A 72089-nucleotide genomic window follows, 5' to 3' on the forward strand; every position below is an offset into this window, starting at 1 on the left:
AGCTCATAGATAAAGGCAAAAAACTGGCTTATATTAGAAATAAAAGTGTATTTTATTATCACAAAGGCTTGCTATGTTTTAAGTTAGAGATAAACCTCAAACTGTACAATATGTTGGAGAAAGAACAGTTCTTTCTCCAACATATTGTACAGTTTTTGGCTTATCTCCATAACATATCCTCTATTAATTGGCTGTAAGACAGATCCTTACTGTTTGAAAGAATCACCTCGATTGGTTGTACCAAATGTTGTTTATCGACGATAACATTGACTGTAGGTAATTATATCTTACTGTTACGATAACCATGATTGGTCAATCCGGTTGGACGTATACTACAGTATACAGTTGTTGACTGGGGTTGAGATGATTTGTTGGACCCGAAGACAAACTGTTACAAGAGGCCGAAGGCCAAGGGCAACAGTTTGTGTGAGGGTCCAACAAATCTGTTGCCCGAAAACCCAGTCGATAACTGTTTTGTTATACCCATTGACTCAAAACAATACACTGACGCCATGAATTGTATGCGTGACGTCACTCCGGTCCAACAGCACATTTTAACAGTCGATTTTAACAATTCTTAGGACCGCTCGACGGAACAGTTCATTTATTCACATTTTTGTCAATAGAGATTATACAGAAACGATTACATAGGGTTATAACAAATAGAAACTATTGTATAGGGGTCATTACAATAATAATTGGTTGCCGCAATATATTTTTTGATTAGTGGTGACTTTAGGTCAAGTGTGCAAGTGAGTAATTAAGCTGCACGAATGATAAAAAAACATTACAAAAAGATAACAAAATTCCCTTTTTTTGTCAAGAACTTTTATTTTTAATTCACGAAATCTTTCATGTGTTTGAAATTTTTGTGCCATTTAGAAATAAAATTCAAACATTCACAAACTTCTCGATTTTTGTTTCAGTTTAGTAACTAATTCTCAATGCTAAATACAATAGGAGTGTTGCGAAAACAAGTTCAGAGCACTATTCAATGCTTTCTAGTTTTTGAGCCTTTTCGTTTCCTTGTGGTTTGTTGCGTATCCAAAACCGTCGCTTCCATTGTTGGTACTCTCACCAAGAGATGTATCGGCTCTTCAGAAGGTTTGCCATTTCTTTCAAACACTTTATTTGTCCCAGTTTCTAACTTTCCTGTCTCCAAAACTTCCGGAAATTCCGCTACGTCATCGCATCGACTGTTGTTTCTGACGCTTTCGTCTAAAGGAGAATGGTATCCTTGATATTTCTGCTGTTTGCTGTTTTTGGCCCAGCCGTTTACTTCTGGTAGTTGCAATGGCGGAAGTTTCCCGCCGTTTAACATGCTTGCACGCCCTTTTTGCATGTCCTCCTTTTGATTCTGTACTTTCCGTTTTCGTTTAAGTACAATATGACCGGGTATGGGCGGAAGCTTCTTGTAATCTGCTCGGCAAACGTCGGACAGACGCATTTTCCTATCGGATGACAGCTGCTGTGGCATTAATGGCGGCAAAGAAACCCTTGGCGGATGTTTTGATTTCTCTTGGTGTTCCTGTTGGGACGAGCGCGAGTTGTCTGAGAGGGGTTGTAATGGAGGAAAACGGACATTCTGGTTCTCATATCGCGTATACGGACCAGCACTAGAATTCACGTTATTCGATTTTTCTGAAGTAAGGTATTCCACTTTGCTGTCATATTTTGTATTGTTCTTTTCCTTAGCGCCATTTCTGTCTCTATAAGGCTCGAGTCTATTTTGTCCATTTTTTGAAAATGTGTACTTGACATTGTCTATCGAGAATATGATCTGACTATTTGACCCGAATCTCTCACACAATGAACATTTTGACAAAGCGGATGTATTTGCTCCCTTCTTTACCGTAATTAGTGCGTTTTTGGGCTGGTGATTTTCGTCTGACCTTGATGAGGAAACGGATGACCTTTGAGAAGAGCTTGCTATGGGGGACGTTTTCTCCATGATGGTAGGGAGGACCTCTACGATACCACATCTGCCATGACAGTACGGCATGGAGTGTATCTTATCAAGGTCCTCGTCATCGTCATCCTGCAGTGCGCGTCTCTGCTTCGCACTGTCACCTCCCATGCTGCTTTTCGAAACATGCGGAGACGTCATCCCTTGAGAGACTTCCGGTGATTCTTGTAACACACGCCTTCCATCACCTTGGTGCGCTAATTCCTCTTGGATTCCTTGCCAAGCAAGATCATCACGTGGTGAATTCATGACGGAATGGTTCGGGGTGTTGTAGTGTTTTGTTTCTGCTCCCCATGGTTTCAAATATCGTATCATGTTGGCTGCAGCGTTTGTATTCGTTGATTCCTTTCTAAGAAGCATCGAAGCCTCTTGAAAGATATCGCCAACACTGACCCCAGTCCCGCTCGGAACCGCTCGGTCACCACACAACAGAAACTCAGAGAAACATTTCCGAACGGGCTGGTTGTTAATTTCAGGCACCATGAGAGGTCGGAATTCATCTCTCTTTGTCCAAGATAAATTATTTAACGTATTCAGTGCTGTTTTGCTGTTATCTTGGTTTTGCTCACAGTTTGTGTACGATCGCGTGGATATACTGTCCCTTCCAGAATCATTGACGTTATATGTGTCTAGTTCTTTCTTATTTCGCCATTCGCGTACCGCTTGTTGAATTCGCTCCAAGCCCTGTTTGGCATCCAAGATGGCTACGTGGTGCTCTATTTCCGGTAAGTTTACCACCGACCTGTTTCGGGTGAGGACTTGATCTATAGACAGACCAAAAAATTGTGAGATATTACTATGTATTCATGCGTAAATTGGTAAAAATCAATGTAAACAAGGCAAATGCCTATTGCTCTCAACTATCTATCTTAAATAGATATGGAAGCTATAATACATGCATACCTCGAAAAGCAAAATTAAATATTTTTCATGCAATCAAGTTTTTATACGATTCTGCTTAGGCGTTGTAAATTTCAGTTTATCTCATCTTAGAAATAGATTTGTGTAGTTCGAATATAAACCGCGAGACAAGAAAGTCAAGAATGGAAATTCTATTTTAACCTAATGACAATCAAATAATTATAACGTTTTCACGAGAAATAAGTTTTCTCATTTATGCACCAAAGTGGATTCAACATTTTTTGTCGCATTTTCTCCTTCCTGTTAGTTTTGGTGCCGTGAACAGGAAGGTCTTTTATAAGGTAGCCCGTCTAAGCTTACAGAACAAGGACAGTAATACTTTTACATGAATATCTCAATGTCTCTGTAGTAGAATTTTGCTGCATTCGTTTTGAATATGAGAGTCAACGAAGTAAACATATGAATTTGTAAGATTTATTTTTTAACGACAACCGAGGATATTCCCTATATACGTAGTTACATAACTAGTAAACCCCAGATTATACTTTTCAAAATTAGATTAAGACTTTTATAATGAATAAGGTTTTGAGCACTGACCGTTAACGTATATCGAATAACCACAGAAAAATATATCTTGAAATTTTAGTTTTAGATTTCGGATATCTTATGATTCAGAAACAAACTAACGATTAAATATCAACTATAAAAAAATGCATATAGATTAGCCTATAATTGTTATCATTCAATCATATTGAAACTATACATTTAATGGGCACAATGTAAAATATAAATATGTAATAGGAGCGGAGAAATGCACGGCCAAGTGCGGGGTTCAGACTCGGGGTCCTTTTTCTTATTGACCAACCCAGAATTGTTACAAATATATCTACATTGATTTTGAAAGAAAGAAGATAGACAAACAAATAATACAATATAAACATATGTTTCTTAGAATCGCTATATAGACATTCAGTTGTTATTGACAGAATTGCGAAATCCATTTCAGTTTACGGTGTACACAAAATATATGCATTGCTATTCCGGAATTCGAAGTGACCGGTCTACAGAGGTATCATAACGTAAGGTTATATTAAAGTGTACTTACACTTCATCGCTGTCCTTGGTCACTGATCAAACACCAGTTCCAATAAAGCTCACCTGTCAACAATAGACACACCAAAAGACCTCACGTTTGAGTAAAACTAAGAGATGAAGTACATGAATGTTCCTGGCTCTTTTACACCTAACCTCGCACGTATCAAATAACATCGTTATTGCAATAATAGAATACATGAAAATTCCATGATTACCTCGACCAAGGCCGCCAAACATAGCTCCACCAAGGAAATCTTCCCGGTACTGCCATCCTTGTCAGCCTCCCGTCCGTTTCTAAGCGACGATGACGACAATGCCATGACGTCATGATGTTTATGACGCCTTGTCCGTCGCGTCTTTATCAACACCGCCAAAGTTATTCGTAGGCGAGGAAAGTAAAAATGAAAACTGTTAAAATTATTCATACAATTTTGACGAAGGCCATGAACTTGAATTCTATTTTGAATTACCAATTAACAAAATGGTACTTTCAAGGACACATATGGATCAAGCACCCTCTTTATTCATATTTAGTAGGAGTTTTGCAATCGTCGAAAAAATAATGAATCTCAAGCCAGGAGATGGCAACGCCCAACATCAAAGCCACATAATCGACCACAATAAACCAATATCCGATTATCTTTTAATGTATTACAAACGACTAGATTACCTACCCATCCTTTGTCATAGACAGAGCCTTCAGTTTTGTTATGAGATAATCCTGGGGTGGACATTACCACAGTGATTATAACCCCAGGAAAGTCGAGGATGTGTCGCACTTATAAGAAGTGCAGCGTATACAATGTGATCGCCTTATATTTTAAAAACATTAAGTTCAAAGGCCCAGTGATCATAAAAGTCAGAAGGTCCAGTAGTCCTAAGGTCATATAGTCCACACTAGTTTGAAGGCCCGATGAATTTATGTGCTTAGAGTACTCGAAATGCAATCTTTGAAAAAAGAAGCATACGTATAAGTTTATTACATATACATAAGGCAAAATAACTCTAAAATAATAGCCGGAGCCGGAGTCTAAGATCGATATCCCGTCTTTTTTTTTCGTATAAAAGTGGAAAAAAATTAGGGTAGGGGTAAAAAATTATTTATTTTTTTTTTTTTTAAATATATAAAAATCATATTCTACATGGTACTATATACGAGCGTATAGTACCATGTAGAATATGATTTTTATCGTTTTTTGATCTAAACCACTAAAACGTCTAAAAATGGTCTTTCTGACATTCTGGTGGCTCCATGATTAAATAAATGTACGTTTCGCCAGTCAACCGGCTGATAGGAGTGGAATTATACACAGACCTAGGACATACTATTAAGGATTTAAGCAATCACTTTAAATATTTTACCATTATTGCAAATATCACTATATATCTTTACAGGCTTTTTTTGGCTTCCCAATGATGTTGGACTGATGAGAAACTGGCGAGGAATTATATTCCCAGATGGACAATAAAAACACTGAAGCCGATTTTAATGGAGGGTAAAAGAAGACGTGGGAGTATGTAATTTGGATCAGGAAACGGCGTAATTAAATGCGAAGTATTAACGTTATTTTTTTTATTAAAATGATATCAAACTAATGTTGACACGAAACATCAAATCGTATTCAGGAACGGCGGCGAAATTTTCACCAATCAATCATTAATAACAATCGAAAGTAGTATGATACGAAAATGCACTTGGCCAATAAGACAGATACCATCACTTTAATATGCAACATCTCGTAGAACCGACAATCTTCGAAAATAATACCCAAACGAACAATGCCTTAGTAGCGTGAAATTCTGAAGAAAGGACGTAGATTATATGCTGAAGTCCAGTGCAAACACGATGTACGAAACGTTCGCAAATAAATCATACACGATCCAGAAATAGCATGGAGCAAACTTGGCCAACCAAACTAACCTTAGATAATTTTAAATCTAAATTCTTTATACAAACACATAAACACTCTCGAGGTTTCATCGAATAGGTCTATGAATAAAGACAAATACACACCCATGGGGAATTTTATAGGACGGTCATACAAGGCAGAGGTGGTGGAATATGAATACATTCTAATTAGCAAGTTATATGTGGAGAAGTTCTGTTAGACACGAATTTTCAACCAACGGCTGTATATAGCGTATGGTCCGCTAAATCTGCCTAGGAAGTTCTCCCCTTTCTTATACAGTGTCTTGACACATTTTTCAACAAACGGCTGTATATAGCATAGACCGCTAAATCTGCCTATATTATTAGGCTTTTTTGTGTCCAATATATAGTATAGTTTCAAGACAAAAAAGAGGGGAAAACTGACAATAATTATTATATTAGCAGGTTTGGCAGACTATATATAACATGTAGTATTATGATTATTATATATAACATGTATATATATTTGTTACATAATTTGTTTACACCAATCTATATATGAAGAAATATATTATTTTCAACTATTACACCGACCGTTCAATAAAACCTTGTTATATTGCATGGTTCGAAGTTATATTGCACGCTTCCATGGAAACGTTATATTGCACGGTTCGAGATGTTATATTGCACGGCTTTAAGAACACCTCGCTGTTGCTGTTGTTGTCTAGTTTTGTAGAAAACTTCCGAGGATTTGCGAGTAACAATGAGTTACGTTATTATGACGTCACAAAGGTTCACGCTCAATTTCGCGCTGGATTTATAGAACTCGAATCAAGCACGTCATGTAGACGTTTACTGTACCGAGTAAAGGACGGACACGATGAATGTATTAGATCAAAAGGCTGCAAGCAGGTCTAATAATGTGAAAACAGACAATAAGACATCCAAAACGGGGTTACAACGTGACGTACGTGGGCTATAAGTCAATCTTCAATAAAATACTTTAAGGTTTTTTTCCGTACGGTACGGTACCGGCGTTGATGATTTTGTTAAGTGATTGTCGTATTCGTTTTATAAAAATAATATTCAACTGAAAAACTGGTGATTATGTAATAAAACAAATATTCCATGGTTACTGTGCTCTAGTTCATAATATTTACCCCTCGGTGATGGTAGGCTAATCAACAAATGTTATATTGCACGAGGCCAAAGGCCGAGTGCAATATAACATTTGTTGATTACCATCACCTCGGGTTAAATATTATGAACTAGAGCACAGTAACCCATGAAATGTTTGTATAATATACAATTGGATGAAAATTCGTGCCATGTCCTTGTGGCTATATATACGTACTGAGAATTAGGTTTGCTAGTAATGCATTATTTTTTCAAACAACGGGTCTGTATATAACATAGTCCGCTAAATCTGCCTATATTTTTTTTTTTCATTTCGTTGTCGCTAAATATGCATTGCATTGTATAGTCTATTTTAGACGGACTGTATATGGCATACATTATCATGATACACACATATTTATTACATAATTTGTTTATACCAATCTATATATGAGGAAATATAATATTTTCAACTATTATCTCGACCGTTCAATATAACCTTGTTATATTGCACAGTTCGATGTTATATTGCACGCTTCCATGGAAACGTTATATTGCACGGTTCGAGATGTTATATTGCACGGCTTTAGGAACACCTCGCTGTTGTCGTCTAGTTTTGTAGAAAACCTCCGAGGAATCGCGCGTAACAGTGAGTTACGTTATTATGACGTCACAAAGGTTCACGTTCAATTTCGCGCTAGCTTTATAGTTCTCGAAACAAGCACGTCATGTCGACGTTTATCGAGTAGAGGACGGACACAGCGAATATATTAGATCAAAAGGCTGTATGCAGGTCTAATATTGTTAAAGAAGACAATAAGACATCCAAACCGGAGTTACAACGTGACGTACGAGGTCTATACGTCAATCTTCAATAGGATTTGAAGCTTTTCCGTACGGTACGGTGCTGATGATTTTGTTAAGTGATTGTCGTATTCGTTTTATAACAATATTCAACTAAAAAACTGGTGATTATGTAATAAAACAAATATCTCATGGGTTACTGTGCTCTAGTCTTCGGCCTAATTATAATATCTATAATTGATGTAAGTTTAAACTATTACTTTTGCCACCATTGGAGAGAATTTATATAGGCTTTTATAGGCTTTGCCTGTTATTTAATCCATTTGACTTGTAACATCTTTGTCAATAAAATTTGTTGAAATGAAATGAAATAGTCTTCGGCCTCGTGCAATATAACATTTGTTGATTACCACCACCTCTGGTTAAATATTAAGAACTAGAGCACAGTAGGCCATTAAATATTTGTATAATATACCACGTCCTTGTGGCTATATGGACTGAAAATTGGATTTGCTAGCAATGTATTGTTTCTTCAGTATTACCCAAGATCCTATTTTTGTTCTATTCGCTACTATATTAAGAAGGCCGTGCCTTTGTAGGTGTAGGCTGTGGTCACAGGAAGATTTCCGTCAAACCTACAGTACTAGAGTAGGCGATTGATAATTCCAGTTATGCCCTGGAAAAAAGACATTGCTATCTTTTTACTAGGTACGAAAAAAGGTCTTACTTTGTCACATCGAGTGCCTTCATTGTCGTTTGAAATGATTAATAACACCAGGCAGTGTGTAACTTGTAACATATTTTCTCTCATACCTATACGTGTAATACTGTCTGGTTTAGGGCAATGTCGCCTGATATGAGGCGGTGTGCATGGAATAAAGCTTCAAGACGTCACAGCGTCAACAAAATTATTTTCTATGTACAATTTTAGCAATTTCTTTCAGAAACTAGAGTGAATTTACTTTAAATGATACAAACACTGGGATTTGCGTTGAAAATGTCACCAATTTTCATGTATGGAGAATTGACTTGCAGTCGCGTTTTCCCCCGAATTTATTTCAAAATGGCGGAAAATCATAGTAGTAATATTACAATAAAATTTTGAGGCAAGCCTCCGGTTTTACAACATTTTGTGACCCTTAGGTAGAATATCCCTATCCTTCATATTCACATATGAATAAGAGGGCATGATGGCGACTCGCAGTACCGTACGAAAATCCTATTATATCTAATTAAGGTCATTTAAAGTTGCTCCACCGCCGACAAATGGTATTTTTTCACTATCAAAAACAGGAGTAGACGATTTAGTATTTTTCTTCAGTTACAAAAGTTACTTACTTTACACCATTACCACCATTGAAAAGTTTGAGCTTCTAATTTTACTTCAAGTTAAAAACATGAAAAATAATTAATTGCATCCCGAAAAAAATCCGTGTCACTATATCCTATATGGAATGAAGTACTGATTGCGCATGCACCAAAGGCGAAATAAATGATTTTATATTATTTTTTTTTAATTAGACATATATATACACGATTAAACACCAATTATTGTTCAAATGATGAATATAATTTATGCTCTGTCGGCGGTGGAGCATGTTTAAGGTAAGGACAGCCTCACATATATACAATGTGTTGTGTGTGTGAAAGCCTGACTATTTCAGAAGGCTGTGGTATATCCATGCTGCCTGACATCCCATCCGGTCATTGAACTACATGTACACCAACTGGCTATCCATTCCCTCTATGAGGAAGCCAGAGGTGAACGCTGAACTTATGACCCAAAGTAAGTGTCAAACACAGTTTCAGTTGGTCAGCTTCAGTGAAGCAGCATGTCACTCACACATACATGTCAATTTAATCTGTTACTTTTTGTCATTAAAATATAAATAATTACACAATTTGTTGATGTTCTTTTATGTTTTAATACATTTTCAAATATAACAAATGCGTTATTACATGATTACACATAAAGTAAAGATACTCTTAGCAAAAAAACAAGATACATTTGACTTTGTTGTAAAACAATTTTTAGTGAAACAAAGCAATAAGTATATCCTTTACAACAACATACTGGGACAATGGATATTGTCAGGGAGGCTGTGAAAAGGAAAAGTTATTCCTCAAAGACAAAGATGGCCGTCCTGTTCAACTTGCAACAAATTTTCATGTTCAGGGGAGATAATCTCTACTATCAAAACTAGCCAGTGCAAGGATGGCTTTGTTGTATTTTGAAAATTTAACCACCATGCACTAAAACAGACATTTAGCACTATATAGTGAGCACAGGGAGACCATTTTCTTAAAATAATCTTTACGAGATTGCAAATTTACTTTCAAATCATAATTCTTACACTGCTGTTACAATGTCTATACTGTGTGTGGTTGTAACATTGAGTCAGAAACACAGTCACTGCACTCTACACAGCAATACAGCTTTTAAGAGGGATTCTAAATATCATTTTACCACAAATGTATGTGTATTTATTCACGACCAACAGTTAAACAAATTTTGCAGATACATGCATTAAGACAAACCACAGTAAAGCTACAACAAAACAATACTTAAATAAGTCAGCTGTTTCAAATGCACCAATTCTATATAATATCTAACATATTACATTAAACTATTACCTCAGCATCGGTGCTGAAGTGGGGGATTGGGTGGGACTCCCTGAACTTTTGGTATGGAAGCTAAAACAGCTTTCATTGAGGATGGGGAGTTCATAAAAAGTTTATTTCCTAAGAACTCTTTCCTTGCCGACAACAATCCTTGAGATACAAATTTTCTGTGGCAATAGTGATGAACATCAAGGCTCCATACATACTCATGTGCTTCAATATACACCAGCTACACAGGAATGTGTTTTGTTAACATCCACTACAGTGTATATTGCCATTCATCCTGACTTGTTGAAGCTAATAAGTTACCTAAATCTCATCATGTAAGGTCAAAGGTCAGATGATTGTGGGAGCCTAGGCATCAGAGAGAGCTTTCACACCTGGTAGTACTTTACCTGAAAATTAAACAAAACAATTTTAGATCATTCATTGTATCGTAAACTAAACTAACAAGTCTCCTCTGTGACAACTTATACCTTAAAATTGCTGGAAATGTGAAGACATTTCAGACAGAACAAAGAAATACAGCTAAATGAATATTTTGACACTATCAACAATTCAAGCTAGTGTACTCCCCGAAGACTCTCAGGACCTTAACATTCCTTCAAACAACTGGTTCTGTCATCCTGTAATGACATGACCTTGACTTATCTTCCAATAACTCCAGACTGGCTCTGACCCCTGTACTGACATGACCTTGACTTATCTTCCAATAACTCCAGCCTGGCTTCACCCCCTGTACTGACATGACCTTGACTTATCTTCCAATAACTCCAGACTGGCTCCGCTCCCTGTACTGACATGACCTTGACTTACCTTCCAATAACTCCAGACTGGCTCCGCCCCCTGTACTGACATGACCTTGACTTACCTTCCAATAACTCCAGACTGGCTTCGCCCCCTGTACTGACATGACCTTGACTTACCTTCCAATAACTCCAGACTGGCTCCGCCCCCTGTACTGACATGACCTTGACTTACCTTCCAATAACTCCAGACTGGCTCCGCCCCCTGAACTGACATGACTTACCTTCCAATAACTCCAGACTGGTCCCGTCCCCTGTAGTGACATGACATTTTACCTTCTAATAACATCAGACTGGCTTCACCCCCTGTACTGACATGACTTACCTTCCAATAACTCCAGACTCGCTCCGCCCCTTGAACTGACATGACCTTGACTTATCTTCCAATAACTCATGACCTTGACTTACCTTCCAATAACTCCAGACTGGTCCCGCACCCTGTACTGACATGACGTTTTACCTTCCAATAACTCCAGACTGGCTTCACCCCCTGTACTGAAATGGATTACCTTTCAATAACTCCAGACTAGCTCCGCCCCCTGTACTGACATGACCTTGACTTACCTTCCAATAACTCCAGACTAGCTCCGCCCCCTGTACTGACATGACCTTGACTTACCTTCCAATAACTCCAGACTGGCTCCGCCCCCTGTACTGACATGACCTTGACTTACCTTCCAATAACTCCAGACTGGCCCCGCCCCCTGTACTGACATGCCCTTTACTTACCTTCCAATAACTCCAGACTAGCTCCGCCTCCTGAACTGACATGACTTACCTTCCAATAACTCCAGACTAGCTCCGCCCCTTGTACTGACATGACCTTGACTTACCTTCATATAACTCCAAACTAGCGTCGCTCCCTGTACTGACATGACGTTTTACCTTCCAATAACTCCAGACTGGCTCAGCCCCCTGTACTGACATGACCTTGACTTTCTTTCCAATAATTCCAGACTAGCTCCGCCCCCTGTACTGACATGCCCTTGACTTTCTTTCCAATAATTCCAGACTGGCTTCGCCCTCTGTACTGACATGACGTTTTATCTTCCAATAATCCAGACTGGCTCCACCCCCTGTACTGACATGCCCTTGACTTTCTTTCTAATAACTCCAGACTAGCTCCGCCCCCTGAACTGACATGCCCTTTACTTACCTAGCAATAACTCCAGACTAGCTCTGCCCCCTGAACTGACATGACCTTGACTTTCTTTCTAATAACTCCAGACTAGCTCTGCCCCCTGAACTGACATGACCTTGACTTACCTTTCAATAACTCCAGACTAACTCCGCCCCCTGAACTGACATGACCTTGACTTACCTTTCAATAACTCCAGACTAACTCCGCCCCCTGAACTGACATGACCTTGACTTACCTTTCAATAACTCCAGACTAACTCCGCCCCCTGAACTGACATGACCTTGACTTACCTTTCAATAACTCCAGACTAACTCCGCCCCCTGAACTGATATGACCTTGACTTACCTTCCAATAACTCCAGACTGGCTCCGCCCCCTGTACTGACATGGCTGACTTTATTCTCCGTGTTATATTTAGCTGCACATGTGGCTGTATCACCTCCACCTGTAATAGATGTTCAGATATGTATAAAGTTTTAATCTCATTGTAGATAAGATGCAATAACTAAATTCAATTCTTTAATATTTTTATAAAATGGACTAATAAAAGAGATTTTGTATTTCTACAAAACTTGCTATGGAAGTATAACATGAATGAAATGAACATATAAAATCAACAACAAACAAGTGATCCCAGAGGGATCTTTGCGCCCACCAAAGAATGATCTACATATATGTACGTCTTACAATGGAAAGAGATATCTTTACTTTGCTTTTCAAACTTTTACTACATATTACTACATATGAAATTTGAAAACTATCCTTTCAGTACTTTCTGATATATAACAGTAACAAACTTAAATTAGATTTGATCGCGATCAAAACACGGGATTTCCACCTATGTAATGATATAAGTAATGTTAGCGAACAGACGATTGCTTGAACGAACGGACGATCTCACTCAATATTAATCAGAAAGCGTTTCTTACGAAAGTAGTCTGGTCCAACTGAAAAACAGATTTAGGGGAATCCCCCTTTGGGCAGAAGATTTCATAGAGAGGTGAATATATCGGAGCCTGCTGATTGGATATATTCAGGGTACATTAGTTAATGGTTAATGTGTGGGTCGGGCAATAGATGTAGATGTAAAATTTGTAAAGAATTTTGATAACTTCATTTAACCTGAATAGAAGCAAACGTTAACACGGTCCTCTATGGGAATTTATTTGGTTCTGTGATCTCAAAACGGCCTGGTATTTTCCCAAAATAGCACCGGTTGTGTTTGAACATCCTGTGTCACAGGTGACAGCTCTGCCACACACATAAAAGGTTTTTAAACCTGTCAGTTATTGGGTTTGTGCATTACTTTTGTTGTTTGTTTGTTCAAATGTACGTCCTATTAACAGCTAGGGTCATGTAAGGACGGCCTCCCATGTATGCGGTGTAGCTACACATGTACGTGTACTTACGCAAACATGTGTACATTGTTCATATATACGTGTACATGTAGAACTTAAAACATCCCGAAAAGTATTCAAAACTTAATGAAAAAAGACCTTCGAAACGGCCCGTGTGTATACAAGATTGAGCCCAGGACAGAATTTTAACGCGGCCGCTGATTGGCTGGCTGATTATGAATTTCAAAATTAAAAATGTTTTCTGTTTTCAGTTTGAATCACATGACCTTGAAATTAGTCATATTTTGTGTCTGTGATCATGCTCTTTAACATCCAATTCAAAACACTTCTCTTTGAAATTCATCAATTACGGTAAAATTTACGTTAAAAAGTGAACGAAATGCCATATTCAGAGAGCTATATTTCCGCCATTTTCAAATTCGTTACTTTGAAATTAAAACTCTGTACAGAGAATGTGCCAACGTCTATATTTACAAACAATCAACACCTTACAATAAATGATAAAGGCGCTACGAGCTCAGAAATTACGTAAAAAAATAAGGAAATGAAACAAATTACCATATTTGGAGAGCTATATATCCGCCATTTTTCTATATCACCCCTTGAAATTCATAGTTTTGTAAACAAAAGTTCTTAGAACACAGATACGAAAAATGAAGACTGTACATAAAGATTTAAAGGCGCTGAAACGTCTCGTGCAGGGACAAATATAAACTAAAATTTCGATTTTTGATGTCCTATATCTCCGCCATTTTGAATCATATGACCTTGAAATTGGTCATTTTATGTTCCTGAGAGCATGATCTGTCATATGCTTCATTCAAGACTTTTCTGTGACGAATTTCGTTTTTGACCTTTGCTGAACCCCATAGCTACTCTTGACCTTGACATAATCTCTGATAACATGGCATGAGAAAAGCATGCGAAATGTCAGGATCTGTCTGCATAACTAAACGTGGAAGATGTACAGCGTACAGTTATGAAGTTATGAGTGTTTAAAGTTCGTTAAAAAAAGTAGTTTTTTACGTCTGTGACCTTGACCTTGAACGTTATCGTAAAGCACTCATGTACGTACATAACGTGTCCAAATTTCAGTGCTCTACGCCTCTTATTTATAAAGAAGAAGTAGTTTAAAGATTTAAAGCTTTTTGAACCCTGTGACCTTGAATGAATGTCAAGGTCAATAAAACAGCATAAGTTCTGTAGACATTCGTCCATGCTATGTCTATACAAAACTTCAAGCATGTATGTTTAGTATTAAAGGCGCTGAAACCTTGTACATTTTTGGCGGGAAAACGCCAAAATAGCCTTTTTTCAAAGGCCTATATCTCCGCCATTTTGGATCTCATGACCTTAAAACTTGTCATTATATATTTCTGAGGGCATGCCCTTTCATATCCAATTTTCAAAACTTTTCTGTGGTGAATTTCGTTTTGACCTTTGTTTGACCCCGTAGCGAACTCTTGACCTTGACATAATCTCTGATAACATGGCATGGGAATAGCACGTGCAATGTCAAGATCTGTCTGGATAACAAAGCGTGAACGATGTACAGCGTACGGTAATGAAGTTATGAGCGTTTAAACTTCGTTCCGAAAAATTTGTTTTTTACGTCTGTGACCTTGACCTTGAACCTTATCGTACAAACTCGAACGTACGTTTCAAGCACTCATGTACATACATAACGCATCCAAAGTTGAGCATTGTACCTTATTCCATTCCTGAGATATCCTGCTAACAAGATTTGTGGAAATAAGAAAAAAAAAAAGAAAATCAATAAGAAGAAAAAAAACAGAACAATAACAATAGGGATTTCCATCCGTAAATGGAAATCCCTAATTAACAAAATTCAAGATGGCTACCTGGCAGCCATCTTGTTGACCGATTGGTCCCAATATGCAATATGAATAACTAGGGCCAAAGGGGAACCTATATATCTACATATGAAAATTGAGAAAGATCCCTTATACATAATTAGGTTTCTTCTGAGAAATAGCGGTAACAAGAAATGTTAACGGACAGAAGGACGGTCCACAGACCACGGAAGAAAAGCGATTTGAATAGCTCACTATCTGAAAATGGTGGGCTAAAAAGTAGAGATACATTTATATTAAATCTGCCTGTGTATAAAACTTTTTCAAACCTTATCTATGAATTCTGATTGATACACAAATAATTTTGTCGATCCAAGTGGTTGTAATTAATTTCTTCATGAGTGGTATATAACGGTGCTGCCATTGCCATAAAAAAACCCAAAACAACCCAACCTTAGCCATGTTTTCCTTGACTAATGTCAAATCCAAGACAAAAAACTTCCTATATAGATATATGTATGTAACCTACCAATGATAGTGGTGGCTCCACCTTCTGTAGTTAAGCCAAGACAAAAAACTTCCTATATAGATATATGTATGTAACCTACCAATGATAGTGGTGGCTCCATCTTCTGTAGTTAAGCCAAGAAAACAAACTTCCTATATAGATATATATATATGTAACCTACCAATGATAGTGGTGGCTCCACCTTCTGTAGTTAAGCCAAGACAAAAAACTTCCTATATAGATATATATATATGTAACCTACCAATGATAGTGGTGGCTCCACCTTCTGTAGTTAAGCCAAGACAACAAACTTACTATATAGATATATGTATATAACCTACCAATGATAGTCTTGGCTCCACCTTCTATAGTTAAGCCAAGACAACAAACTTCCTATACAGATATATGTATGTAACCTACCAATGATAGTGGTGGCTCCACCTTCTGTAGTTAAGCCAAGACAACAAACTTCCTATATAGATATATGTATGTAACCTACCAATGATAGTGGTGGCTCCACCTTCTGTAGTTAAGCCAAGACAACAAACTTCCTATACAGATATATGTATGTAACCTACCAATGATAGTGGTGGCTCCACCTTCTGTAGTTAAGCCAAGACAACAAACTTCCTATACAGATATATGTATGTAACCTACCAATGATAGTCTTAGCTCCACCTTCTATAGTCAAGCCAAGACAACAAACTTCCTATATAGTTATATGTATGTAACCTACCAATGATAGTGGTGGCTCCACCTTCTGTAATTAAGCCAAGACAAAAATCTTCCTATATAGATATATGTATGTAACCTACCAATGATAGTCTTGGCTCCACCTTCTGTAGTTAAGCCAAGACAAAAAACTTCCTATATAGATATATGTATGTAACCTACCAATGATAGTGGTGGCTCCACCTTCTGTAGTTAAGCCAAGACAACAAACTTCCTATATAGATATATGTATGTAACCTACCAATGATAGTGGTGGCTCCACCTTCTGTAGTTAAGCCAAGACAACAAACTTCCTATACAGATATATGTATGTAACCTACCAATGATAGTCTTGGCTCCACCTTCTGTAGTTAAGCCAAGACAACAAACTTCCTATATAGATATATGTATGTAACCTACCAATGATAGTGGTGGCTCCACCTTCTGTAGTTAAGCCAAGACAACAAACTTACTATAGATATATGTATGTAACCTACCAATGATAGTGGTGGCTCCACCTTCTGTAGTTAAGCCAAGACAAAAAACTTCCTATATAGATATATGTATGTAACCTACCAATGATAGTGGTGGCTCCACCTTCTGTAGTTAAGCCAAGACAAAAAACTTCCTATATAGATATATGTATGTAACCTACCAATGATAGTGGTGGCTCCACCTTCTGTAGTTAAGCCAAGACAACAAACTTCTATATACAGATATATGTATGTAACCTACCAATGATAGTGGTGGCTCCACCTTCTGTAGTTAAGCCAAGACAAAAAACTTCCTATATAGATATATGTATGTAACCTACCAATGATAGTGGTGGCTCCACCTTCTGTAGTTAAGCCAAGACAAAAAACTTCCTATATAGATATATGTATGTAACCTACCAATGATAGTCTTGGCTCCACCTTCTGTAGTTAAGCCAAGACAACAAACTTACTATAAATATATGTATGTAACCTACCAATGATAGTGGTGGCTCCACCTTCTGTAATTAAGCCAAGACAACAAACTTTCTATACAGATATATGTATGTAACCTACCAATGATAGTGGTGGCTCCACCTTCTGTAGTTAAGCCAAGACAACAAACTTCCTATATAGATATATGTATGTAACCTACCAATGATAGTGGTGGCTCCACCTTCTGTAGTTAAGCCAAGACAAAAAACTTCCTATATAGATATATGTATGTAACCTACCAATGATAGTCATGGCTCCACCTTCTGTAGTTAAGCCAAGACAACAAACTTACTATAGATATATGTATGTAACCTACCAATGATAGTGGTGGCTCCACCTTCTGTAGTTAAGCCAAGACAACAAACTTCCTATATAGATATATGTATGTAACCTACCAATGATAGTGGTGGCTCCACCTTCTGTAGTTAAGCCAAGACAACAAACTTCCTATACAGATATATGTATGTAACCTACCAATGATAGTGGTGGCTCCACCTTCTGTAGTTAAGCCAAGACAACAAACTTCCTATACAGATATATGTATGTAACCTACCAATGATAGTGGTGGCTCCACCTTCTGTAGTTAAGCCAAGACAACAAACTTACTATAGATATATGTATGTAACCTACCAATGATAGTCATGGCTCCACCTTCTGTAGTTAAGTCAAGACAACAAACTTCCTATATAGATATATGTATGTAACCTACCAATGATAGTCATGGCTCCACCTTCTGTAGTTAAGCCAAGACAACAAACTTACTATAGATATATGTATGTAACCTACCAATGATAGTGGTGGCTCCACCTTCTGTAGTTAAGCCAAGACAACAAACTTCCTATACAGATATATGTATGTAACCTACCAATGATAGTGGTGGCTCCACCTTCTGTAGTTAAGCCAAGACAACAAACTTCCTATATAGATATATGTATGTAACCTACCAATGATAGTCATGGCTCCACCTTCTGTAGTTAAGTCAAGACAACAAACTTCCTATATAGATATATGTATGTAACCTACCAATTATAGTCATGGCTCCATCTTCTAAAGTTAAGCCAAGACAACAAACTTACTATAGATATATGTATGTAACCTAACAATGATAGTGGTGGCTCCACCTTCTGTAGTTAAGCCAAGACAACAAACTTCCTATATAGATATATGTATGTAACCTACCAATGATAGTGGTGGCTCCACCTTCTGTAGTTAAGCCAAGACAACAAACTTCCTATACAGATATATGTATGTAACCTACCAATGATAGTGGTGGCTCCACCTTCTGTAGTTAAGCCAAGACAACAAACTTACTATATAGATATATGTATGTAACCTACCAATGATAGTGGTGGCTCCACCTTCTGTAGTTAAGCCAAGACAACAAACTTACTATAGATATATGTATGTAACCTACCAATGATAGTGGTGGCTCCACCTTCTGTAGTTAAGCCAAGACAACAAACTTACTATAGATATATGTATGTAACCTACCAATGATAGTCTTGGCTCCACCTTCTGTAGTTAAGCCAAGACAACAAACTTCCTATACAGATATATGTATGTAACCTACCAATGATAGTGGTGGCTCCACCTTCTGTAGTTAAGCCAAGACAACAAACTTACTATAGATATATGTATGTAACCTACCAATGATAGTGGTGGCTCCACCTTCTGTAGTTAAGCCAAGACAACAAACTTCCTTTATAGATATATGTATGTAACCTACCAATGATAGTGGTGGCTCCACCTTCTGTAATTAAGCCAAGACAAAAATCTTCCTATATAGATATATGTATGTAACCTACCAATGATAGTCTTGGCTCCACCTTCTGTAGTTAAGCCAAGACAAAAAACTTCCTATATAGATATATGTATGTAACCTACCAATGATAGTGGTGGCTCCACCTTCTGTAGTTAAGCCAAGACAACAAACTTCCTATAGATATATGTATGTAACCTACCAATGATAGTCTTGGCTCCACCTTCTATAGTTAAGCCAAGACAAAAAACTTCCTATACAGATATATGTATATAACCTACCAATGATAGTGGTGGCTCCACCTTCTGTAGTTAAGCCAAGACAACAAACTTACTATAGATATATGTATGTAACCTACCAATGATAGTCATGGCTCCACCTTCTGTAGTTAAGTCAAGACAACAAACTTCCTATATAGATATATGTATATAACCTACCAATGATAGTGGTGGCTCCACCTTCTGTAGTTAAGCCAAGACAACAAACTTCCTATACAGATATATGTATGTAACCTACCAATGATAGTGGTGGCTCCACCTTCTGTAGTTAAGCCAAGACAACAAACTTCCTATATAGATATATGTATGTAACCTACCAATGATAGTGGTGGCTCCACCTTCTGTAGTTAAGCCAAGACAACAAACTTCCTATATAGATATATGTATGTAACCTACCAATGATAGTGGTGGCTCCACCTTCTGTAGTTAAGCCAAGACAACAAACTTACTATAGATATATGTATGTAACCTACCAATGATAGTCTTGGCTCCACCTTCTGTAGTTAAGTCAAGACAACAAACTTCCTATACAGATATATGTATGTAACCTACCAATGATAGTGGTGGCTCCACCTTCTGTAGTTAAGCCAAGACAACAAACTTCCTATATAGATATATGTATGTAACCTACCAATGATAGTGGTGGCTCCACCTTCTGTAGTTAAGCCAAGACAACAAACTTACTATAGATATATGTATGTAACCTACCAATGATAGTCTTGGCTCCACCTTCTGTAGTTAAGCCAAGACAACAAACTTCCTATATAGATATATGTATGTAACCTACCAATGATAGTGGTGGCTCCACCTTCTGTAGTTAAGCCAAGACAACAAACTTCCTATACAGATATATGTATGTAACCTACCAATGATAGTGGTGGCTCCACCTTCTGTAGTTAAGCCAAGACAACAAACTTCCTATATAGATATATGTATGTAACCTACCAATGATAGTGGTGGCTCCACCTTCTGTAGTTAAGCCAAGACAACAAACTTCTTATACAGATATATGTATATAACCTACCAATGATAGTGGTGGCTCCACCTTCTGTAGTTAAGCCAAGACAACAAACTTACTATAGATATATGTATGTAACCTACCAATGATAGTGGTGGCTCCACCTTCTGTAGTTAAGCCAAGACAACAAACTTCCTATATAGATATATGTATATAACCTACCAATGATAGTGGTGGCTCCACCTTCTGTAGTTAAGCCAAGACAACAAACTTACTATAGATATATGTATGTAACCTACCAATGATAGTGGTGGCTCCACCTTCTGTAGTTAAGCCAAGACAAAAAACTTCCTATATAGATATATGTATGTAACCTACCAATGATAGTGGTGGCTCCACCTTCTATAGTTAAGCCAAGACAACAAACTTCTTATACAGATATATGTATGTAACCTACCAATGATAGTGGTGGCTCCACCTTCTGTAGTTAAGCCAAGACAACAAACTTCCTATATAGATATATGTATGTAACCTACCAATGATAGTGGTGGCTCCACCTTCTGTAGTTAAGCCAAGACAACAAACTTCCTATATAGATATATGTATGTAACCTACCAATGATAGTGGTGGCTCCACCTTCTGTAGTTAAGCCAAGACAACAAACTTCCTATATAGATATATGTATGTAACCTACCAATGATAGTGGTGGCTCCACCTTCTGTAGTTAAGCCAAGACAACAAACTTACTATAGATATATGTATGTAACCTACCAATGATAGTGGTGGCTCCACCTTCTGTAGTTAAGCCAAGACAACAAACTTACTATATAGATATATGTATGTAACCTACCAATGATAGTGGTGGCTCCACCTTCTGTAGTTAAGCCAAGACAACAAACTTACTATAGATATATGTATGTAACCTACCAATGATAGTGGTGGCTCCACCTTCTGTAGTTAAGCCAAGACAACAAACTTCCTATATAGATATATGTATGTAACCTACCAATGATAGTGGTGGCTCCACCTTCTGTAGTTAAGCCAAGACAACAAACTTCCTATATAGATATATGTATGTAACCTACCAATGATAGTGGTGGCTCCACCTTCTGTAGTTAAGCCAAGACAACAAACTTCCTATATAGATATATGTATGTAACCTACCAATGATAGTGGTGGCTCCACCTTCTGTAGTTAAGCCAAGACAACAAACTTACTATAGATATATGTATGTAACCTACCAATGATAGTGGTGGCTCCACCTTCTGTAGTTAAGCCAAGACAACAAACTTCCTATATAGATATATGTATGTAACCTACCAATGATAGTGGTGGCTCCACCTTCTGTAGTTAAGCCAAGACAACAAACTTCCTATATAGATATATGTATGTAACCTACCAATGATAGTGGTGGCTCCACCTTCTGTAGTTAAGTCAAGATAACAAACTTCCTATATAGATATATGTATGTAACCTACCAATGATAGTGGTGGCTCCAACTTCTGTAGTTAAGCCAAGACAAAAAACTTCCTATATAGATATATGTATGTAACCTACCAATGATAGTGGTGGCTCCACCTTCTGTAGTTAAGCCAAGACAACAAACTTCCTATATAGATATATGTATGTAACCTACCAATGATAGTGGTGGCTCCACCTTCTGTAGTTAAGCCAAGACAACAAACTTCCTATATAGATATATGTATGTAACCTACCAATGATAGTGGTGGCTCCACCTTCTGTAGTTAAGCCAAGACAACAAACTTCCTATATAGATATATGTATGTAACCTACCAATGATAGTGGTGGCTCCACCTTCTGTAGTTAAGCCAAGACAACAAACTTCCTATACAGATATATGTATGTAACCTACCAATGATAGTGGTGGCTCCACCTTCTGTAGTTAAGCCAAGACAACAAACTTCCTATATAGATATATGTATGTAACCTACCAATGATAGTGGTGGCTCCACCTTCTGTAGTTAAGCCAAGACAACAAACTTACTATATAGATATATATATATGTAACCTACCAATGATAGTGGTGGCTCCACCTTCTGTAGTTAAGCCAAGACAACAAACTTCCTATACAGATATATGTATGTAACCTACCAATGATAGTGGTGGCTCCACCTTCTGTAGTTAAGCCAAGACAACAAACTTCCTATATAGATATATGTATGTAACCTACCAATGATAGTGGTGGCTCCACCTTCTGTAGTTAAGCCAAGACAAAAAACTTCCTATATAGATATATGTATGTAACCTACCAATGATAGTGGTGGCTCCACCTTCTGTAGTTAAGCCAAGACAACAAACTTCCTATACAGATATATGTATGTAACCTACCAATGATAGTGGTGGCTCCACCTTCTGTAGTTAAGCCAAGACAACAAACTTCCTATACAGATATATGTATGTAACCTACCAATGATAGTGGTGGCTCCACCTTCTGTAGTTAAGCCAAGACAACAAACTTCCTATATAGATATATGTATGTAACCTACCAATGATAGTGGTGGCTCCACCTTCTGTAGTTAAGCCAAGACAAAAAACTTCCTATATAGATATATATATATGTAACCTACCAATGATAGTGGTGGCTCCACCTTCTGTAGTTAAGCCAAGACAACAAACTTCCTATATAGATATATGTATGTAACCTACCAATGATAGTGGTGGCTCCACCTTCTGTAGTTAAGCCAAGACAAAAAACTTCCTATATAGATATATGTATGTAACCTACCAATGATAGTGGTGGCTCCACCTTCTGTAGTTAAGCCAAGACAACAAACTTCCTATATAGATATATGTATGTAACCTACCAATGATAGTGGTGGCTCCACCTTCTGTAGTTAAGCCAAGACAACAAACTTACTATAGATATATGTATGTAACCTACCAATGATAGTGGTGGCTCCACCTTCTGTAGTTAAGCCAAGACAACAAACTTCCTATATAGATATATGTATGTAACCTACCAATGATAGTGGTGGCTCCACCTTCTGTAGTTAAGCCAAGACAACAAACTTCCTATAAGATATATGTATGTAACCTACCAATGATAGTGGTGGCTCCACCTTCTGTAGTTAAGCCAAGACAACAAACTTCCTATATAGATATATGTATGTAACCTACCAATGATAGTGGTGGCTCCACCTTCTGTAGTTAAGCCAAGACAACAAACTTCCTATATAGATATATGTATGTAACCTACCAATGATAGTGGTGGCTCCACCTTCTGTAGTTAAGCCAAGACAACAAACTTCCTATATAGATATATGTATGTAACCTACCAATGATAGTGGTGGCTCCACCTTCTGTAGTTAAGCCAAGACAACAAACTTCCTATATAGATATATGTATGTAACCTACCAATGATAGTGGTGGCTCCACCTTCTGTAGTTAAGCCAAGACAACAAACTTCCTATATAGATATATGTATGTAACCTACCAATGATAGTGGTGGCTCCACCTTCTGTAGTTAAGCCAAGACAACAAACTTCCTATATAGATATATGTATGTAACCTACCAATGATAGTGGTGGCTCCACCTTCTGTAATTAAGCCAAGACAAAAATCTTCCTATATAGATATATGTATGTAACCTACCAATGATAGTCTTGGCTCCAACTTCTGTAGTTAAGCCAAGACAAAAAACTTCCTATATAGATATATGTATGTAACCTACCAATGATAGTGGTGGCTCCACCTTCTGTAGTTAAGCCAAGACAACAAACTTCCTATATAGATATATGTATGTAACCTACCAATGATAGTGGTGGCTCCACCTTCTGTAGTTAAGCCAAGACAACAAACTTCCTATATAGATATATGTATGTAACCTACCAATGATAGTGGTGGCTCCACCTTCTGTAGTTAAGCCAAGACAACAAACTTCCTATATAGATATATGTATGTAACCTACCAATGATAGTGGTGGCTCCACCTTCTGTAGTTAAGCCAAGACAACAAACTTCCTATATAGATATATGTATGTAACCTACCAATGATAGTGGTGGCTCCACCTTCTGTAGTTAAGCCAAGACAACAAACTTCCTATATAGATATATGTATGTAACCTACCAATGATAGTGGTGGCTCCACCTTCTGTAGTTAAGCCAAGACAACAAACTTCCTATATAGATATATGTATGTAACCTACCAATGATAGTGGTGGCTCCACCTTCTGTAGTTAAGCCAAGACAACAAACTTCCTATATAGATATATGTATGTAACCTACCAATGATAGTGGTGGCTCCACCTTCTGTAGTTAAGCCAAGACAACAAACTTCCTATACAGATATATGTATGTAACCTACCAATGATAGTGGTGGCTCCACCTTCTGTAGTTAAGCCAAGACAACAAACTTCCTATATAGATATATGTATGTAACCTACCAATGATAGTGGTGGCTCCACCTTCTGTAGTTAAGCCAAGACAACAAACTTCCTATATAGATATATGTATGTAACCTACCAATGATAGTGGTGGCTCCACCTTCTGTAGTTAAGCCAAGACAACAAACTTCCTATATAGATATATGTATGTAACCTACCAATGATAGTGGTGGCTCCACCTTCTGTAGTTAAGCCAAGACAACAAACTTCCTATAGATATATGTATGTAACCTACCAATGATAGTGGTGGCTCCACCTTCTGTAGTTAAGCCAAGACAACAAACTTCCTATATAGATATATGTATGTAACCTACCAATGATAGTGGTGGCTCCACCTTCTGTAGTTAAGCCAAGACAACAAACTTCCTATATAGAATATATGTATGTAACCTACCAATGATAGTGGTGGCTCCACCTTCTGTAGTTAAGCCAAGACAACAAACTTCCTATATAGATATATGTATGTAACCTACCAATGATAGTGGTGGCTCCACCTTCTGTAGTTAAGCCAAGACAAACTCTAAGAAACTTACCATATAGTGGTGATTCTGTAGTATAAGCCAGACAACAAACCTATGTATGTAACTACCAATGATAGTGGTGGCTCCACCTTCTGTAGTTAAGCCAAGACAACAAACTTCCTATATAGATATATGTATGTAACCTACCAATGATAGTGGTGGCTCCACCTTCTGTAGTTAAGCCAAGACAACAAACTTCCTATATAGATATATGTATGTAACCTACCAATGATAGTGGTGGCTCCACCTTCTGTAGTTAAGCCAAGACAACAAACTTCCTATATAGATATATGTATGTAACCTACCAATGATAGTGGTGGCTCCACCTTCTGTAGTTAAGCCAAGACAACAAACTTCCTATATAGATATATGTATGTAACCTACCAATGATAGTGGTGGCTCCACCTTCTGTAGTTAAGCCAAGACAACAAACTTCCTATATAGATATATGTATGTAACCTACCAATGATAGTGGTGGCTCCACCTTCTGTAGTTAAGCCAAGACAAACAAACTTCCTATATAGATATATGTATGTAACCTACCAATGATAGTGGTGGCTCCACCTTCTGTAGTTAAGCCAAGACACAACAAACTTCCTATAAGATATATGTATGTAACCTACCAATGATAGTGGTGGCTCCACCTTCTGTAGTTAAGCCAAGACAACAAACTTCCTATATAGATATATGTATGTAACCTACCAATGATAGTGGTGGCTCCACCTTCTGTAGTTAAGCCAAGACAACAAACTTCCTATATAGATATATGTATGTAACCTACCAATGATAGTGGTGGCTCCACCTTCTGTAGTTAAGCCAAGACAACAAACTTCCTATATAGATATATGTATGTAACCTACCAATGATAGTGGTGGCTCCACCTTCTGTAGTTAAGCCAAGACAACAAACTTCCTATATAGATATATGTATGTAACCTACCAATGATAGTGGTGGCTCCACCTTCTGTAGTTAAGCCAAGACAACAAACTTCCTATATAGATATATGTATGTAACCTACCAATGATAGTGGTGGCTCCACCTTCTGTAGTTAAGCCAAGACAACAAACTTCCTATATAGATATATGTATGTAACCTACCAATGATAGTGGTGGCTCCACCTTCTGTAGTTAAGCCAAGACAACAAACTTCCTATATAGATATATGTATGTAACCTACCAATGATAGTGGTGGCTCCACCTTCTGTAGTTAAGCCAAGACAACAAACTTCCTATATAGATATATGTATGTAAACCTACCAATGATAGTGGTGGCTCCACCTTCTGTAGTTAAGCCAAGACAACAAACTTCCTATATAGATATATGTATGTAACCTACCAATGATAGTGGTGGCTCCACCTTCTGTAGTTAAGCCAAGACAAACAAACTTCCTATATAGATATATGTATGTAACCTACCAATGATAGTGGTGGCTCCACCTTCTGTAGTTAAGCCAAGACAACAAACTTCCTATATAGATATATGTATGTAACCTACCAATGATAGTGGTGGCTCCACCTTCTGTAGTTAAGCCAAGACAACAAACTTCCTATATAGATATATGTATGTAACCTACCAATGATAGTGGTGGCTCCACCTTCTGATATAACCCTGGTAGGTTAGAGAAAGTATTCCTGTTGTGTAGGGTTATGGTGTTGTTTTGTGATATAACCCTGGTAGGTTAGAGAAAGTATTCCTGTAGGGTAATGGTGTAACCTACCAATGATAGTGGTGGCTCCACCTTCTGTAGTAGCCAAGAGTAGGGTTATGGTGTTGTTTTGTGATATAACCCTGGTAGGTTAGAGAAAGTATTCCTGTTGTGTAGGGTTATGGTGTTGTTTTGTGATATAACCCAGGTAGGTTAGAGATAGCTTTCCTGTTGTGTAGGGTTATGGTGTTATTTTGTGATATAACCCTGGTAGGTTAGAGAAAGTATTCCTGTTGTGTAGGTTATGGTGTTATTTTGTGATATAACCCTGGTAGGTTAGAGAAAGTATTCCTGTTGTGTAGGTTATGGTGTTATTTTGTGATATAACCCTGGTAGGTTAGAGATAGCTTTCCTGTTGTGTAGGGTTATGGTGTTATTTTGTGATATAACCCTGGTAGGTTAGAGAAAGTATTCCTGTTGTGTAGGGTTATGGTGTTATTTTGTGATATAACCCTGGTAGGTTAGAGAAAGTATTCCTGTTGTGTAGGTTATGGTGTTATTTTGTGATATAACCCTGGTAGGTTAGAGATAGTATTCCTGTTGTGTAGGTTATGGTGTTATTTTGTGATATAACCCTGGTAGGTTAGAGAAAGTATTCCTGTTGTGTAGGTTATGGTGTTATTTTGTGATATAACCCTGGTAGGTTAGAGAAAGTATTCCTGTTGTGTAGGTTATGGTGTTATTTTGTGATATAACCCTGGTAGGTTAGAGATAGCTTTCCTGTTGTGTAGGGTTATGGTGTTATTTTGTGATATAACCCTGGTAGGTTAGAGAAAGTATTCCTGTTGTGTAGGTTATGGTGTTATTTTGTGATATAACCCTGGTAGGTTAGAGATAGCTTTCCTGTTGTGTAGGGTTATGGTGTTATTTTGTGATATAACCCTAGTAGGTTAGAGAAAGTATTCCTGTTGTGTAGGGTTATGGTGTTATTTTGTGATATAACCCTAGTAGGTTAGAGAAAGTATTCCTGTTGTGTAGGGTTATGGTGTTATTTTGTGATATAACCCTAGTAGGTTAGAGAAAGTATTCCTGTTGTGTAGGGTTATGGTGTTTTTTGTGATATAACCCTAGTAGGTTAGAGAAAGTATTCCTGTTGTGTAGGGTTATGGTGTTGTTTTGTGATATAACCCTGTAGGTTAGAGAAAGTATTCCTGTTGTGTAGGGTTATGGTGTTGTTTTGTGATATAACCCTGGTAGGTTAGAGAAAGTATTCCTGTTGTGTAGGGTTATGGTGTTGTTTTGTGATATAACCCTGGTAGGTTAGAGAAAGTATTCCTGTTGTGTAGGGTTATGGTGTTGTTTTGTGATATAACCCTGGTAGGTTAGAGAAAGTATTCCTGTTGTGTAGGGTTATGGTGTTGTTTTGTGATATAACCCTGGTAGGTTAGAGAAAGTATTCCTGTTGTGTAGGGTTATGGTGTTATTTTATGATATAACCCTGGTAGGTTAGAGAAAGTATTCCTGTTGTATAGGGTTATGGTGTTGTTTTGTGATATAACCCTGGTAGGTTAGAGATAGCTTTCCTGTTGTGTAGGGTTATGGTGTTATTTTGTGATATAACCCTGATAGGTTAGAGAAAGTATTCCTGTTGTGTAGGTTATGGTGTTATTTTGTGATATAACCCAGGTAGGTTAGAGAAAGTATTCCTATTGTGTAGGGTTATGGTGTTATTTTATGATATAACCCAGGTAGGTTAGAGAAAGTATTCCTGTTGTGTAGGTTATGGTGTTATTTTGTGATATAACCCAGGTAGGTTAGAGAAAGTATTCTTGTTGTGTAGGGTTATGGTGTTATTTTGTGATATAACCCTAGTTGGTTAGAGAAAGTATTCCTGTTGCGTAGGGTTATGGTGTTGTTTTGTGATATAACCCTGGTAGGTTAGAGAAAGTATTCCTGTTGCGTAGGGTTATGGTGTTGTTTTGTGATATAACCCTAGTTGGTTAGAGAAAGTATTCCTGTTGTGTAGGGTTATTGTGTTATTTTGTGATATAAACCTGGTAGGTTAGAGAAAGTATTCCTGTTGTGTAGGGTTATGGTGTTGTTTTGTGATATAACCCTGGTAGGTTAGAGAAAGTATTCCTGTTGTGAAGGGCTATGGTGTTATTTTGTGATATATTGATTAAACTTACCCATTCCAGACAATAGTTTTAGCTCTGCTGATAACTGTTTCAAATGCTTTAGAGGACTCCGGTCCAATATCCAAGCCCTGTAATAGTTAAAGGTATGTGTAATGGTAGTGTTCAGATGTAAATCAATAATTTGAAGCAGTTTAATCATAAATCATGAAAAACACAAAATGGAAGCATGTTAAACATATTGTGATTTAATTGACCAGAGGAAAATAAAATGTCGGCGACTTATTACCATGTGGCCATCAGGAATTCCAGATTCCACAGTAGCTGCTCCAACTGCTGCGTCTTCAGCAAACTTGTCCCCTGTAACAAAGTCGACAGGTAGATGGATCTGTACACCCTTGTCCTTAGCTTTGTCCATTAGTTTCTGGATGATCTTAGATCCCTCCTCGTCATACAGGGAACCGCCAATCTATCAAATCAACAATGAAACTAAATATATCAAATCAACAATGAAACTAAATATATCAAATCAACAATGAAACTAAATATATCAAATCAACAATGAAACTAAATATATCAAATCAACAATGAAACTAAATATATCAAATCAACAATGAAACTAAATATATCAAATCAACAATGAAACTAAATATATCAAATCAACAATGAAACTTAATATATCAAATCAACAATGAAACTAAATATATCAAATCAACAATGAAACTAAATATATCAAATCAACAATGAAACTAAATATATCAAATCAACAATGAAACTAAATATATCAAAACAACAATGAAACTAAATAAAACCAATATTTAATTTTTTTACAATTTCGATTCCTCATCAAACAGGGAACCACCAATCTATCAAATCAACAATAAAACTAAATAAAACCAATATTAAATCTTTTTTGATCTTAAATTCCTCATCATACAGGGAACCGCCAATCTATCAAATCAACAATGAAACTTAATATATCAAATCAACAATGAAACTAAATATATCAAATCAACAATAAAACTAAATAAAACCAATATTTAATCTTTTGAGATCTTAAATTCCTCGCCAATCTATCAAATCAACCATTTTAATACATGTAAAAGTCCATGAGAAAATTGCATCACAACTACCTTTTCTTACATAATGCATTTATAAATAAGTTCAAATAAATTTACTTGTTTGTTGGGCAATGTAAGGTTTCAATGCCTATAACCTTACAATCAAAACATGTTAATCAAGTCTAAAATGTTCTGATTCACAACCTCTGAGCTCATATGGTATTTTAAAGTCATTCAAATCAATTTTTAAAAGAAATATTGTTTTATGACAGTAGGACTAAATGATGTACATAGTACTGGGACAATTGACAAACAGACAATAATCACAACTGATAGAATCTTGGTAATTTAAAAACATTAAAAACATCATGATTATGAAGCTGTGATTGCAAAATTTATTAATTGGGTTAAAATCAATTTTTCATTGTAGTATATCACTTTGTCATCTAAAATCATTTTACATATATCTTGTAATATGGATGTCCCTTTCCCTTTATCAAGGATTTTACAATCTATCAGTTGTATTCAGACTTTCGACTCTCACCTGCATGTTTTTGAGGACCTTAAGGAAGGTGAAGGCCATACCACCTCCGATAATCATTTCGTTGACCTTGTCCAACATGTTCTCTATCAGTTGGATCTTATCCGCCACCTTGGCTCTGTAACCAGACAACAATCATGTACAAACGTTTTCATTTCTATTTGACCTAAAAACACCATATCAAGACAAACGTTCACCTCCAAAACAAATATTTATTTATAAAATATGACTTCATATCTTTTTTACTGCATCATTAATTATCGCACCTCGGACAGAAATGTCCCCAAATGATTGGCGGAGAGCCGTCACGTGGTGACCCCCTAACACTTTATAGGGGGTCAGTAAATTTTATTATGGTGCAATATGGCGGCTGTCGCCCTCGCTTCAAAATTTAAACACATTCTCTTCAACTAAATATACCACTTCATTACCGTAAAACTATATATTACTTGTTAATTTTTGTGTAAAAATAATTTTAATCGTTTTAATACTTCAAATTAAATGAAATGCATTTTTTTAAATACGAGTTGCTTCCCCTACTCCAGTTTGAAAGTTGATGACGAGGCGAAAGTCAAACGTAGCAATTCAAGCATTTTCTAGACTGTGATTATAAACAAATGGAGGTGTTCGGACCCACAGATCAATCCTCACTCTACAACCAATTTTTCGGCATAACTTTTCAGTGATTATCTCAGCAAGAATGCACAGATGATCAAGGAGATTGTGCTTAAAATGTTAGATGGATGTTTGTGTCATTCTTGTTTGTGATGCTTTCAATATACAGACGGTCTGGTGTAGTATTAAGGTAGGCCTAATGTGTACATAGGAATGTCGAACTATTGATTTATGAATTATTCAGTATTATTCTGCAGGTTCCTTATACAGTGTATTTGAAAATTCTTGAAATTAATAAATGAATAAATAAATGTATAGCCTACTGAAGTAGGCCAATTATTTTAAAAGTGTCGATTGTTTGTTATCATTCGCCAGTATGATTTAAGTTTGATTTCATATTCTTGACCAAACAAATACTATGAAATAGGAAAAAAAGAATTAATGAAACAATTAAATGGTCCTCGATGCGATAAATTCGTTATATAGTCAGTTACTGACCCCCTATAAAGGCATAGAGGGTCAGTAAGAAGTATAGGAGGCTCGGGCTACGCCCTCGCCCCCTATAAATCTAACTGACCCTCTATGCCTTTATAGGGGGTCAGTAACTGACTATATAACTAATAATATGATTCAATTTATTTAGCCTGTACAGTAGGTACAAGTAAGTTACTACTAGATACAATATACACACCAACAAAAGTGCAAAGAACAAACAACGAAAACAAATTGCACAGAACAGGAATACAACTGTATGTGTCTAATGCCCTCTATAAGAGGGACCACAGAATCAAACCAAAAATAGATTTCTGGAAATCCCCTTTTGGGCAGAAGATTTCATAGAGAGGTAAATGTTTCAGAGCCTGCTGGTTAGGTATTCAGGGTGCATCAGTTTCAAATGTTTAATGTGTAGGTTAGGCAATACATGTAGATGTTAAATGTGTAAAGAAATTTTGAAATTTGTTTTAAGTCTGTTTCTAACAGGCGAGATAATCACGATTGCAATTTTATGAAAATTTTTATCAATTTTTAGTGCGGAAATCAAACCAAGATGGAAATCCCCACTTCAGTCTAGCAAGTAGGTACTTCTTTAACAATCTTTATTCACAGTTGTAGTGATAAATAGCCGGATTTAAAAACTTCATTTAATCTGGACATTGGCTAATGTTGTCGTATATGGGAAATCATTTGGTTCTGCGGTCTCTTTAATACTTCAGTGCTTACCCGCCAAGAATGGCCAGGAAAGGTTCTACAGGGTTAACTAATGCCTTGGAGAAGTAAGTCAGTTCTTTCTTCAGCAGGTATCCTGAAGCCTTCTGTGAAAGCTGACAGCCCACCATTGAACTGAAAAAATTAAACAATATAAACAGAATCACCATATGTACTACAATACAGTACTAATGTACTTGAGAATGGAACGATATGTGTCATACATATACAACCAACTTTCTTTCATGTCTACTAAATTTTACGATCACTATTTCAAAACAAGTCCATAAAAATTAATGTTCTTAAAAAATATATATGTGTATAATGCATATAGACAAGATTATTGATCCATAAGACTGTCAGGTTTTGCTTTGTATTATTTTTGTTGATAGTGGAAGTCGATGCACTGTACAGTACTAATTTTTTGATACAGTATTATTTTTGTGATACGATACAATACTACTTTTACGGCATACTAGTGTTGTGATACAGTTAGTTTTACCTGTAGTCTGATAGTTTAAAAAAAACTTCAAATCAGCCAAGTATTAACAGATAATATTAGTATACCTGTGTGCTCTATGAGCAGTGCCGAAAGCATCGTTTACATAAACATCTCCAAGTTTTGACAAAGATGCCCGGAATTTATCTACCTCTGCCGTTTCTGCTTTTACCTACAACAAAATGCAATTATAGTTAGTGACTTTACAGATAAGAATTGTCGGATTAAAAACTTCTTTCATATTTTAAAAAAGAAAAATTTTGACATTAGAAAGCATGAAAAATCAAAATTGAAAATGATTAAATTCATATTTACTCAAGTTATCATGTTCACAACATTTACAGCGCCGTTACAACAAGTGTTCCTATTTACATTCATTCACTCGATAGACACGTTGGCTGGTAGCTGATCTAGTAGGCTGGTAACTGATGCAGTAGATTAGATTTTAGGTGGCATGTAACGAAGGCACTGATTGGGTGAAGCATCGGCAGCCCGACTGATTGCCCCCTGACCGACAAGATCGCCGACAACATTGAGAAGTAGGCGGAGCCAGCGGGTCTTTGATGTTCATACCCGACTCTGTTGTACAATGTGTTTGATCATGTTGTGTACTATTTAATTTTTTACAATGTATATATTCAATCACTGTATTAAAAATTCGTTATTGTTTTGTTTCACTTATCAAGCGAATGTTTTGAGGATGTTTTGTTCATAAATTATTGGCCATTTCTCTGGACTTTGGGGAGTATTCATACTGTAGCGTAACGTTATGTATCTAATCTAGCAACGTTCCAATGGATCAAACTTTTCATCGTGTTTGTTAATGTGTTGGGTTTAGATCTATAGTAACCTTGTAGCTTGTCAGTTTTGCTGTAATAATATTACCAACCACTTATTGAAAATCCTAAATATATGACAGTTTAGGACTCGTCTTATAAATCCCACGTGTGTTTTGACTTTTTGCACACGGCCTGCAGCCAGGACATGTTATGGCGGTTCCCTACGTAATGAGCATCGCTAGATCTATAAGGAGTTTCATATGCAATTTTACAAGAAATATGAAGATTTGTTAAAATATCTAAAATAAAGAAATACTAGTCAAGTGAATGTTGATGCAATTTGAAGAATATTTGTTTTGTTTTTAAGTAGATACACACGCATTGTTGATGATACATTGTAGATAGATCGGTTAAGCTAACTAGCCATTCAGTTTCATTAAGCTGGATGAGAAGCCCGAGAGTAGCATCCAGTACCAATTTACCTGTGGATTTGGCGACAGTACTCGAGTCTATAAATAACACGGCTACAGTACACTCATTCAATACACCGATACAAGTCAGCGGTAGAGCGGTAGGGGTTTATATACACGCGTCGTTCTCAGTTGGGGTAGCACGGCTGTAAATATCTTATCAGAATATATTCCAATCAAACACGGTTTTGATACATACCTGGATGTTAGTAGGGGATGTTGTTCTAGTTGTAGACGTCGAGTTTGGATGCATTGCCTAAATACTTATAATTTAATTTGATTCATATTTGCGCGACCCTCACAGGTAATGTTCTCGGAGGTTGGTGCATGCGCGGCGGTAGTTTGATTTTAGCCGAGAAATTTGTCAACACTAGATTCAAATGCATCTCTCTGATTAAATACTGGTGACAAAGTTTTAAAAAATCTACGCCTACAGCTGGAATAGCATCCCTACTGACATCCAGGTATGTGTCAAAGACGTGTTTTATCGGAATATATTTTGACAAGACATGATGGTTGGTCGTACATTGTACCCGATTTGGTTTCCTGCACCTTGCGGTAAAGTTATAATTTGTCAGAAGCAGGTGATTTCTTTTTCGACTGACTTTTCCGCTACAACAGTAGCTCTTTCCATACGTACTTCACTGATTAGCGCTGATTCAGAGTCTATACATGAGGTAATTAAAATGTATTTGTGTAATCTTTTTACATTATGAAGCTTACGATGCCGATCATTTTATGTATATGGTACAGCCCACGTTTCTGATCTTAGTAATCGACGACAGATATTTCCGACTGTTTAGCTCCGCCCCTACATTGAAGCGACAGCCAATGAGAGCTGTGCTTACACAGTTTATTGAATGTCGTTGGCAAACTGACTAGATACCATGCAACCTGACTAGCTACCAATCAACGGAACCACCTACTAGACTGGCCGTCACACGTACGCTTGTTGTAACGGCGCTGTAATAATTATAATTGTAAAGGGCAATAATTCCATAAGTTACAATTGATTCAAGCTGATTTTTTTAACTCATGCGAGATCTTTCCAATGCTAGTCTATATACAAAGTTTCATTAAGCTCGGTTTATATTTACTCAAGTTATCGCTAGTGTTGTATTGATGATCGGCAATAATCGATTAACTGGCTAGATGACCCTCAACCGATCCGATGATCGATTGAAAATGTCATAATCGATCATCGGGAAAAAAATTAAACTGATTGGGAATCAAATATTTTTCTATTAAAAACCTAAAATACACTGAAAACTCCCTAACATTCCTCCATGTCAATAATTTTCACCAAATACAGTCAAAAACAGGCATGAAATTTTTGTTTTCAACATTCTATCCACTGCTCATAACAGAGAGGGCAAAACAAGCTTTTAATATATAGATTATAGGCAATTTGAATAGAAAATTGAACCGATCATTTTGTGCGATTATCGGATCGGATGAGTCTTCCGATTCCAACCGATGATCGATTATCATTTTTAGCCGATTATACAACACTAGTTATCGCATGGTCAGGTGACCTAAAAATGTGTCATTCAACCAAACTCCTTATAAATCTCTGATAAATGCACACCTTGGCCCCTTCAGAGTTTACACCCTTGCCTTCTTCTTCTATATGGAATCGTAGATTCTCTAAGAGAATGACTGATCCGGGGGCAGGGTCAGCACAGGCCTTTTCTACCTCTTCACCGATACAGTCTGATAGGAACAGAACCTCCCTGTCAATTTAAGGGAGACAACTCATTAACTCACAAATTTATTAGTGAGCCTTTTTTTGTCAGGCATTGACCCCCTGATATGTATTGGTATACTATTCCTATCATTGTCAAATATTCAGGTGTGACAGAGTTATCTCCCTTGAAGGAAGGTATCGATTCTGACATCATTATTTGAGTGCCAAATTAAAATTGCTTTCTTTAAGGTACATAACTCTTGCATACATGGCGTCACAATCAATACATACCTTAAAGGGGAGATAACTCTCTGATATATAAAGATTAAGAATAACATGGAGAAAGGCGCTGATAATTAAAATAAGTTGTGCTTATGATGAATCCCATATTTTCAATAATAGATACGTTTAAATCAATAACTTGGAACAGAACTACAGACAAATCAAATTACAAAAATTAGGGCTCATTGCAATTTTTCTTAATCCTGTTCTGTGTGGTAACTGGTACGTCCACAACGGTTTTAAATGCTTACATGTACATTAACATTTTTTCTTTTCATTTCTTTTCAATTTCACAGTATATATTGCATTGAAAGATGACACAGTACATAAAATGACAGAAAGTACTAACTACACTATATATCCCAGGGCCATTTCATGGAGGGGACATCCAACATATTTATATCAGTAAGAAATAATGTCATCAAACTGATCACCATCATACACACTGTTTTATTATTATCAGTTTCTTTATAGCTATTTACTTACTTGCCGAGAAGTGTTTTCAGTTCCGCAGCAACTGGAGACATTGAGTATTTGTCTTGTCGACGTCCATCGGGGCGACCAAGATGGCTCATAAGTACCACACTCTTAGCTCCATTGTCCAGGGCATGTTTGATTGTAGGAATGGCTGCCACAATCCTAATCAACAAATAGGCATGTCATGTACATGTATATTAATCTACTTGTATATACTGTTATAATTTATTACCAATTTATTAATAGTTTATGAACATTCTGTCTAGCTAGCTTATACATAATTTTCATTTTTTTTTATTGATAATTCATACCTCATAATTGCACTACAAAATAAAAAGTTAAAAACCATACGCAATTTCAAAATAAAGCTGCTTTCATGACAATAATTTATAACATGTTTTACCTGATATTGCATGTCATTGTGAACATTTTAATGTAATGTTCCTTTTTAATTTATCTATGATTTGTAGTTCACTGCATTTGTTAATGAATAAAAAATTAACAATACATGACTGAAGGGATACATTGTACATTCAATAAAATGAATACCTACCTTTGTGTGTTTGTTATTTTCCCATCTTTCAATGGAACATTAAAATCAACTCTGAAATAAATTCAAACAAATCTCTTTATCTATTTTATATTAATTGCAAATTTACAACATAGCTTTTACATTTAACGTACATGTAACTTTAAAAAGTGTGAATGTAAGAACTCAATGTTGAAATAATTGACAATACACTGAATCAATGCATAATACATATTACAGTGGAGCTCTTTTTCAAAATGCAATTGACCATAATGTTTTGAATATTGTGACAATACCGTAAACACAATTTTGATAAATCCTAAACCTGGCAAAGACTCTCTGATTTGGTTTTCACATTGAAATTATTGAATTTGTATTCTTAGTTAGGAAAAGGCATTTCTGGTGCATCTTAATAAAGAGCTGCAGCACAAATACTTAATACTTCCTATTAACTGAAATGCTCTTACTTGAATGATATTTTTGTTGGACTGGAATTTCCCATTTTTGATAATAACAAGAGATCCCAATGGGATCTTGGCACCCACCAAAGAATGATCTACATCTAACAATGGAAAGAGAGATCTTTTCTATGCTTTTCAAACTTTTTCAAACATACTACGCATAAAGTATGAGAAATAGCGGTAACAAACTTCAATTATCAAAATCCAAGATGGCTGTCTGTTGGCCATCTTGTTCACCGATCAGTCTTAAAATGCAATATGCACAACTACGGTCCTTGGGAAACCTACATATGAAATTTGAGAAAGATCCCTTTAGTATTTTCTGAGAAATAGATGTAACAATTTTGAACTACCAAAATGCAATTCATATATTTAGGGTCCTATGGGAACCTATATGAAATTTGAGAAAGATCCCTTCCGTACTTTCTGAGAAATAGCGGTAACAAACTTTAATTACCAAAATCCAAGATGGCGACCAGTTGGCCATGTTGTTAACCGATTGGTCCTGAAATGCAATATGCACAACTAGGTCCCTAGGGGACCATGAAATTTGAGAAAAATCCCTTCAGTACTTTCTGAGAAATAGTGGTAACAAACTTTAACTAACAAAATCCAAGATGGCTGCCTGGCGGCCATCTAATTGACCGATCGGTCGAAAAAAGCAATATGCACAACTAGGTCCCTAGGTGAACATATACATATGAAATTTGAGAAAGATCCCTTTAGTACTTTTTGAGATATAGCGATAACAAACTTTAACTAACAAAATCCAAGATGGCTGCCCGGCGGCCATCTTGTTGATCAATCTATCCCAAAATGCAATATGCACATTTAGGGTCCTAGGGTGAACCTACATATGAAATTAATTTGAGAAAGATCCTTTCCGTCTTTCTGAGAAATAGTGGTATAACAAACTTTAATTACCAAAATCCAAGATGGCGGCCAGTTGGCCATCTTGTTAACCGATTGGTCCCGAAATGCAATATGTACAAATAGGTCCTTAGGGGACCATGAAATTTGAGAAAAATCCCTTCAGTACTTTCTGAGAAATAGTGGTAACAAACTTTAACTACCAAAATCAAAGATGGCTGCGCATGCCTGGCCGCCATCTTGTTGATCAATCTATCCCAAAATGCAATATGCACATTTAGGGTCCTAGGGTAAACATACATATGAAATTTGAGAAAGATCCTTTCTGTCTTTCTGAGAAATAGTGGTGTAACAAACTTTGAATTACCAAAATCCAAGATGGGGATTAGTTGCCATCTTGTTGACCGATTGGTCGAAAAAAGCAATATGCACAACTAGGTCCCTGGGGGAACACATACATATGAAATTTGAGAAAGATCCCTTCCGCACTTTCTTAGAAATAGCAGTAACAAACTTTAATTACCAAAATCCAAGATGGCGGCCAGTTGGCCATCTTGTTAACCGATTGGTCCCGAAATGCAATATGTACAACTAGGTCCTTAGGGGACCATGAAATTTGAGAAAAATCCCTTCAGTACTTTCTGAGAAATAGTGGTAACAAACTTTAACTACCAAAATCAAAGATGGCTGCGCATGCCTGGCCACCATCTTGTTGATCAATCTATCCCAAAATGCAAGATGCACATTTAGGGTCCTAGGGTGAACCTGCATATGAAATTTGAGAAAGATCCTTTCTGTCTTTCTGAGAAATAGCGGTATAACAAACTTTAATTACCAAAATCCAAGATGGCAACCAGTTGGCCTTCTTGTTGACCGATCGGTCGAAAAAAGCAATATGCACAACTAGGTCCCTCGGGGAACATATACTATGAAATTTGAGAAAGATCCCTTTAGTACTTTCTGAAATATAGCGGTAACAAACTTTAACTAACAAAATCCAAGATGGCTGCCTGGCGACCATCTTGTTGACCGATCGGTCCCAAAATGCAATATGTACAACTAGGGCCCTGGGGGAACCTATCAAATTTGAAAAAGATCCCTTTAGCACTTTCTGAGAAATAGTGGTAACAAGAATTGTTTACGGACGGACTGACGGATGGAAGGACCACGGACGAAAAGCAATATTTGAATAGCCCACAATCTAAAAAGAGTAGGATGAGTTGTTAAAATGATACATTGATATGTATAACGTTACAGCATTTTTGTGAATCGAGAAGTGATACACTAATGAAAACCAATTGTATGCACTATATATACTGATCCAACCCTTATAGAGTCCATAATATCCACAAACTAATGATTAATGAAACTACCAGCTACACTTTTATTTGTTTTTTTGTTACATGTAGAGTGACTGGGTATTGTACAATAAAAAATTATATACATTGTACTAGGGGGCACGGGATATGTAGATAGCTTCTGCTATTCATAGCCGCTATGAAAATTAGAAAAATACATGTACATTCAATGATTTTCAATCCCTATGTAACAGTATCAGCTCCATCACTAAATAAGCTTATGGCAATTTTGAAATCTGACAGATGGGGTGATCCCGATCTATGGGTAACAGAGAGTGATGAGAACAATGATCCATAGACTATTCTATTTGTTTAAAGGATATAAGACAATGTCACCCCCTGTTTGGAGCCTCATATGTCATGTACACGATATACGTGACATTCAAGCCGTCCTTGATAGAAGTCAAGGTCAGGCGGGCGAATGCATTCTAAAGATGTTTTTATAGTGCAGATTACAGATGTAATATATGCATTGATACATCCAAATGACGGATATACAAACCTAATTAAAACTCTCTTGTTTTTCAAATCCAATGCGTCGATTGCCAATTTGTTGAGGGCCATTATTATCACGGATTCTGGTCGTGAGAATGAAACTTCTTTGCCAAAAAATAAACACAACCGGCAAAGTATAGCTTTTTGACCGTCAATTAAAAACTTCTGCAAAGAGCGATAACTCTGTAGGAAGAAAACCTAGGCGGCAATTTTAAATATCGCAGATATATAAAACATGAACAGAGGATACGTTTGATATGTGTATAGAGCCACACCTTATATAACCTGTATATAGAGGACACACCTTATCTAACCTGTATATAGAGGACACACCTTATTAACCTGTATATAGAGGACACACCTTATATAACCTGTATATAGAGGACCACCTTATATAACCTGTTATATAACCTTGTATATAGAGGACACACCTTATATAACCTGTGTATAGAGGACACACCTTATATAACCTGTGTATAGAGGACACACCTTATATAACCTGTATATAGAGGACACACTTATATAACCTGTATATAGAGGACACACCTTATATAACCTGTATATAGAGGACACACCTTATTACCTGTATATAGAGGACACACCTTATTAACTGTGTATAGAGGACACACCTTATATAACCTTGTATATAGAGGACACACCTTATATAACCTGTATATAGAGGACACACCTTATATAACCTGTATATAGAGGACACACCTTATATAACCTGTATATAGAGGACACACCTTATATAACCTGTATATAGAGGACACACCTTATATAACCTGTATATAGAGGACACACCTTATATAACCTGTATATAGAGGACACACCTTATATAACCTGTATATAGAGGACACACCTTATATAACCTGTTTATAGAGGACACACCTTATATAACCTGTATATAGAGGACACACCTTATATAACCTGTATAAGAGACACACCTTATATAACCGTTATATAGAGGACACACCTTATATAACCTGTTTATAGAGGACACACCTTATATAACCTGTATATAGAGGACACACCTTATATAACCTGTATATAGAGGACACACCACCTTATATATAACCTGTTATAGAGGACACACCTTATATAACCTGTATATAGAGGACACACCTTATATAACCTGTTTATAGAGGACACACTTATATAACCTGTATATAGAGGACACACCTTATATATACCTGTATTATAGAGGACACACCTTATATAACCTGTATATAGAGGACACACCTTATATAACCTGTTATAGAGGACACACCTTATATAACCTGTATATAGAGGACACACCTTATATAACCTGTATATAGAGGACACACCTTATATAACCTGTATATAGAGGACACACCTTATATAACCTGTATATAGAGGACACACCTTATATAACCTGTATATAGAGGACACACCTTATATAACCTGTATATAGAGGACACACCTTATATAACCTGTGTATAGAGGACACACCTTATATAACCTGTATATAGAGGACACACCTTATATAACCTGTATATAGAGGACACACCTTATATAACCTGTTTATAGAGGACACACCTTATATAACCTGTTTATAGAGGACACACCTTATATAACCTGTATATAGAGGACACACCTTATATAACCTGTATATAGAGGACACACCTTATATAACCTGTATATAGATGTTTTCAGGTTCTTTTTAAACTTTCACCGCCAAACAGTCCTTGCTCGATCTTTACGACTGCTTCCAAAATAAATCAAAAGATTGCATTACGTGGATTAGGGACAAGGCGAGGATCGATATCGTTTTCAGACAAGGAATTTCTGCTGTGCATTTTATATACGGGAACAGGATACAACTTTGAGGTTAAATGACATATATCGTTTACCAATAGTTTACTCTCGTTCCTAGGAAACCAGGCGTTCAAATGTTTATCATGACACCTATTGGACGTTTGGTATAATGTACACACTAGATTTAAAATTTCTCGGATCTCGATAGAACAATGCTAGTTTGGGCTTGATTTTATATTCGCTAATGTCCTTTCAATTGCTAGTGTCATTTAATGACGGTCTCCGATGTCTGAGACCTAGCGCGCACATGTGATGCGGGTGATTATCACATACCTGTTGAAACTGGTCATAGCAATACAAGCAAATTTCAGACGATGAAATACAATGTTTTGTATTGCACATGTACAATACGAAATGTTGTATTCACCTACTAGCCGGAACTACTTTTTAGGGCAATTCCCTTGTATTGCATGAATATATTCGTCCGCACAATAAACTCATGCTTTCTGATTCGTTAGAAAAACACAACTGCGTGGTCTTGCATATTTATCTGCAATTTTTTCTTATTGTGCCTCATTTTAAAAGAAGAATTTTGTTTCCAATGTATAGTGTAATCTCAATTAAATATATTACTAAAGACAACGAACTAAAGTTATCTGCTGTCAGTTCCGGATAGAGGTTAATATGGCTGGTCTCAACATCGCATTACAGTGAGGTTGTGCTATACTAGTATTATTTCCGTTTGAGATGAATAAACATGATAAGACTAACGCCTTTACTTTTCTCAAGTGTTGGCAACTGATAGCAGATCTAACGCTAGATGTCCTCGCACCCTATACCCCTTTGCATATTAAGGATATATATTATACACAATGTGTCCTGAAAAGCCTACAGCCGACATTCCTTCTACTTTATTGGGTTGCTGTATTCTTGACAATTCACATGCACGCAGCATTATGCAGCGACATATAGCAGGCAATTCTGATTTAAGGACGTATTACCGAATGGATTGTTATTTTTCTCACTAACAGAAATTTTCGTATCTTCAGTTCCAGATCTTTTCTGTTTTTATGATATTGCATGCAGTTTCATATATTACCTACAAAATAAAATTATTCTTAAAATATACGATATAACATGCACCGACAATCAGGAAATCTTACCAAATTATAATCCAATACTGGCCATTTGCTGTTGTGGTTTAGAACTTTCAATTCATCTCGTGGGTAGAAATAATCGTTAGCCAATGCAGTGTGAAAATAAATGTTTTCTCTTATTTAGGTTCGTGTATTTCATAAAACCACGCAAACTAACCGTGAAAAGTTGTTAAAACAACGAACACTTCTAAACAACGAAGAAGTCATGTTATACTGTATATAGAACCATAGAGTTTTATAAAGGTTGCAGGTGTTCCGGAAAGAAATTTCTATATAGGCCTAAAGGACAGTCGTCACATGCTACAAAACCAGATCCAACATCAAATGACAAAGCGGTGGATCCTTAGAAAACATTCGTAAAGCTTCAAAGTACAGATTCAAAATGTACATGAATCAAATGATCATAGCAATTAAGTTATTCCAACAAAGAATTCAAAAGCATGGCATTTCAATAGTAAAATGTGTTTGATTCAAATAATAGTTTTAACATTTCAATGTAAAAGTCTAAATTTGCAGCTATGTCATATTCGTAGTGTAAACGCGTTGTTTCAGCGCTGAGATTTCATTTGACATGTGATGAACTAGGTCCTATGCTCGGATCAATACAAATCCTTATAGAAATGGGACTTTCTATAAACCTTGCTGGCAGAAACACATGATCGATCACTGTTTCCTGCTCATAAATATAATTTAGCTACGTAATACAATTTGTGTTCAAAGGCGACAACAATCAAGGATAAACTGTACTGAAATAGCTTTATAACGCGGTCACCCGCATCAACGAGGGGACAAAATAGGAGTGTATTGTGTATTTACAAGGTCATATCCTCTCCGACTTCCTCTATCATCTGGGGTTATACCATAATGTCGCTTGGTGAATTTCTGTGTCATTTGGTTCTTCAATCTAAGATGGCTCTAGACTACTGTAAACTATTTTATTTTCGCGCGAAATTCAAATGTTACGTGGATTATTGTGTAGAAGTTTATATGAACGCTAGATTGTCCTTAACAACTCTTGATTGCGAATTTTTCGTATTCTTGATTATGTTGAAAATGACAGAGACGCAAAACATTGTACATGTATTCGTGAAAATGATATGACTTATGGTATTATTAATTTGTAACTTGTCTAATATGTTATAATTGCATATACGTGCCGTTTTCTATGCTTTTAGGGAAGCCCTCCTTAAATTAAATTAAAATTTCAAAAACTTATAAATATGAACTATCCCTACTGAATCATGCAAATATGGAAAGGAATCAACAGACAAAAACAGCAAAATAACACACTGAGGAGGTTATAAGCTTACATCGATTAGTCACGGGAATATTCACTATCTCTGATGCATTTTTATTATTATTTTCCCTGAACGTCTGTTTTTGTTTCGCTTAACTTCCTATCATTAGTAAATGTCACTATGATCTTTCTTCTATATGCCTTGTGGTTAGAGTTAGAAAGACTGCGATATATACGTGTTGTGTCCCTTTGCGATAGTAAGCCTCTCACCTAGTGCTACCTCGTTGAAGCATACTGCCAAAGACCCGGAGCAGTAACACCCCTGTCAATGATATACATTCATGTATACTGAAAACTATTGAGCTAATCGTTCACTTGTGTATATAATGTGATAAACAGAATCATAATATTATACCAACTACAGTATGTATGGTCAGAGGACAAAACTCGGAGCCTTTTTGGCATTTTCAAAAACAAATCGTGACGGTATCAATGGAGACAGGAATAAAGAAAAGTGCTTAAGATAATATTCATTCAGTCTTTAAGTAACATGTCATGGGGGCAGCAGGTACAATTATTACGCCTCTAGCTACACACACTCGCTTACATATCAAAGATAGCACACGAATTAATCAAATATCCCGACCGTTCCTTACAGTATCAGTGTCAAGGTCGAGGGAAAACATCGCGAAGATTCTCAGTAATGAAACCATGGGGATAATTGATACTTATGTGCGATGGAATCCTTTTTTATCAATATTCATGACCTCGTTCTGCTCAGTGTAATACCAAAGATGTAAAAACCGTCAATAATGCAGCACAGTTACCTGATCACAGGGCGTTACACCAATCGAATGTCAGTAATTGGGTCAGAAACCTTAGCACCATATGGTAAAATAATCCCTAATCATTGCAAAAATATAGATTTCCTTGATCCCTACCGGCTCAGTCCGATCTAGCTATTATTGTACAAGCTTTATATTGGGTATATTTGCCGTTATGGTCAATGAAACAAGGGATTCATTCTGTAATTACCCCAAACGCGATGAGTAGCCACCCTCAGCCTGCTGACCGATAAATGTGACCGCGCGTGACACTAATGGAATGGGTCTTGGACCGCCTGTCGCTCCGTCCAATATTGATCTGTGGACACCGGACCTTTCCCTGTCCACTTCTGTTGCCGGACATCGAAAGTTCGTGTTAGCACCGTGTTTCCTGCATGTCGGCGGTTCTGACGGATTGTACGATTTATATGTTGTAATTATGGTTTATATCGCTCTTGTCATGTCATTTTCGCCGAGTGAAATGTTCTAAAAAAAATTGTACTTCATTTTAAAAAATTTTCCGCTGCGCGACGCGTTTCCTAAAACGTTCAAGCACGTAATGTTCAAACCTTTAATGATGGAAATTCGATACACACGAACTCGACTAAAATGTCCATCAAGGGATTATACTATTTCAAAAAATGCTCCTTAAAAGATTAATTAGTTTATATGTATTAGCAAGACAAAAAAAAATCATTTTTATTTTAAGTAACACAACAATGTGCCGATGGTGTAAATCCGGCATGTTCAGATCGAGCTGGGTTGCATAATGGTAAGACGACATTCACAATTATCATTTCTAATTGCAGGTAACTTTAAATCGAAAAGTTACCGTGTTAAAAACGCTTAAAAATCATCAAACTACAAAATCGTGATATGTTTTCTCGGGGAGAGACCCCGAACCCCACAAAATCATAAATCTCGAGCCTAAGGCGCTCGCAAATTCAACAAAATGCATCGTAAAACTCATCTCAGTCATTCTAAATCGTTAATTTTTTTATCGGAGGAGACCCATGGACCCCTGAAAAACAAAATATCGCGCCTTCGGCGCTCGCAAATTCAACAACATGATTTTTTTTTCCGGGGGAGACCCCCGGACCCCCCAACACCAAAATATCGCGCCTTCGGTGCTTGCAAATTCAACATTTCGTTAAACTCATCTCTGCCATTCTAAATCGTACAATTTTTCCCGCGGGAGACCCCCGGATCCTCCAAACACCAAAATCAATCGCCGTACGTCTCGCCCTTTTAGATGGGTTCCCGCCCATTCACACTCAATTTTCATTGTTTAATTTCTTTCCAGATACTTCTTTTATTTTTGTGTGTGTTTTACCTACGTTACCTACGTTGTCTAAGTTATGCGCTTATACCAAATTTATTGTGAAACTCGAAGTTGCTTAAAATTATATCTTTCTGAGAATTATTTCAAATCCATTTATGATTATTTATATAGTACTGCAAGTAACCGTATTTTGGTACTTGTTCAACTGAAAGCCTTAATCGCAAAACCAAACGATCAAAGCATGCAAGGCCAGATATCATGGCAAAAGACGCTAAACTGTGGTCATTAATAAAGATAATACAACAATAATTTATGTATAGTTCGGTCGCCTTTTACGATCATGTAATAGTGAAAACATACACGAATAACAGAAATGAGAAACCAGCAGCTAAATTCAAAACACAATTTAATTATATATACAATATTATACAGAGATGGTTTACAATATCTAAAGTAATTTGTGGTGGTACAAGAGTAATACGATGATTTAAAGTGTTACTTATCTGTATGCGAATGTCCTGGTATAATCCTTGATCCTTCCAGGTTTCAAATTCACAATAATCACAAATCCACAAGGAAATTGAATGTCCACCGGTGATTTGTAAAGTTCCAGGCAATATGAATAAATCCACACAAAGTGTTGTAATAATCCACAGATAAAGTCACAATAGCTCTCCCAATAGAATCTTATATGGCGCTGTACAATTCTTGATATGTCTTATTACAGGTCTCATTACAGTTCTGATTAGCCTTGGGCAGCTCGAGTATATATAGCTAAACCCTAAGTTCAAGAATATTGGAGAACCTTCTACTTCTAGAAATATCTAACTAAAAACAGTAAACAAGTAAACACACATAACTTTCTGGAAATAGATCATTCTAGATCTCTACTTAAAATCAACATGTTTACAAACATATTTGTTTATACATGATTATATTCTAGAAAGTTCTATAACCTAAATCAATGATATGACCTTCATAGGATGTATTGATAAAAAAGCTATAGGAGTTATCTCCCTTATCTCATAACTACATGTATTTAGTGTCATACATAACACACCCCTCCTTAAAGAAAAGAAAGTTTTCGTGAAAAGGAAACTTTCTTGACATATTAAGTCATATTTAAATCCTTGATAAAGCATCAGCTAGAATATTGTCTTTCCCTTTGATATGTTTGATGTCAAGATTGTACTCTTGCAAAGTCAAACTCCACCTGAGAATTCTTTGGTTTTTGTTTTTCATTTTCCCAATGAATGTCAAAGGGTTGTGGTCGGTGAAGACCAACACAGGCACAACTGTAGTGCAAAGATATACATCAAATTGGTTCAAGGCCAAAATCAACGCTAAACATTCTTTCTCAATGGTGGAATAATTTCTCTGGTGTTTGTCAAATTTTTTCGAGAAGTAACAAATTGGATGGTCAATTTGTTCAGTACCTTCTTGCATCAAAACAGCACCAACACCTACATCGCTGGCGTCAACAAATAGTTTAAACTGTTTATTAAAATCTGGAGCAGTCAGAACTGGTGAGTTTGATAGTATGGCTTTCAATTTCTCAAAGGCAGACTTACATTCGTCTGACCAGACAAATTTGACATTTTTCTTTAACAAAGCAGTAAGTGGAGCTGCTATAACAGAGAAATTTTGACAAAATTTTCTGTAGTATCCAGCCATACCAAGAAACCTCATCAGCTCTCTCTTGCCTCCAGGAGCTGGAAAATCTATAATTGATTCTACTTTGGCCTGAACAGGTTTAACCTGCCCCTGTCCTACAACATGGCCTAAAAATTCAACAGTTGCATGACAAAATTCACATTTCAATAAGTTTACAGTCAATTTCATGGTAGTGAGTCTTTCGAAGAATTCACGAATCCCGCGTAGATGGTCTTCCCACGTGTCGTGGTAGTTGATGACGTCATCAATGTATCCATCGCAGCCTTCCAGGTCTGATATCACGCTGTTAAGAAGACGTTGAAATGTTGCCGGGGCATTCTTCATACCAAATGGCATAACTTTGTACTGGTACAAACCTTGCGAGGTTACAAATGCCGACACTTCTTTAGCTCTTTCTGTTAATGGCACCTGCCAATATCCTTTCAACAGGTCAAACTTGCTTACGTACTTGGCTTTGCCAACTTTGTCAATACATGAGTCAATCCTTGGAATTGGATAAGAGTCTGTTTTACTGACAGAGTTTACTTTTCTGAAGTCAGTACAGAACCGGTATGTCTTGTCTGGCTTTGGCACCAGAACACATGGAGAGCTCCATTCACTTTTGCTTGGTTCAATAATATCATTGTCCAACATGTATTGAATTTCTTTTTTTAAGTGTTCTTCTTTCAAAGGATTGACACGGTAAGGATGTTGCTTGACAGGTGGCGCATCGCCTACATCCACGTCGTGATAGATAGCATCTGTTTTGCCTGGTGTATCCGGAAACAAATGTTTATACTCAAGTATCAAATCTTTAAGTTCATTGCGTTCCTTTTCTGATAGATGACACAGTTTCTTGTCCAAGTTCGCGAGCACATCTGAGTTCCGTAACTTAACACCACAGTCTAAACCTACATCTTGTACACCACCATCTAAGTCTAATTTACAAATATCAGCTGTACTTTCACTTTGTGATGGTACAGAGGCCAAAGTAGCAATAGGTTGAGAGGTCTTGCTCTCTTCTCTATCTACATATTCCTTAAGCATATTAACATGACATAATTGAGTTTTCTTGCGCCTCCCTGGAGTTTGTACAATGTAGTTAACATCATCGACCTTTTTCTCAACAACATAAGGTCCAAAATATCTAGCTTGCAAAGGCTGACCCGGTATTGGTAATAGGGCCAAAATTTTGTCACCTGGATCAAAACTTCTTGCACGGGCATCTTTATCATACCATGTTTTCATTTTGGTTTGAGTAAGGGCCAAATTTTCTTTTGCCAATTCACATGCCCTTGTCAACCTTTGCTTAAAGTTACACACATAATCTAAGAGATTCACTTTAGAATCTTCGTCCAAAATTTTGTCTTTCAAAATTTTCAAAGGACCACGTACAGTATGTCCAAACACAAGTTCAAAGGGACTGAAGCCAAGAGATTCTTGTACAGATTCTCTAACGCCAAACAACAACATGTGTATACCTTCGTCCCAATCTCTTTTGTTTTCAAAACAATAAGATCTCATCATATTCTTCAATGTCTGATGAAAACGTTCTAAAGCACCCTGAGACTCTGGATGATAAGCACTAGACTTATACTGCTTGATCTGGAGCTGGTACATGACTTGTTGAAAAATACCAGACATGAAATTCGAACCTTGGTCCGATTGGACAGCTTTTGGAAGACCAACCAATGTAAAGAATTTAACCAAAGCCTTGACTATGTTAGGGGCCTTAATATTTCTGAGTGGAATGGCTTCAGGAAAGCGTGTGGAAAGCACACATAATAGTTAAAAGATACTCATTCCCAGACTTAGTTTTGGGTAGAGGACCTACACAGTCTATAATGACTCTACTAAATGGTTCCTCAAATGCTGGAATGGGGTGCAAAGGTGCAACAGGGATTTTCTGATTAGGTTTCCCTACCACCTGACAAGTATGACAAGACCTACAAAAATCAGCCACATCCCGTTTCAACTTGGGCCAAAAGAAGTGATCTAAGATCCTGTTATAAGTCTTGGTCACACCTAGATGCCCTGCCATAGGTACGTCATGAGACAAACTTAGAATATCTTGCCTATACCTCGGTGGGACAACTATTTGATTGACAACCTTCCAGTCTTCCTCGGGAGACACATCAGGGGGGCGCCACTTGCGCATCAACACACCTGACTGACGGAAGTAACAAACCGGGACTTTCTCCGCCTCTTCCTCACTCAAAGCCCGATTACACAATAAGGAGATTTCAGGATCTTTCTCCTGTTCTACCATAAGCTCCTCTCTAGACAAAGATGATTTACTCATCATGTCAGACAAAGAAGTACCCTTGTTAGGAACAACTCTATCACTATCAAAGTCTACAGGATTGCTCAAAAGATCACACTTGCTCCCGACATCCTCTATATCATGAGCCAAGAAAGTGTCACCTAACCCTGGACTATAATGATCCTCAACTACTGCAACATCAGAAACCTTCTTACTCATTGAACGAGTTACAGCACAAGAAGGGAAAATACCAGGAAATTCCTGTTGAATAGACTCAGCATCATCTGTTTTATCTGGAATACTGGACACTAAGGGATCTACCCTAACTTTCTCTCCAGCCAAGTCATTGCCTAAAATGAGCGACACGCCCTCTATGGGAAGTTCCGGTCTAACACCAATGGTGACAGGCCCAGTAACCAAGTCTGACTTTAAATAAACAGAATGGAGAGGCACATTAACAAAACCTAACTCTACACCTTGAAGCAAAACACTACTACCACATGAGTTCTCCTCAGACAAAGGCACTACGCCATCTAATATCAAAGAATGAGAAGCCCCAGTATCTCGCAAAATCTTCACAGGTTTCAAGTTGGTAATATCACTAGTAAGTGAAACAAAACCTTCAGAAATGAAGGGAGAGTACTTCTCCAAGACACTATCAGACTCTGAGCTCTTAATCTCAACAGACACTTTAGAATCTTCCACAATATCACTAAGTTTCTGACTAGGCTTTGACATAGCTAACACAGAAGGAACTGACTGTTTACGCCTTTGCTCCTTACGCTGGAGAGAATAACATTCAGACATAGTATGCCCTACTTTCTTGCAGTAATTACAAAAAGGACCAGAAGGAGACCCCACACCTACCCTATCATCTGTTTTAGAATCAGACTTAGTCTTATCACCTAATTTAGGTTTTGTCGTTAGAAGGGCCACTAAAGGTTGGGTTCCTAGGCTGACCAAATTTACTAGTACCTGTGGTACTGTTTTTGTCTTGAGAACTGTTTTTAACAAATGAGCCTTTGTGGGTGAGAGCGTAATCATCAGCCATTGTAGCTGCTTCACTAAGTGTTTCAACTTTTCTCTCATCTAAGTGAGTTTTTATGTTTGTGTGGACACAACGTTTAAACTCCTCTATCAACAATAATTGCCTCAATTTACCGAAATCGTCATCAATTTCTTTAGAATCACACCACCTATTAAATAATTGTTCCTTTTCTCTGGCAAATTCTACATGAGTTTGTTCATCTCTCTTTCTCGAGTTTCGAAATTTCTGGCGGTAAGCCTCAGGAACTAACTCATAAGCTTTCAAAATAGCTTTCTTGACTACTTGGTAATTTGAAATCTCATCTACAGATAAGGACAAATAAATGTCTCTAGCTTTATCAATCAAGACACTCTGAAGAAGCATTGTAAGCTTATCTTCAGGCCATTTCATACTGTCAGCTATTTTCTCAAAATGCAGAAAATACTTGTCAACTTCTTTCTCTTGAAAAGGAGGAACCAACCTAATGTTTCTACTGACATCAAAACCTCTGTTTCCTTGTAAACCCCTAAAAGTTAGATTACTTGAACTGTCTTGAGAAGCTAGCTCTAATTCTTTCATTCTAAGTTCTGTTTCACCTTGAATTTTCTGCTTCTCTAGCTCTAACATCTGATCTCTCTCAATCTCTTTTTCTTTTAATTCTCTTTCAATTTCTTTTTCTCTTAACTCTCTTTCTTTGTCTATTTCTTTTTCTCTTAACTCTTTTTCTATTTCCATTTGTCTTAGTTTCATTTCATGTTCAAGTTCCATTTGTCTAATTTGAATTTCTGAGCTGACTGTTTCCTCTATACTATCTAATGCACTAGAGTCAAATTTGCCATTGTCAACAAAATATCTTATAATTACATTCCTAATTTCAGCTTTCCTCAAATTAGTTTTGATAGTAAGGCCTAAATGTTTACCCAATAACAGTAAATCCTTCTTACTAACTTGCAAAAGAACATCCAGGGATGGCGCTTTAACAAACTGTTCTACCTGCATAGTAGTCATGTTTATCTAGCTGTTGGTTTCAAATGTAAACTCAAAGTTTGTACACAAATTTTGAAAATTTCTTAATTAATTTTTCAAAGTTAGATTTCACAAATTGAATATCGATATCCCGGACGAGCCCCCAATTCTGTTACATTAACGAATAACAGAAATGAGAAACCAGCAGCTAAATTCAAAACACAATTTAATTATATATACAATATTATACAGAGATGGTTTACAATATCTAAAGTAATTTGTGGTGGTACAAGACTAGTACGATGATTTAAAGTGTTACTTATCTGTATGCGAATGTCCTGGTATAATCCTTGATCCTTCCAGGTTTCAAATTAACAATAATCACAAATCCACAAGGAAATTGAATGTCCACCGATGATTTGTAAAGTTCCAGGCAATATGAATAAATCCACACAAAGTGTTGTAATAATCCACAGATAAAGTCACAATAGCTCTCCCAATAGAATCTTATAACATGTTTACAAACATATTTGTTTATACATGATTATATTCTAGAAAGTTCTATAACCTAAATCAATGATATGACCTTCATAGGATGTATTGATAAAAAAGCTATAGGAGTTATCTCCCTTATCTCATAACTACATGTATTTAGTGTCATGTAATAGTGAAAACATACACGCTAGCGTTAAGCTGACAATTGTTTGTGTTCAATCATCTAAGTAGCATTGGTTTTTAGCATTTGGTGTATTTTTGGAGTCGTGGTTCGAGAATAATTAGGTCCAGAAAAAAAAAACACTTCACAAAAGAATTAGTTTATACTGTGGATAGAAGTTCATTATTATCAATTTAAGCTTGTTGAAACTCATTATAACATTAACTGACAGTTTTGTGCAATTTGCCAAAGGTATTTAGAAATGATTTTTTTTTTGTCATAACACTGACTTCGATAGATGTATAGGTCTTTATACCCTATAACACACGTTAGGCTATGTAGCGTATTACGTATATGCACGTGTGTGTCAATATCAGGTGATGTTTACCTGTGATAATGATAAAGCTATCTTCTCTCTGACAGTTAAAACATCCAACATCCAGGTGTTCGACAGGTGACTTCATACATAAGGGGGTCCTCATCTTCTATTTTTACATCTCGAGGATTATATAATCTGTTACGCCACACCAGTCTTGTGATACCACCATATCGGCTCGCCCATATTTATGACATTTTTATTTTACATTGTAAGACATCGATATTTTTATAATGCGGATTCATAGCACAATAATGTACCATCGCCCTGTACCTGCTGTATGCAGTTGTAGACAATGTAGTTACCGACATAACCTTTTTCTAACATCTGCTACGCACTCACTGATTAGCGAGACATGTAGTTACCGACATAACCTTTTTCTAACATCTGCTACGCACTCACTGATTAGCGAGACATTTAACTTGGCTTTGTCTTCTGCTTGCCTTTTTTCCATTTATTTATTATCTAAAAACAGGTTGTTATGTAGACTGGCTGTAGAAATATGGCTTACAGGAATATTTAAATAAATAATTATCCTGCACAGGAATTGCCTATGTGGGCTGCATTATTTCTTATTAACGTCGTCATTTAAGAAAGGTTTTAGGCTAGTGTAGTTAACTGTTTGTAAGACTTCTTATGACAGCGAAAATTACAATTGAAACACTTTTCCAAACTCTGGAAAGTCGCACTGTTATAGTTATTATAGTGCTAATAACTATTACAGTTTCCTGGGCAGCCATGCATAGAAAATATTAGATTGACCAGCTAGGAGTCCGATTTCAAAGCATTCATACAGCTTTCCACAGGGAAGACCACTTACTCCGAGGTAAAATAAGAACCGAAGCCAAGGGAGGCATGGGGATGTGCAATTATAAAGTTTATAAAGAAAAGCACACCCTTCAGTTTAAGTTGTATATCTGGTAACGAGATGGCGAATCATTTATTTTTCCTTCGCGTTGCTTGCTTGCAAGATCAAACGTTTAGAGCTAGTTTAAAAAAACAAATGGTTATACCAAGGACGTATATATATCTCACTTATAAATCCTTGGTTATACATAATCATATCCTATATTTATGCCTACTGTATATACCTACATGTTTATACAAAGCCTTTACACAAGAAATTCATAAAATCAAAAGACGTTACGCTGGAACGAATGAATGATTCACTTTAAAATCTGTAACAAAAGCTCTTGATTTGCAACCAGCACTTGTAGGAAGATGCTGTAAACACACTGATTTTTAAACTCAATTAGACGTCTTTTTGAGGTATGTTTTTTGCTGCTTTGAATTCCGTGTTGAAGGTTAAATGGGCTGCATGTTGTAAACGAAATGGAAGAGAACCTATGATTGCGCGGAAGCTATGGGTCGTTATGCTGTTGACTCCCTTGTTGTGTTTCCGAACGGAGACTCGTGCCTGTTGCATCAAATACCCTAATTAGAAGCTGTTATGTCATTACCACAGAACCCGCACCAGTCCATGTATTAACACGGATTACAACCCCAATACGAGAAAATGGAATTTAAAAACAAATACTGGGGGAAAAATGAAAACCAAACTAATGCTGAGGTTTAATTATTAGCCTGCTGAAGGAAATGAAGTAATACCACGTGACATTTTGATGGTTCTTTTATCCTAAGTTAAGGAACAGGAATATATTTTCGCTTTTTATAAATAGGTATCGTAAAGACATTATGGATACTATATTATCGATAAACTTGGAATCACGGACTTTACAGACAATTCAGAGTCAGCCTAGAGCTCTTACAAAAAGTTACAATAAAACATATTATTAAATACTTTAATGTTGATCATTTTTATATTTGACGGAAATATCCCTACATCCCAAACCAAACATTTTTTTCTTCATAGTCGCTTTTACATACACTATATATGTTGGGTCTAGTTGTGTTTTTTCTTTGTGGGATGCTATACCTACAAAATATAGATTACATGGTCAGTGTCCATGTATTCTTTTTATCTTACAACATAACAAAAATGCTTATGATTTTTGTATTTAGTGTTCACAGTGTTAAACATTGTCATACGAATATGTGAATTTATTAACGAATTCATATTACAGTGTTCAACAAACATGTCCGACTTTCAAACAATGGATCAACCCATAGGAGGGCGATGGAAGCGGCGCAAATATAAAATACAGCTATTTTCCGTCAGTGCAGAATACAACAAAAATATATGTGATAGGTGTATTCCGAAAATGCATATGCGGGTTGTATGATATACAGTGTATATGCAGATAACGCCTCCAATTAAGACATGCCGCGCTCTTATATCCGGGTCATCAAAAGTGGTTTGTTTAATTTATTGATATTATATATAACTTGTTTCGCAAAAGATGTAAAAACAAATATTCATATTTTCATAATAGCGACTAATAATTAACAATCTGATGTTTCTTTTACGATAATGTTAGGTCACAAAATATACATCAGAATGTCATTCCTAGAACTTAAAATCAGAAGGGATGACGTCATACAAACGTCTTATTCTATGTAAGATGAAGCAACTGCATGCTGAGATAATTATATATGGCTATTCCGCGAGGCTATAGACTAGAGTACAAGTCACCACTAATGGGCCCAGACATGGCTTCAACCTAATAAAGGCGGGAATAAATAACCAGTGAGATCCAGACAAACCGACATGGGAGCGAGGAATGGGGCGCCCGCGTCTTCGGGACGACACACACTTAAATGGATTACAAAGTGACATGTTCACCCTAGCTGATGGAAATAACAAATTCTTTACATACCTTGATACCTGTATAGTTGTTACAAAGACATGTCTGACATACGAGGTGAAACGAACGTAGACCTTTGTGTAACGCTTGTTAAATCTTGACCAAAACAAACTGATTATTATGTAATGGCTTTGAAATTGACGCTTTGATGTTTCGTTGAAGAAACGTACACTTACATTCAATGTTGATGTTCTTTAAACGAATACTTAAAAGAAAAAAAACATAAATCAGAAAAGGCGACTAAATTTGAAATGTTATATTTTCATCCTCGTAACATATTCGTCTTCTTGATGTCTCCATTGACGCCGCCCTACTTTTAATCATAGAATGAGTTCTGTTTCCTGGTCTAAACACACCATACTCTATAAAAGTGGTAGTTCGTCGTCCCTGCTCTGTTTAGCTTTCAGCATGCACGAAGTGAGACGACTGGTTTGCCCGTCGTCAGTTTTATAATGTTCTGTGTATCTGGCGACAATGAGAAGAGGACAAGAGTTTGTCTTAAAGGTAGGGTATTGGATTGCTGCCCATATCACATAATCTTAAAAGGCGATTATATTTAGGATTTTTTTTTCTAACTGATTTGCTTCTTCCTAAGGTCTATCTTGATAAACATCTCACTTTTGAGACAATCATACTATCATAGTCTTTAAAAGTCGTACCGGTAGTTTCCTGCTTCTGTTTAGCGCTCAGATTAACGGAAACGGAACGACTGCTCGTTGTCAGTGTAATTTGACAGGGTACGGTGTGCATGTTTGGTGTCTTCGACGGCAAGCGTCAGTGAGATAGCAACTACCAAAAGAGCAAAAGTTCCACTATACCGCAGCTTCCCAAAACACACGGGCATCCACACATCACGACACATTCCACACATGTGAGACATTCCTTTATTTACTCTGGCTGTTAGTAAGACTTTAATGTAATAACCAAAACAGAACTTTTACACAGTCACAACGTGAACAAACTGTAGTCTCCCAAAACACGCACTTCACACACGTATTACACATGGGAGACCGTCCGTAAATGATGCACTGCACACATGAGAGACCGCCCCTAAATCACGCACCGCACACATGGGAGACCGTCAATAAATCACACATCGCACACGTTGGAGACCGTCAATAAATCACGCACCGCATACATGGGAGACCGTTCCTAAATGACGTACCGCACATATGGGAGACCGTCCCTGAATGATGTATCGCACACATGGGAGACCGTTGAGTTGAGCGTTCGTCCCTGTGAGAAAGGCTCTTGGTTCTCTACCCTGGCCGAGACACACCAAAGTCTATAAAAGTGGTAGTTTCTGCTCCTGCTTAGCGCTTAAATTACAGGGAGTGGGAAGACTGGTTCGCCCGTTGTCAGTATAATGTGACCGATGGGGTGTGTTGCTAGGTGTCTTCGGCGGCATGCTTCAGTGATATAGCACTATAAAAAGGGCAACAGTTCCACTATACAAGAAGACACAACATGAATATACCGCAGTCTCCCAAAACACGCACCTCGTACAACATACACGCAACACAACGCATACATGGGAGGCCGTCCTTACATGACAATAGCTGTCAATCGGACGTTATTAAACAAACAAACAAATGGGAGACCGTCCCTATATGACGCACCGCACACACGGGAGACCGTCCCTAAACCCTGACAGGTAATATGACGTTAAATTTAACCAACCAACCAAACAACTCAAATTTCCCTCTCACGTTTGTATTTGGCTTTATAATTATATACATGTAATGAAGTGAAGAAATATCCGATTTTCCCTGTACTGTATATGAAATAATCAGCATTGTTCCTGTCTGATGCATTGTTGGAGGAGAGGTAAACATCGTGACATGTTGTCGTTGTGTCTTAATCTGGGTCATTTAATGAAAAAGCATTGTATTATTCAAATCAACTGGATGCAATTTAAACGATACGTTGTTGTATACACATGCAGCACATACAATACCTGTCCCTTAGTCGTAATGGTGTGTTATGAAGTTTGTAGGTAGCAGCTGCTGGGCGATGATAACACATTGCGTACTCTAGCTGCCCAGAGGTCAATTGGTCAGATCGAAAGGCATTGGTGCAACCAATCCATCATTTTGACCACCATTGATCGTGTATGCTAGCCTAATAGGACGAGTGTATTAATCGAGAATCAGTCCAACAACATACACGTACTATTATATACATCATCATCCGACATGAAATATTCATAATTTGATTGAATCAATCTAGGAATGTCGACAATTTGACCGAATACATGACGTGGATATTTCACATGCAAATATTGGTGTAATAACTGACAGAAGAGGTCAATAACTGGACGGTGTCCTGATTAAGTTCAATAGTCAATGGCGGTTGTCAGGCGGCTGTGGGTGTGTGGACAATACGGCACTATATACAATGTATGTGATGGGGCGATGGCGATCTGGGTCAACATATCTGATCAACTAATGTTTCCAAACTAGAATCATCAGAGTTGGTCAATTATTTTTCATACCCCGCAACGAAAATTGTGGAGATCCTGGAATCAGCTTGTCTGTTTGTCAGTAAAATAATTTTTATAATACCACTGGGACAATTTCAAAGATACTTGGCAGCAATGTTGAGGAACACTTGTAGTAGATGTGTATGCAGGTTTTCTTTTGCCGTATTTTGTTGTCATGATAATCAGATTTTTAACAAAATTGTCTAGACAACTCCTTCAATATTTCTTTTTCTTTGACAATTTCAATACGCCTTCATATCAAATATGTGTCGATGTACATACAGCCTTTATTTTCTCGTAATTTTAAATGTAACGAGTTTTAGTTGGGTTGATGTCATTTAACAGTTATATGTGCCGTAACTGGGCGAACATTTTGTTATTTTTTCTTCATTAATCCATTGAAAACCAAAAGGTTTGATAAATTAAGCTGTGGAAATCATTTAAATGACTTCAGATGCCTTATAAACATTAGTTACAAAATAGAAATCATGTAATATAAAATTGTTGTTTATAATGCCTTCTCTATCATTAGAGGGACATTTTTCCTGCTCTTATTTGTATTTGTAAAATTAAGACTAATGCATTGAAAGTACTGTAATTTTCAAAATGTTAGTAACTTTTGGAGATGAATAACGTATTAAAAGCTTATCTTGATTCGTGAGTATGAAACAAACGGTATGTATAACAGTCAGGGTCATGTTTGGACGTGCCAAGTTCGTTGGCAGAGGAAAGCCGGAGTACCAGGAGAAACACCGCCGACCTGCGGTCAGTACCTGGCAACTGCCCCACTTCGAATTCGCGACCCAGAGGTGGAGGGCTCGTGGTCAGATGTCTAGACATCTAAACCATTCGGCCACTGCAGCCCCGAATGCAACGGTAACCAGGTCACTTTACACAGACTTTATAATCCGGCTGATAACTCATTATCCTGTGGAACAATTTATATCAAACTTGATTTATGGTTGTAACATATGAATACCGAGAATGTCCATAATTTGATACATCACATTTTATTTTCAAATTGAAATTGATTACAATGGAAATATAATTGAGAAACATTTTGTTGCCATGGTGCCAAATAAGGGGGAACTGTTAAGCCTACAGTTACAGTTCTAGTTTGTATTCGAAACGGAATCAACCCGTTTTGGTAATGTACTATTCGTCTCTTGTCGATCCCGGTCAACAGTTTGATCGATTTTCTATGTAATGTATTAACTAAGTAAACTAGCTTAATTGTTGATAAACGATTACCTCGTTAGGACCAAGCTTACAAACATTGGTTGGAATAGCCTCTCCCTCGCCTGAAGGTATCTTGGAAAGCATACGAGCGGACTGATGTACTCAATTTCATTAGCAAAATGCGTCGGCATCTATATATTCCATCTCATGGGACGCTAAGCAGGATTTCTTAGTCGACTACTTAGTATCCGTAGGTTTTCCAATACTAAGGTCATCTAAGGACAGGAAACCATGGAATGTTCGAGCTATGTTTTCTTGTCATAGTGTTGTATCACTTGACATCCCGCTGTCTAAGCCACTGAACGGCTCATTCGACATGAGGAGGACGAAAGCAAGATAGGACGAAGAGAGGACACTAATATCCCAATTTTATTGATGTTATGATCATGATGTGGGGAGGCATCAATAACAATTATGGCGACCCATCTTCTGGTAGGAATAAACTGTACAAAATCTCACAGAAAAAGTAATGAATAGGGAAATTATGGTTAATTTTATTCATTACTTGCTCTTCTTGTTTTCCACACTTATGTTTAGATTCAGAAATGGAGGTAGATATCTATACATATGATTGACAGAGATAAAATGATTTATTCTCACAATGGCGTTTCTATGGAAATATGGCTAATCATTGCGGACTCGTATGTATAATGTCCATCACAGGTCATTCAACATACGACATTACTATAAATACTGCATCGCTTACTAAAACATAAAGGACGTTAACTGACCTAACTACGGAGGGAAGTGTCCAATTATCCAATGATCCAGAAGATTATTAAAGACCTAGTGGCCTTGATAATCCATAACTGTGGTCGGTTAGGATCTACATTCTGATCCAGATTCAGTTAAATGACCAGGAGAGTAATCTCTAATACTAATTGATTTTCATGTTTTATATCACATTTCGTTTTTTTATTTACAGGACTACACAATCACGATATACCTGAATCAGTACTGGGCAGACGACAGACTTGCTTTCGCCCGCTACAAACATGGCACACCAATGACGTTAACGGGAGACTTCGCCGAAAAGATCTGGGTCCCCGATACCTTCTTCGCAAATGACAAGAATTCCTTTTTACACGAAGTGACGGAGAAAAATAAAATGATCCGCTTGTATGGAAACGGATCTGTGGTTTATGGCATGAGGTAATGTTATTCTCCGTGCCACAGATAAGGCGAAACTGCTAGCTGTTACAAAAACAAAATCAATGATAAATGCAAGCGACTATTTTTTTATTCGATTTTTTCCCTCAAACTTCGTACTTAAAGTAAATTCCCGAATGGTATTCACCGCGAATCGATATCAATCGATCTGGTGTACAACCAAAAGAGATTTGATTTAAATTTAAATTTCCGGAAGCTAATCTCCTTGAATTGTTTTGTGACAGCAATCGTGAAATTGGTAGTCGCGAAACAAAAAAACGGAGAATGGAAAACAAAAAATTAACCTGTTGGTATATTTTAAAAGCATTTCATTTTTTATGAATTTCATACATTAGCTAATGACTTTTGCTTGGTTAATGATAGATGATGCATAAAAATAGACATTTCCTTCCTACATATTATGAGCATCTATTACTACCCGATGTCGCCTTATTACACAAGATATATGGAACTAGACTACTTGGAAAATCAAACCAGCCTTTACGCAGTTTGGGGTATTAATGTCGTTCACTTGCAGACAAAACAGATCGACAACAACATTTTTTTCTGCTTTGATGTTTCCTTTTGTATCATTTAGGGCTATAAAGAAGATGCACCACGATCGCTGACTCCCTTTGTTGACGACTTACGTCCTAAAATCTGTCGGTCTCCACACCTCAATCAGATTTATCGCTGGTATTCTAAACACTGGTGTAGGAGTGTTATGTTATTACGCCCGCCGAACCTTACAAATACCACCCCTAAGTTCTATTCGGGATTACTTAAGAAGACGTGGCTTCACAGTATTTTCCATTGATCTATAGCTAGATAAAATGACACAAAGAAATTGCCTTTCAAGAATAGATATCTGTAATGATGAATTCAATTATATTTGCCCAAGGCATCGTGAGGTGCTTTAAAGTCGTGCAGAGCATAAATATCACCAATGTAACGATTAGATGCAGTCAGAGAATATAAACCTACATTGCAGGTCGTTAAAGCTCAATTCAATGGCACATTTTAATTGAAGTAGATTCCAAATCAAATGGATATAGAAGAAAAATTCCAAATGAAATAGTTGTATTAGGTTTCTCCCGAGACCAATATCGTTGCTATTTACCAAAGCATATTGCACAATTTCTAGTAAGAGTTAGCCTAATTAGGGGTTTTCTCTGTTTTCATTGTCAAAAATAACACTTTGTTTCTATGGAAACATGCACGTATATTGTTCTGAGTTTCATTGGATTCATTGTTATATTCTTCACCCGTCTTATTGGAAAAACATATTTCCATGATACATTATAAAATACTACAGTAACTGATGGAAATCTGAGAGTATCTACTGAAAATGTCACTTCCTGGTGCGTTTGCGTTAGTCAATCAAGTTTTTGCTTTTCCAATTTTTAAAGTAATCATACCTTTTATTGCAAAAAAAAAATAATAATGAATAATTGTATAATGAAGATTGATACTTCAAACGAATGTCATCTGTCAGATCCTTAAAACACTTCTTACTTATTACAATGTCAGAATTTATGTAAGAGGACCTTAAAAATAAATGAAAAAAAAATCTTAGTTTGCCTTTTTAGTTAGGCTCGTTAATACATGGTATCACTTGATACATTGTTATGACGTCAACTTTCGTACCTTTGTTTTTCCTTTTCTATGATGAATACAAGAAGATTTAATATTTTACTTCACTAAATAAGCTCATTTTTTTTAAATCCGCTAATGCGACGATTTTGAATCTAGATTTGATATTTTGCAGATTCACGACAACGCTAGCCTGTATGATGGATCTCCATAACTATCCCTTAGACGTACAAAACTGCACAGTGGAAATTGAAAGTTGTAAGTAGACTTTATAATAGTTAACAGCTTTCGAAGTGAGTATTTTAAAGTTGCTTTTCGGCCAATTTGAAAATCAACGCATTTCTGAATTTTTTTTCTCTAAATATGCAAACATGCATAGCAACAAGATGACCCATTAGCACCTATAAAGTCAACAAACTTACCTTGGCCAGGTAGTAAACTTCCCATTAAATGTTCAATGTAATTTCCATAGTGATTAAGGCACATTGCAGACGAAGATTAGTATAAGGCACTGTCTGAAATATTGCTATGCTTATGACTTTATCATGGTATTAAAGAAGAAAAGATAATAAGATGAAGTTCCGTTTATAATGAAGTACATGCTACTGCGTCTTGTTCTATATGGTAACTTGATGAAAATTAAGATCCATGTATTGTATTAAGAACTCATGATTTATATCCAGAGCCCATGCATTGTAACATTCTTTGATTATTTCGGTCGTGCTTTGGGGTTGATTACCCTCCGTTTTTTACCTTACTGTCGCGATGACGGAAAACAAAACACAAGAATTGGTAAAATATATCTATAATCGAAACAATTCCATATTTACTAGTTATTTCGTCAAAAATAATTAATTAGTCTTACATTTGATCCATTTTTGTAGGTTTCATGATTTCAAAATATCGAATACAAGAACGACTTCAAACAGTGAAAGATAGATTAATCCTTTTTGATTTCTGTGTTAATCAGATGTGTATTTTATTTACCTGTATCGCCCGTAATACGTTGTCGTAAAATAATAATATACATTATTTCGCCGTAGTTATATTTTAGCTCCTTCGCTTGGTGTGCGACTTTTATCGCTAAATATAGAAGTACTATTTCCTTTCTTTTCTGAACGATGATATTGAATTACTGTGAATTTGTAAACTCCATATTACGCTTACCTAATAAAACAATTGAATTTGCGCTTAGATTTAATTTCGCGAAAAAAGATACAGAATGTTATTTGCTTAGACAGTCGCAAACATTTAACGACCCTGGTCCTAAGAGGACCGTTTTGGGGTGATATTTTTACGCCTTTTTGTCACTGATCCAATGCTGCTGATGGGAGTTTAACTCAAAATAACAAAATTTAAAAGCCTTTAACATATAGGCAACATAGTTACTTCATCCAATTTCCTAGTCACATATTCATTCTTTAACCTTGCAGGTGTTCAAACCCTCTTTTGTTTGGTCACTAGAGAATTTACAGCTCTCCTTATAATAAATTATCGTCGAATTCCCAAATCGGTTTATATATAACACACCCCAATCTGATGCCAGCTTACGTCATTGTTATTGAGTTACGGAACGCAAGAGGACGAAATCACGAAAGAAGAGATCCAAGAAAAAAAGACTTGTCTTAATGAGCTCATCCTCGAAACGTGTCACGGAACATAGTTAATGACCACGTCAAGTTGGCACGAACAAAGTACACGTGCTCTTGTGGAAACAGATAGTCCGCCATAAGAGTGCAGACAAATGCATTTCCTGCAGCACGAAAAGATATATCACAGAACCGGTTCTTTTTGGTACATAGTGAGTGTCCGGCATCACCACGAGACTTACTATGGCAATATGGCCGCCAAATACCTTGGATACCATCAACATGTTTTCGGAGACTTTATTTCGATTTGGATGCATTAAAATCAATTCTTTTTTGTTTGTTTTTTTAAATTTTTAACAGAAAAAGCTTTTCAAATATCTGAATTTCCCATATCTCGAATATAATTATTAAGAAACTATGTTATTAAGTGGTGAAACGCAAACCTAAACGCGGTCGAGAATAGAATTTGCGAGAGAGTACCATGATACACGTACAGTTATAATGATATTGTCAACATCCGAAGTCCTGCAGTTGTTGACTTCAATTATTAAACTTACAATTAAACAACTGTATAAATGTTGCTACGTTACGCTTTTTAGATTTAAATTCAAATCATTTGCTCGGTCGAATTTTGATATCAGAACCACATGGCAGTGATTTGATGTAATGCCATACATTGTCGACATCCGATGTCCCAAAGTTGACCTAAAGTAATACTGGAATGTAGATCTAAGAAACTGCGTCAACAAACTAATACAAGAGCAACACAACATTTCCTAAAGTAAGAATCCATTTTTTTGCATGATCAGTACAAAAACAAAAGAATATAGATTCATAAATACATTTTACAAACTTGAAATTTAACCGAAAACAGGCTTAATATGTTGGTTAAAAAGTTGGCTGTTTTCTACAAATCCAATATGGCTGATTGATAAGATGAGCTTCAGCATTCTATAAGATAATTGAACAATCGGTGGGCGGGACACAAGATACCTCCAATGGCTTAAATTGAGACTGATTGATCCGAAAGAGTAAACTTGGAGTGTCTGAAAATCGTTTGAGAAGGCATAAAATGGACACTCATGTAACGTCATGAACTTGCATATACGTGCACAACAAAACGGCTGTCGATCTTTCAATATTTCATTTCTATGACAAGATGCTTTCAATTATTTTATAAACCGTATTTAAACGGTTTTTTAATTTTGATTTGTCTATCCCCAAGATCTCAGAAATTCTTACACCATCACACCCATGCAGAATGACAATCACTTCAACCATGAATATGACTGAAATACATTAAGCATGCACTTGTTCTGTTTCTTCTATATATTTCTCAGAAATCATATCGGTGTAGTTCCTTGTGTCGTTGTCATGTTGAGGGAAAAAGAGAATTTTAAAATCCTCGGGCGACTTTAGTTGAACTTTTACCACTAGAACGCGGCTTCCTTATGAATCGTTTGGTGCATTATAACCCAGTCTGATCACGAATGCATCCATTGTTATGTCTGGGGGTACACTAATCTAATATTATGGGATGTAGGCAGCCATGTTACCTCATATAGTACTAATATATCTAATAAGGTACGGAACAAAGCTTCGTCTAGTCTCGTTTGCCAGGCTCAAGATTGAGTTAAAATCCGCAAATCAAATATTCTATATTCTATATGTCGCCTTTGTGGTCCCTAAACATTGCATGACTAATCTATGAAGTTATTTCAACACCGTGGAGCATGTTTGGATTATAGTTTATCCTTGCACATTACCAATTTATATCTCATTAACATTTCTTAATATGTTGTAATTAATGGCAGGTGTATATAAGTATATTTCCCACTGCCATTTCTCGTCAGTCAGGTTGGTACAACTCATTTGTAACCCTTTCCTGTCTCTCGAGATATAAAGACGTAATATTTTCTATAAAGCTTCCAAAACCTCAATTACCTTTGTTCTTTCTCTTGTTTGCTTAAGACTCTCATGAATCTATGTGGCTGTTGCCCTACCTAGTGCAATCTAAAAGTAAAAGATCTGTGCATTATTTTTTTATTTCAATTATAACATTTTCCAGCCTCCCATACCTTTTCAATTTCCAACAACCCTCATTAAACATAATGTCTATCTGTCGCCTTTCGGTGGTCAATAGAACATTTCGATGTTCCATTTTAACCCTCTTGACCTCTTTAACCTCTCTTGACCTCTTTAACCTCTCTTGATCTCGTCAACTTATAACTACTATTCTCCTTACCTTCGACCTCATTTCCATCTTCGATTGACTTACCCCCATAACCTTTGATCTCGTCCACAGATGGGTACGACTCTCATGACCTCTATCCTCATTGGCGGAATGGGAAGGAATCGGTCCAGGGAGTAGATAAAGTACAACTACCACAGTTCGATATTGTGGAATACAAAACGATAGAGAAGGTCGAAAGTCTCTCTACTGGTAAGTATCAACCTATATTAAAAGGTAATCCGAACGGTTAATGAATATTCATTGAAAATTTAGATTCGTTTTATAGGTTAGTGCTGTATGTAGATAAATGTGAAATCCGAAAGGTAATGCATATTCATATAGAATTTCTTAACAACATACAACAACGGGGATCAACATCACTATAGTACAAATAACTCAGAAGGGAGTTGATATTGCCAAAATATCAAATAGGTGAAAAATGAAAATAAAATGTGTGTGCGTACTTTACATGTATCAGTTATTGGATCATATAGTGTTGTAAATTTCACATTTCTGATAGTTTCATCGCTAACAATGGAACAATAGAATGTTTTATTACCGCTGTTTCTAATCACTTACTGGAATGTGTTTTGTACCAGTGTCAGCTAACAGTACAGAAACAGAAAGTACATGCCATCATTTCCAGTTGTATATGGCCCTGTGGTAATTATAAATACCTCTGGTGACCCCCTTATCACAAAAATCTAAGCCAAAACAAATTGTTCCTCGTTTTGAAGGCACCGCTTCGTAAAGTAAAACGTTATACATATAGAAGTCGTCATTTATATACCGGGAGCTTTGGGTGCACCTGATATCATCTTAGTTCATCTGACCTGACACGTCTTCAAAAACACATCTCTTTAATTCACTCACGCTGTCACATTTACGACACATTTTTAAAAGCAATACGTTGAGGCGAAACATTATTTTGAACTCAGATAAACTTCACTTGATGTTCGAAAATTGTTTCTGACGCGTGCCAGGTGAATGGCCGGAACCTGAAATAGAGGTTTATAATCCACTAACACTACGTGCACTTCTGAAAGTAATAAAATGAATAGGCACTTAATAGTTTTCTTAACACATTAGAATGTTATTTAGTACATGATAAGTACCCGCGGGTATTCCTTCGTTCATACTTTACAGAAATTTGAACATGGAATTTTTAAAGTTCACTCTATCGTATCTTAGTAGGTGTGAAGCTTATGTCATCAGCTATTCTGTTTAAATCACAAATTACCACATTACTGTTATTCCTCATTCAATATCAAACGAAACGCGGATTTGTTTAGATAAGACAATTACATGTATAAAAAAATGTCGTCAATTTTGTCTTTGTTACAGTGTATGTCAATTAGATCCATTACAAATGCAATTACTCTTCGAAAAGAAGGGAGGTGCTGTAATATAAATATAATCCAATAGAAAATATATTTTGAAATAAAATCTTTAGGAAATCAACCATCCATTATCTGACAGCATTGAAAAATTTTATAACAACAAGAAATGACTTATATATCAATAAGTATAACGTTACATTTTAAATTCTCGTTACAGGAGACTACCCAAGATTATCACTGAGTTTTAAACTACACCGAAATGTCGGTTACTTTATATTTCAAACCTACCTACCATCGATACTGATCGTAATGTTGTCATGGGTGTCGTTCTGGATCAACCACGAGGCCACCTCAGCAAGAGTGGCATTAGGTACGTATGTTATCATGGATCAACCACAAGGCCACCACAACCAAGAGTGGCATTATATAGTTACGTTGTCATGGATTAAGTAAACAACTTCAGCTAGAGTGCCATTAGGTACGTCTGTTGTTATTGGAACTACCATTTTACCACCACAACCAGAATGGCATGGTATAATAACGTTGTCATGGTTCAAATACAACGCCACTTTAGCACTAGGTACAATGCACGTATGTTGTTATTGATCAATCCTCTACATCAGTAAGAATGACGGAACAACAATGAATTTATTATGTTAAAAAAGAAAACAGGTTATTGGATCAACTTCAACATTAATGATTCTGAAAAAAATGCATGATCCGCCATCATCTTATTGCCATAGAAATACATGTGTATCAGGTTTCATGTCAGTAATAACATAGCTAGTGGTTCATTTCCATCACACAAATTTTCCGTCGTATAGACAATACCACCGCCAAACAAGATAATATCATTGTCTCGTCGTGTAGGTTTTATCGTTATAACGATATCATTACAGAAAGGGCACTTCTAAAATAGTAATTTTATTGTCACTCAAGACACACTATAAGCCTTGAACTGAAGCCTCTTCGAACAATTCTTTTCTCATGCAGGAGCACTAATATAATAACCATTCTCTCGTTTCTGTCCTTTATTGCATATTAGTGAATAAGTTTGTTTGAGCCCGGTCCTGAAATTCCATTATTGGCACTCGATTGGATGTACCTTCATCGGAAATTATGGATAATGATATCATAGACGCTTTATCGGCAACCTATCTCGGCCGCGACAGAAGGGCACTCTCTAATGGTCCGTTTGATATGTATCAGGAAAGAAGGAAGGATATGTTACATACTATTCCGCTTTATCAAAACATATTGGATGTCAAAGATACATAGAAATTGTATAACATGAAGCATTATTCTTGCTGGCTGATCCACGTTAAATATATTTGATTTGATAAAATACCGTATTATGAAATATCAAAAATATGTCTGTCTCTGAACCGCAAACTTAATGTTAGCTTCAATAGACAGATGTGGCGAAAATGTAAATTAAACAATACAAATCATTATAAACAAAACGTATTGGTACATTGAGCATTCTTGTCATGTTAATTAATGCCCTGTAAAGTTATAACAAAAACACCAATATGCTACTTTTGGGAGAAAACTGCATCACATATTGGTTAGATCTTTATACTGATAGTCGGACGCGTACATCCTTAATATGAAGTTCTGCGATGTAAACACTTACCTACTGAACACGGCCATGGGAAAAACAATACCTTCATTTTACAAGGCTATGTAGGTGACTAGGTGACATTTGTATGAAGACAGATAGTCCACCATTGAGCAAGGTAACTTGACTGCAGACTATCTAATATAGTGTTACATTGAACTTCAGTGTATTTATTAATGTCGGACATTATTGTGTAAGTGTCTCTTGTTATGTACACTTTATTGTGTTCGTGTTTGGCTCTATTGTTACTTAGCCTTACAATAGAAAACTGGCTTTTTTGATACAAGGCTTTTTATTGTTGCAATGTGTTTCGTTGAAAAAAAAACTTTGAGTGTATACCAATGGTTACAGTCCATGTCTGGGGTTTTTTCTCAAGAATATCGCTGCTATTGTGTCTTACATTCAGATTTCCGCCTCGATTTATTGCTCTGAGTTAGATATACAATGATCTTTTAGATATTGTTCTATAACAACATAAGAATAGTAAGACTCAAGCACAATGGTATCATAACTATATTTTTGTACGTGCAACATCGTCGCCTACTTTTGTCATTCTTTCTGTCTCATTTCTGTTACAGTTTTTATTTTGTAGACAAATGTGGCTTCATGTATTCATATTTTATTATTTGATGTCAACAGCACACTATCAGAATTCGAATCTTCCCATCTAAAATATCTGATTTTGATTCAATAAGCGTTTTTATTGAAATCTTCTCTGTATGGCAACAAATCTATTTACTATGTAAGTTTTCTGTACATCCAAGGCGCTATCTTCTATAAAATAAAATTACAAGAACATATTTCTGATGGTGAAACCAGACAATTACAACTGCCACGAGGTTTGCTCTACCAATTACATACTTCACTTACCGTGATGTATCATTTTATACCAAGGGTGCATTCGGCAGACAACAATCAATAAGGGCTTATACAACCTGTTTGTTTCATTCCTAGTTGGAATTCACTAGATTTGGTGGTTACATAACCTGGCTCATTGTTTCTAAGCAGGAAACAAGGAATCCATATCGATCTTGGTTAACCTCAAGGAAAATAATTGAAAAATGAAAGACGAGGTCCATCTGCACGTTTTGACAAAGCCTACATATGTCTATGTGTTACCTCAATTACTTTTTCTACAAATCAGTGGTAAAAATAGGAACATCTCAGGACTTAAAGAAAGAATAAGCTAATGAATGAATGCCAGGAAGGCATAAAACAGAAAATTACCCGAATATTTTCAACTCTAATGAAGAGAGAAATCTATCTGCACGTGCAAGAATGTTATCAGTCATGCGTTTTAAGACATTAACGACAAAGAAAATACGCCGCACTAAGAAGGTGGTTTTTTTTTTCAAACAAACACAAAATCCTAACATCCTACATGTGGTCAATCTTAACCTTAGCTGTAGATACGTTAGGAAAAATCAAAAGTATCTTAGTGTGACGACTAGAAAATAAATCTTTCAATTCTTTAATATTGATGAATTATTACAACAAATCCAATGTTAAATTGTAATGGGATACATTTAAACCAAATAGCGACGCCAGTGTGTCTCATGATTGAAAATATTGTCTAAAAGGTCCGCCATACGCACATGCGCATTACACGCTGACGAGGTCTATAAATATGTTAACATGCCCCAGAAATGCAAATTACTTCTACACAAGTGTTATTATACAATTACAAAAATAATTCGTAAAATTATATATAAGTCACACAACCTTCGTTCTCTGTTTGTTGTAAGCAAAATACGTCATTAACGATCAAATAATCGTTATTTACAAATTCAATATTTAAGGCTTCAAGTAAATACCACAGATGCAATAACGGTAATTATAACGGCAAATAATGCAATAATAACTAATATAACCATTTTATTTATGTTTTTGAATTTACAGCCATGTGTTTATTCATCATCAATTGCGTTTTAACTTGTTCAATTAATATCGCTCCATTATCAAACGTGTTGTTGGTACATGTATGTACTTACAAAGCGTATACTCTCACATATTCTCTCTTTGCTGATAATGTGTGTTAGTGGCCTAATACTGGAAAATATTGAGTCTTAATTCTTGCGTAATATTAGTAACATCATTGGATTGTGCACGAGGTAATTTTCACACAAAATCTAATGAAGTAATAATTAATTCACACGGTCAATGGAAGATAACTCTGTTACATACAAAATAGA

General features: G+C 36.5%; 3 protein-coding genes across 3 annotated transcripts in view; 1 reads left to right on the forward strand and 2 right to left on the reverse strand.

Annotated features, from left to right (window-relative positions):
* Nucleotides 1-802: 802 nt before the first annotated feature.
* On the reverse strand, nucleotides 803-4895 carry LOC138327812 (uncharacterized). Its single transcript, XM_069274203.1, has 3 exons — nucleotides 4138-4895; nucleotides 3933-3985; nucleotides 803-2730 (listed from the first exon to the last, which is right to left on the reverse strand). The coding sequence occupies exons 2-3, from the start codon at nucleotides 3937-3939 to the stop codon at nucleotides 992-994; spliced, it is 1746 nt and encodes a 581-aa protein (XP_069130304.1). The 5' UTR covers nucleotides 3940-3985; nucleotides 4138-4895; the 3' UTR covers nucleotides 803-991.
* A 4715-nt stretch (nucleotides 4896-9610) lies between these two features.
* Nucleotides 9611-40834, reverse strand: LOC138327075 (probable phosphoglycerate kinase). Its single transcript, XM_069273060.1, has 11 exons — nucleotides 40675-40834; nucleotides 37508-37558; nucleotides 36964-37116; nucleotides 36097-36241; nucleotides 33328-33431; nucleotides 32776-32895; nucleotides 30943-31057; nucleotides 29627-29806; nucleotides 29392-29468; nucleotides 12627-12733; nucleotides 9611-10729 (listed from the first exon to the last, which is right to left on the reverse strand). The coding sequence occupies exons 1-11, from the start codon at nucleotides 40734-40736 to the stop codon at nucleotides 10689-10691; spliced, it is 1155 nt and encodes a 384-aa protein (XP_069129161.1). The 5' UTR covers nucleotides 40737-40834; the 3' UTR covers nucleotides 9611-10688.
* Nucleotides 40835-59829: 18995 nt separating this feature from the next.
* Nucleotides 59830-72089, forward strand: part of LOC138327076 (gamma-aminobutyric acid receptor subunit beta-like) — a 17424-nt gene continuing 5164 nt past the window's right edge. Inside the window, exons 1-5 of the mRNA XM_069273062.1 lie at nucleotides 59830-60009; nucleotides 61298-61524; nucleotides 63290-63372; nucleotides 67009-67146; nucleotides 68494-68646. Coding sequence (XP_069129163.1) covers nucleotides 59830-60009; nucleotides 61298-61524; nucleotides 63290-63372; nucleotides 67009-67146; nucleotides 68494-68646 — 781 coding nt within the window. The remainder of the gene's footprint in view (nucleotides 60010-61297; nucleotides 61525-63289; nucleotides 63373-67008; nucleotides 67147-68493; nucleotides 68647-72089) is intronic.

This window comes from Argopecten irradians, chromosome 7 (genome assembly GCF_041381155.1).
Source record: "Argopecten irradians isolate NY chromosome 7, Ai_NY, whole genome shotgun sequence".
Taxonomy (NCBI): domain Eukaryota; kingdom Metazoa; phylum Mollusca; class Bivalvia; order Pectinida; family Pectinidae; genus Argopecten; species Argopecten irradians.

Bases quoted from the DNA above. Each gene is read 5' to 3' on its own strand.
- LOC138327075 (XM_069273060.1), bottom strand. From the start codon at position 40,736: ATGGCCCTCAACAAATTGGCAATCGACGCATTGGATTTGAAAAACAAG. The intron at 31,058-32,775 runs GTAAGCACTGAA...GTCTGGTTACAG, and splicing joins TTCCTGGCCATTCTTGGCGG to AGCCAAGGTGGCGGATAAGA. The intron at 29,469-29,626 runs GTAATAAGTCGC...TAACTATTACAG, and splicing joins GAATTCCTGATGGCCACATG to GGCTTGGATATTGGACCGGA.